Here is a 72089-nt window from a genome sequence, read left to right as displayed (position 1 = left end):
TTATCAAAATCTGAGGTTGCAAAATGTTTTTTACACCCATTAAATATTGTCACAAAGCATGCAAGTTAGTTAAGATTTCTGGTGCTACTCGGTTATGAACTTATATGATACAGGGAAAGCAAAAACCAAACTTCATTTGTCCATAGAAATGGACATCATATAGGAAAGTCAAGAACAGATGAAAAAAGTTACAACTAGTAAAGCATGCCATTCACATTTGATGCAACACAAGATTAGCTTAAGGAGATGGAGGCCAATACATTCCAGCATCTTCTATCCCTTCATAAAACCTGAAATGAAGCTCATCTAACAACCTTTCATCTTCATCATTCCACATCCCTTCATAACTATCACTATCATCATCCACATAGTATTCGCCCTCGCCACCAGCCACAAAATCCCATGCCAAATACTCGGAAGAATCCGAAATATCTGAGAAGTCTTCCCATCCATCGCTATCGTGGGTGTCGAGAACAAGCGGCCCCAAGACCTGCAGCTTTGGAAATTTCTGCTTCAAGAACAAGTTATCGAGTGTGACGCCCCAACACCCCCTCTGATCCAAGAACTCGAGCTTAGGGCAGTTTGAGAGGATTTGAAGAACACCCGAGGTGCTGATTAGGTGGTAAGCCATTTCGAGATGCTTCAGCTTCGGCATCGTGGAGGCAATTGCATTTGCCTCATCATCTTTTAAGGGCTTCCCAGCTGTGTCCAATGGGTGCATGTTCCGGCACAATCCTTCTAGTAGTTTGCAGTTCTTGCCGATCATCTCTAGCCCGTGCGCACCCATTTTGAGACAGTAGCTCACATCCAAGAATGAAATCATGGAAAGCCTTCCAGCAATCTGTTCCACAATGGAATCACTCATACTGCTCCGCGGCAGTCGCAAAGTCTGGAGGGAGCAGGCACTTGTATAATGATAAAAGAACAACTGTATAAGTAACAAGGAATAATAACAAAAAACAATGTGTTTAAATTTTTTACTCTGATTGATGTAAAAAGTTTTACCATGTCAACCAAAAGAAGTTCAAGAAAGTGCCAGATTATGATATGTAAGTATCTATTATCATTACAACTTTCTATTGATTGAAAGTGTAAAATTTTCTAACACTCGGTGCATAGAAATTGTTATCAGAAGGAATTTTAATAACAAGAGAAGAATATTCAAAATGAGCAGAGGACAAACAAAACATCCTCATTACCAGAAACAAAAACCAACAATGTAGCCTAGGAGACACACAACAAGGACTAATTAATTGAATTTTAATGTCATCAGGCAGCCTAGTAGCATTGCAGTGAGAATGTGTAAAATTGAAGTCCTACATTTAGGATTTTAGCAATTAGCATCATAATATTAACAATCACTAAAGCATATATCCACATAATAATTGCAGTAACTTAAGCAATGGCCTAGCCTTAATTGAAACTGTTAAATCCATGCTTACTTTTCAGCAATGACAGTGAAGATCCTCTCATTTTGGAGACCAGAAACACACAGTTTTCGGAGCGATCCGCAGCTTCTTTCGACTAGCATTTCGAGCATCCGGTCGAGCTGCTCCGGCTGGCACCGGCTGCTCCATTCTTTGATGTCTATCTCTTGCCAGCAGTAAGGTCCAGCTACTGCTCTAGCCCATGATTTGCATACAATTGGGATCACAGTCACCCTCTCTTGCAGAGAGAGGTTGGTGAAGATTACACCTAATGCATCAGGAATCAACTCATCCCAATTTCGAAAATCAGAAGTTTCTTCCATCCAATCTACAAAACAAAGATGAAGAATCTGTATTTTGAAGTCTGTGATTGAGGTACAAGAACTAAATATGCAACTGAATACTGAAAGCAAGATTAACAAATGCAACTTCTCATAGCAAAAACCATGAATCACATTAAAAATCTTACCACAAGCATAAGAATAAACAGTTGAAAATTGAAATTGAAACTAGACATGCTTCATTTCAAAACTGGTAAGGAAAGATTCATCTGAGAAGAATCAATGGGCACTAGAATAGCAAGATACTACTATACTATACTTGGGAAATTGAATTTTTGCAAGAAAAATTTCGGCTTTACAAGACATTGCTCATCTCACAGAAAAGGGAACCACCAAACTGAAGTTGGGAGATTAGAAATTCAAGAAACATTATTTCTTGATAACAGAAACAGAGAAGGTAGAGATCATGTGGGACAATGCCAACAACCCCAAAGAGGTCCATGCCATTTCCCAAAGCAGAGAGAACAATCCCAAACTTTTTCCTTTTAAAAAAAATCACTTGTAGGCAAAGAAGAGGGACAAAAAAAAAATCAAGTTTTTAGTTCCAGAGAGCAAATCTGAGCAATTAAAAATTTTCCAGATTGAAAAATCCTATCCCCCCCCCCCCCTCCTCCCCTTCCCTTTTTTCTCTTCTGGGTAGTCATCAATTTCCTCTGTAAATAAACAAAAGGGATATACCAAAAATAAAAATATATAAAAAAAAGAATATATATATATATATAGAGAGAGAGAGAGAGAGAGAGAGAGAAATAAAATGACTCACATGCAAGAAAAAGAAGTGAGATTTTCCCAGTGGAAAGTGTTGGGTTCTAGGAGCTGAATTATGGAAACAGTGACCGGTTGATCCGCCACATGCACCGGGGAAGAGAGAGAGAGAGAAGAAGAGAGAAAGAGATAAGACTAAAAAAGGTTCAGCTAGTTAGGTAGGTAGCCTCTGAGGTTGAAGGAAGAATCAGCAGCAAGTAGAAATAGTAGACACGGTCACAAATGAAAGGCGTACGTGTATGTAGGCTAAGGCTACAGAAAGAAAGAGAAAGAAAGAAAGAAAAAGGGAAAGAGGTTGAAGAAGCTTAGCAAACACAAAAGTGAAGAAGGAAAGAAAAATGGTAGCAGGAGGATGAAATAGAAATGTGGAAGGGGGTGAGGGGGTGGGGTTGTGGTGTTTTACTGCAATACTCAAACTGTCAAATTTGTATCTGTCATCAAGAGAAAGATAGAAAATTGAAAGAGAGAGAGAGAACATTAATTTGTTACTTTTAGGGTGCGTTTGTTCACACCGGAAATTACATCTCCAGATTGTATTAGATAGTCAGAAATAAAAAATTAAATTTCAATCACACAACAACAACAAAACCTTCTCTCACCAGATAGAGTTGACTATATGAATTAAACGATGTTATTGTGTTTTATCATATATTATATCTATAGAGAGATTATTTATATATAGATCTCGTCTAATCATCTCATAGATAATCTTTTTAGATTTTTTTTGCCTTTCGCCTGATAATCTTTTTAGATTTTTTTTGCCTTTCGCCTGTTGTCCATCTTCCATCTTATCCATTCTTCTGGATATTCTATCAGTCTTCTTCTCACATATCCAAACCACCTGAGACGCGATTCAACCATTTTTTTCACAATAGTGTTACTTCAACTCTCTCCCTTATATTTTCATTCTTTATTTTATCCAATCCTCATTCATCTCAACATCTTCATCTCTGCCACACTCAGCTTATACTCGTGCTCCCTTTTAACCGTCCAACACTCAGTACCATAAAGCATAGCCGGTCTTATAGCGATATAGAATTTATTCTAAATTTCAATCATACTTTTATAAAATAAAAAAATTAAAGTTTGTATTTTTATTTATAATAATTTTTGTTTTTAAAATTTTATAAAAGAATAATAAAATTATTTTTTTATTTAAAAATAAAAATAAAAACCAAAAATTCAAATGAAATACACTAATATTTTAAGAGATTAAAATAATATTTTAATAATATTTTATATTTATTTTAAATTAAATATAATATTAAAATATAAATTAATATATTATATTTTATATTAAATATAATATAAAAGTTTAATTTATATTTTATTTTTTAATCTTAATCTTTTTTTTCAATAGCCTTACTTTGAGAGTCGATTTCAACAATTCAACCTGAAAAAAATAAGCCAGATATTAATTGCATCGTTATCAGCACCATTTATTTATTTCTTTTTTGGATTTTGCTCACTTCTAAGACCACAAAAATAAAGAGACTCGTTCAGCACAGGTCCAGTATTACCTGGATATTAAGAGGGTGTTAAAAACGGCAAATTCTTAGATATTAGGTATAAGTATTATTTTAGTCTATGAACTGAAATTTTTTTTCGTTTTCAAAACTTTTTATATATAAAATTATCTTTAAAATTTAACTTAATTTTAAAATTTTCTTTTGAACTAAGATATTTTTTTTTTACTAAAATACTCAATTTTTTTCTATTACAACAGGATATTTTTTTTTCCTTCTTCATCATCAATAGTGCAATAAAAAAAATAGAAGAATACAAGAGATCAAAGAATAATAAAAAAATAAACAAAATTAGAAGCACAATAATAATAAAATTAAAGAAATAAAATCAGAACCAGAAGCACAACAACAATGAAAACAAAATCAAAATCAAAAGCAGAAGAAACAGAAGCAAAAGAACAATAGAATAAGAATGGAATCAGAATCAACAACATCAATGGAATCAAAATCAGAAATAATGTGATTCATAAATCAACAATGTAATTAACAAAAAAAAAATAAAAACAGAAAAATCAACCATGCAATTAACTAGGGGTGGCAAATGGGACTAAACCCACTGGGTCAGCCCGCGTAACCCGCTAAAAAAGGCGAGTTGGACTGCAAAATTGGAACCACCAAAGAGCAAAAGCCCGCCTAACTCGCACCGCTTAAACTGCGGATTTTGGCAGGTTTTTGCAGGGCGGGGGCGGGCTTCCCTGCCGACCTTAATTTTTTTTTAATGGGGTATTTTTGTAATTTTTTGTCAAAATCTAACTTCCCTCAACCCAACTAACTTACAAGAGTATGAAGATGAAAATTGAGTGTTTTGGATTATGTTTATATTGCTTTGGAGACAATATTTATAATTATGTTTATTTTGTTTTGGAGACAATATTTATAATTACAAAGACTTTAATGTTTGTGAATATAAAAAATATAATTTTTTTTATGTCTTTAGAAATTATAAATTTATTAAGATGGTTGTCAAATTATATATGTTATTTAGTAGTTAATAGTAAAGAAAAAAAGGAGTTTTGGCGGGCTTAGCCCGCCAGCCCGCAATTAGGCAGAGCAGGATGTGCCAACCTACCAAAGGGTGGATTTTTGGCGGGGGCGGGGTGGTGCTTCCCGGCTTGCCACCCCTACAATTAACAAAATCAATAAATCAGAAGAAGAATCGAAACCCTAGGGAGGACCAACGGCGAGGAGCAGAGCAACGACAACATGCGAGGAGCAACGATGAGCGGCGAGCAATAGCAAGCGGCGAGGAGCAGTAGCAAGCGGCGAGCTAGCGAGGAAGAGTAGCAAAAACGGCGCTTCTTCCTTCTTCTTCTTTCCTCCCCTCTTTTTCTTCTCCCCTTCCCTGGGTTTCTGCTTCTCTCTCTCAACTCCAAAACTATTTTTTTTATTTTATAATTTTTTTTGTTAGGAATAATTTTAGTACTAAAATTTAAGATTTAAGTAAAAAAGACGATTTTAAACCAAGTTAAACATTAGAGACGATTTTGTATGCAAAAAAAAGTTAGAGACGAAAACAATTTTCAACCTATACCTTAGGAATCAAAATCGTACTTAACCTAAATATTATCTTATTCACTAGTTTAGTTTAAAATAATATAAAAAAACAAAATTTAGTATACATTTTTTATATTTTTCTTTTTTTATTAAACTACTAGAAATACAAAACTGAATAATAATATAATTAGGAGAATATAATTTGTACTTTAGACAGAGTGCATCGTACTACAACAAATATTTTAGAGGCATTGGAAGAATATAATTGAACCCTCTATTAACAATTAAGTCCACAGACATTGATTCAACCACCACCAAAGACCAAACAATATCAAATAAAAAGAGAATCGAGCTAGAAGATGATAGACTGGCCTAACAGCTAATTGTTCCAGACATAGTATGGAAGAACCAAATTCTTCCTCTAGCTAGCTTACCTTCTTGTCCACCCTAATAGCAATTGTGCTGCCATTTCAACTATCACTGTAGCAGTTCTTCTAGTATCTATTTCAGTCAACAAAATACTTTGTACTTTTCATAACTTTTGTTTAGACTGGAGAAACTAGCGCTTTTACTGATACTAGTACTAGATCATCATTTAGCAGTAAAGTTTGAGAGTGAAAAATAACATTAATATGAGGTAGGTTAAAAAATATAATGAGAATTGAAGTAAAATTATAAGGGTAAGAATATAAACTACTAAAAATCAGTATTTTTTGGATGGATTTTGAAACGAAATTGAAATAAATTTCGAATAAATTAAAGACAATTTTTTTTCAGATAAAATTTAGACAAATTTTTTCTTCCCAAAACACTTGTTACTAATTTATATTTCGTTTAAAATCTTTTTCAGACAAATTTGTGAAAGTATATTCAAACTCCTTTATACGAATGCCAATTTTGTTTAAAATGTGTTAAAATCTCTAGTTTCACAATGAAAAAAAATACAAATAATGATGTAATGTTTTACAAAATCATAAATATGCATATAAAATAACTATGAACAAATGTCATTTGTAAATGATACGAATATATAATAATAACACTCCTCAGAAAACCAAAGTGTTTAGTACATAGATCAAACCTTCACATAATTTCTAAGGATTCAAGTAAAAAAGAAAAGAACTTGATAAAGTAAAATAAAAGCAATAACTTGGTAGGAATGTAAACTATAAAAATGTGAAGAACATGAAAGAAAATTATGAAAGGAACTTTACTTAAAAGATTAATGTAGACAAATCACATAAAGTGCTAGGACATGTGAGAAAGTAAGAAATTTTAACCTTTTACTTATTGCTGAAACTCTTATTTATAAACAAAATCGACCAATTTTTTGATGATATGCAATAACGGACAATTACTTCAACAATAACTATTTCTACCAAGAACTACTTGACTTTCGTAGTCGTTAAACCTCCTTTTCAACAACACTTTTTCGAATATTGCATCTCTTCAACTCGAATCTTTGATATAGAAGTCGTGAATCATCGACAATAGATTTCTTTGACGCCTCACTCTCATCCTAGTTGAATCTTCATTTGATTTATTCGTATCTAAAGAATTATTATCAAGACTTTTAATGATGAGAAAGTTAATCTAAAATATAACCACCCAAGATGATATGTATAGGAGTTAAAACTTGAATCTTTTAAAGTTTAAAAAACAAATAAGCACAATAAAGAGATTAACCAAATCCAAGTTTAAGCTCCTATGCCATGAAAGACTATACGTTTCATTTATTTTTTTAAGGGTAAAGTACGATTTCGATCCCTATAGTTTAGACTGAAATTTTATTCGCCTCTAACTTTTTCTTTAAAAACTTCATTCGTAAGGTTCAACTTGGTTTTAAAATTGTCATTTTTACCTAAATATTAAAATTCTGGACCAAATTACCCTTACTAAAAAATTATAAAATAAAAAAAGAATAGAAAAATAGAGAAAAGCAGTCACCGGAAAGAGCGAGAGAGAAGCACGGGGAAGAAGAAGGTGGCGATGACGTCGGTGAGGGAGATGTCGCATGTCGCCATCGCCATTTCTGCTCCTGCGCCAACACGTCCATGAGCAGGCGTGGTGGAGACAACATCGATGCAAGCAGATTGAACGCAAGCCATTTCTGTTTCCCAACGAGCATGGTCTCGTTGCTCCTTGCTCGCTCCCCGCTGCTCCTCGCGTGCTCGTCGTTATTCCATGCTACTTGCCTCTGCTCCTCATCACTTGCCACTCGCATTCCTGTTGTTTTACGGTTTCTTCCTCCTGCTTGTGCTTTTTAGTGCAGATCTGTTTCTGTGCGTTTCACTTCTGGTTCATTTCACTTCGAAATTAGGATTTTAATTCTATTTTTTTATTTTGTTGATTCTTTGATATTTAAAATGCTGATTTGTTGATTTTTCAGTACTGATTTCTTCTTTTATTTTTTGTTTATTACATTTTTTCTTGATGTCTTGTTATTGTGTTTTGTTACTGCTACTGGTGTTTCTTGTTTTTTCCTTATGTTTTTGTTTTAAAATTTTTATTGTTGTTGTTGATGCTGTGAAAATCCTTGTTGCTGATGAAGAAGAAGAAAAAGAATAAGAGAAATTTTGGTGAAGAAGTTCGTTGGAGAAGAATATTTTAGTTCGAATAACGATTTTAAAACCAAGTTGAACAAAAATGGTTGGAGCCAAATAAAATTTTCTGCCTAAATGTTAAGAATCAAATCGTAATTAACCCATTTCTGTTGGGAAAACTCAATAAAGGTTCAAAAACAAGAACCTGTTTAACAGCGGAAGCACCAGAAATAATTTTCCCACAACCTGTGCAATTAAATGGGCAACACCAAAGATACTCCAAGCAGCAAATATAATGGCAGAAATTAAATAATCAGACACCAGAATTTTAACGTGGGAAAACCCCCCAAAAGAGGGACAAAAAAAACCCATGGGACCTAGTCTAGAAAAATCTTCCACTATCAGAATAATGGGTACACAAACAGTCTTTCTAGTGATACTAGGGCATCTCAACAATCAACAAAATACATCACCAAAACTGGTGGAATCAACATAAACCCTCCACAAAGTGGGTATCTCAAATCAGGCAAAAGAGAAGGCAATACAACTAGCAAGTTATATCCTAATGTTTATCTCTACACCAGGAATAACATACTAAAATTTTATAAGAAATGGAGCAAGTTTACCAAGTCAATGTGATCAAGGTTAGCATGCTCTTTTCTCCCAAATTTTCTTCTTCTCTCGACGCCGCGCTTTCTGTTTCCTTCTTTCTTTTCTTTTGAAAAGAGAGGCTTCCAAACTCTCTCTCCCTCTCTCGTGACTATTAGGCCACTTTCTTTTATTTATTTGTTTTTCTATTTTTTTCTTTTAAAACTTGTGGGCCCCACTTGGTTGGGGACCCACCAACAAATCTCCCCCTCACCAACTCAAGCGGGGATAGGCTGCTCTACCAAGCTCGCCTTCTCTTTGCAGGAATCAAATTTCACTGCAGGTAAACTCTTAGTCATCATATCTGAACCATTATCATCAGTATGGATCTTCTCAAGTGCATATGACTTCATCTCAAGCGCTTGACGTATCCAATGATACCTCACCTCTATATGCTTCGATCTAGAATGAAACATCGGATTCTTGCTGAGATGGATAACACTCTAACTGTCACAATATAATACAAACTTCTCTTGATTGATGCCTAACTCTTGTAGGAATTTCTTCATCCACAAGAGTTCCTTAGAAGCTTCAACAACAGCAATGTATTCTGCCTCTGTAGTAGACAAAGCAACACATTTCTGAAATCGAGATTGCCACGACACAGCTCCCCCTACAAAAGTCATCATATATCCAGAAGTAGACTTCCTTGAATCAAGATCCCAGCCATATTTGCATCCGTGTAACCATCCAACACAGGTTGGCCACTCCCAAAGCATAAACAAACTCTGGAAGTACCATTAAGGTATATGAGAATCCACTTCACTACTTGTCAGTGTTCCTTGCCAGGATTAGAGAGAAACCGACTAACAACTCCAACGGCATGAGCAATATCTAGCCTGGTGCAAACCATAGCATACATCAAACTGCCAACTGCAGATGCATATAAAATCTTCTTCATTTCTGCTTTCTCTTTCTCACTTGTAGGACATTGCTGCGAACTCAACTTGAAATGACTAGCAAGTGGAGTACTAACAGGTTTGGAATTACTCGTGCTAAACCTCTCTAAAACCTTCTCAATGTACTTCTGCTGCGACAACCACAGTTTCACATTCTTCCTATCACGAGTGATACTTATGCCAAGGATTTTCTTTGCAGGACCCAAATCCTTCATGGCAAAGGACCTGTTCAAGTCTTTCTTAAGACTTTCAATCTTCTTAGTGTCATGACCAACAATCAACATGTCATCAACATAAAGCAAGAGAATTATAAAATCACCATCAGAGAATTTCTTAACATAGACACAATGATCGGAAGAAGTCTTACTATACCCATGACCTTCCATAAAGGAATCAAACTTCGTGTACCACTGCCTTGGCGCTTGCTTCAACCCATATAAGCTCTTCTTCAACTTGCATACAAGGTGCTCCTTTCCTTTAACCTCGAAACCCTCTGGTTGCTCCATATAGATTTCTTTATCTATGTCACCGTGAAGGAATGCAGTTTTCACATCAAGCTGCTCAACCTCTAAATTCAAGCTAGCCGCCAATCCAAGCACAATTCGAATAGAGGACATCTTCACAACTGGAGAGAAAATCTCCTCAAAATCAATACCTTTCTTTTGCTCAAAGCCTTTCACAACCAATCGAGCTTTGTACCTTGGCCGTGAGACATTTTCATCCGCTTTCAACTTGAACACCCATTTATTCTTGAATGCTCTCTTACCCTTCGGCAACTTCACCAATTCAAAAGTATGATTCTCATGCAAGGATTTCATTTCCTCTTGCATGGCCTTCAACCAATCTTCTTTATGCTCATTAGACATAGCTTCCTGGTAGCTCTCTGGCTCCCTAGTCTCAGTGTTCATCACATACTCATGAGGAGAGTATTTTTGAGAAGGATGGCGCTCTCTAGTAGATCTTCTCAATTCAGGCTCAACTGGTGGTTCAGGTGGAACTACAACATCTGGCACCTCAGGTTGAAGTGTAGGTTCATCATACAAATAATCACCATCATTATCAACTTGTACATCTCCCTTATCAACAGGAGGTCTAGTGGAAGGACCAGGTTCATCATCAGCAGAACGTCTAACAGTTACTGTTGGCTTATCTGTCTTCTCAAGATCTTCAATAGTTTGTTTTTCAAGAAAAAATCACATCTCGGCTTTTAATTATCTTCTTGCTCACCGGATCCCATAATCTGTAACCAAAGTCTTCGTGACCATAACCCATGAAGATACACTACTTTGACTTCCCATCAAGTTTAGACCTTTCATCTCTTGGAATGTGAACAAAAGCCCTGCAGCCAAACACTCGCAAGTGACTATAGGAGACATATTTCCCTCTCCAAACTTTCTCTGGAACATCACCATTAAGTGGAACAGAAGGAAAAAGGTTGATCAAATCTACTGCAGTCCTCATCGCTTCACCCCAAAAGGATTTAGGCAACTTTGCATGAGAGAGCATACACCTTACTCTATCATTGATAGTGCGATTCATTCTCTCTGCAACTTCATTATGTTGAGGAGTCTTAGGAACTGTCTTCTCAAGCTTGATCCCATGTCCTTTACAGTACTCTTCAAACGGACCCCTGTATTTACCACCATTATCTGCTCGGACACATTTTAATTTTCTTCCTGTTTCTCTTTCAACACTTGCATGAAAGTGTTTGAAGATACCGAGCACCTGGTCTTTAGATTTCAAAACAAAAGCCCACCCTTTTCGAGAATAATCATCAATAAAAGTAACAAAATATGATGCACCACCTAGTGTCTTAGCATCCATAGTGCAAACATCAGTGTGAACTAAATCTAGAACATGTGATCTCCTATGAGATCCAGAATTATGAAATAATACTCTAGCATGTTTTCCAACAAAATAATGAGTGCAAGTATTTAAAGTTGTACCTTTCACGGGAAGTGAGTGCTTCTTGGCTAAGACGCTTAGTCCTTTCTCGCTCAAGTGACCAAGACGTATATGCCACAAATCAGAAAAGGAATCATCAGCTACATTCACATCTTCTTTGCACAACTTTGCTTGCAACTGGTAGAGAGTAGTGAGACTATTGTCTTCTCTAGCAACAATGAGAGCTTCTTTGGTAACCTTACATTTTCCACTACCAAAGGAAGTGCAATACCCCTCTTGATCCAATGCCTTCACTGAAATGAGATTGAACCGCATATCTGGCGCATACCTAACATTCTTCAACTGCAACTTGCATCCCATGTTAGTTTCAAGCCACATATCACCCATACCAATGATATCACACACTCCTTTATCTCCCAATTTGATCTTGCCAAAATTTTCAGCAGTATAGGAAGTGAAAAATTCACGCTTCGGAGTGACATGACATGAGGCACCAGAGTCCATAATCCAAGTGGAATCATCACAGACAAGATTCACATAATTTTCATCATATGTGATAAGAACATCTTCATAAACAATAGCAGCAGTTTCTTTATCACTATCTTTACCTTTGTCTTCGTTTCTTCCCCTTGATTGTGCTCTTTTCAAGAACCTACAATACCTCTTGATATGCCCCGGCTTGCCACAATGGTGACAAATGAACTCCTTTCTTGGCTTATACTTTCCTCTTGACTTGCTTCGACTCTCTGACCTGTCAGAACTGTGAGGTTTTCTACTTTGACTTCTCCCCCATGACTCTGAAACAAGTGCTTCTGACTGGGAGGAGGTATTAGTCAAACCTCGCTCTCTTCTTCTGGCTTCTTTATTCAACATGCTCTCTTTAACCATTGCTAACGTCAACTTTTCTTTTGGAGCTGAGTTAGTCAGTGTCACAACCAGAACTTCCCAACTATCAGGCAAAGAGATCAACAACAACAAGGCTTGCAACTCATCATTCAAAGTGATTTTATTATTTGTCAGTTGGTTCACCGTCTCCTGAAAAATACTCAAGTGCTCCGGCATTGATTTACCTTCAACATACTTCATATTGACAAGCTTCCTAATCAAGAATGCTTTGTTTTGCACATTCTTTCTCTCATATAACTCCTTCAATTTCTTCCACATCTTCTCAGCATTCGTTTCGGTGTCAACATGTAGATACACACTAAGATCAAGTCATTGCCTAATCAAAGCAACTGCCTTCCGATTCAACTTCTTCCATTCAGCATCGGATTTAGTACCTTTCAATTTATCCCCTTCCACAGGATCATACAAGTCATTGCTATACAACATATCTTCCATGAGGGTCTTCCAAATTGAATAATTTTGGGAATTCAATTTGACCATATTCGGTCCATGAGTATTTTCCTCCATTTAATCAGCACAGAGATAAACAACCAAAGCTTTGATACCACTTTGTTGGGAAAACTCAATAAAGGTTCAAAAAACAAGAACCTGTTTAACAGCGAAAGCACCAAAAATAATTTTCTCACAACCTGTGCAATTAAATGGGCAACACCAAAGATACTCCAAGCAGCAAATATAATAGCAGAAATTAAATAATCAGACACCAAAATTTTAACATGGAAAAACCCCAAAAGAGGGACAAAAAAAATCCACGGGACCTAGTCCAGAAAAATCTTCCACTATCAGAATATTGGGTACACAAACAGTCTTCCTAGTGATACTAGGACATCTCAACAATCAACAAAATACATCACCAAAACTGGTGGAATCAACATAAACCCTCCACAAAGTGGGTATCTCAAATCAGGCAAAAGAGAAGGCAATACAACTAGCAAATTATTTCCTAATGTTCATCTCTACACCAGGAATAACATACTAAAATTTCATAAGAAATGGAACAAGTTTACCAAGTCAATGTGATCAAGATTAGCATGCTCTTTTCTCCCAAATTTTCTTCTTCTCTCGACGCCGCGCTTTCTGTTTCCTTCTTTCTTTTCTTTTGAAAAGAGAGGCTTCCAAACTCTCTCTCTCTCTCCTATTAGGCCACTTTCTTTTATTTATTTGTTTTTCTATTTTTTTCTTTTAAAACTTGTGGTCCCACTTGGTTGGGGCCTCACCAACAATTTTTTAACATCAATGTTCCAAAATCGGTTTTTTGGATGCTCCAATGAATCAAAAAGTTATTTTTAATGAATTTAAAAAACGTGTAATCGTCCTATTTTAAATTCATAAATTTATATGAATGTTGATTTTTTTAAAATTTAAACTAAAACACAAAATTTAAAATTTTATTCTTATTAATTTTAATTTTTGATATTTTATTTGAATTAAAATAGTAGATATTTTTTATTGATATTTTTATTTTTAATTAATAAATTATTTAAGAACAAAAATGTACAATGTAAATGAATTGTTCCTATTTAGCTGGTTATCGTATCTGCAAAATTATATTAAAAATATATTTATTACGACAGCCTACCCGAAATATGTTTTTCTTTGTTAATTTTGCAGCTTGTGCCTATTGATATGTTTCCAAAATTAACTAATAATATACATAAACGTTTTACATAAATTAAAAATTAAAGAATTTTTGTTTAAATAATAGAGGCCAGCTCATAAGAGGATAGATATGAGAACATGAATGAGTGAATTAAGGTGATAGAGTAATGAGGAGAATAAGTATGAATCTGAGTGGGTGAAGATGAAGTGAAGCTCTGACCCAAAGTGATGCCTACAAAGGCCTCTCTATATGCTACTGTATCCATGTGAGAATGGCATGGTCCTCGTGGTCAACAGTCAACACTCACCACTCTTTTTCTAATCATTTTAATAAGTGAAAATTCAGGTACAATCGATTTTACATGAAGTGGATAATTGAAAGTCGTTAAATAATTTAACTGATTTGATTAAATTTTCATCTAATAACTTTCAATTATCAATTTCACATGAAGTTGACTGCACCTGAATTTTCACCTAATTTCAAACCGGCAAATTCTTTATGCCACTCACACTCATTTCTGTAGATAAAAAAAAGGTTATTACTCACATTTGGAAGGCTTTGTCCGTTTATTTATATATATATTGGTAAAACTTTGGAAGAACACTCGATTATTGAATTTTATGGTGCTTTTTTAAAATTTGAGCGCTCCAGAATTTCAAAAAACACAACGAAATTCAATAATTAAGTGGTATACCAAAATTTTTTTTATATCCAAAATATTGGCCGCCCTTGTTATGTTAGAAATTAGTCATATGCTCATATTCAATATTTTTATATATAGTTCAACTTTGAACGTGTGCATTGATTTTTTAAATGTATATTTGACATATAATTACGAGTTAAAATTTTTAAGTTGTTGTTCAATTGTTTGATATTTTAATTAGGTTTAACCTTTAAGTTATTTTTGTTAATATTCACACTTTTATAATTAAAAAAATCTATAAATTATATCTGATTAAAATACTTCAAAAGCTAAATTTGAAAACTAATTTCTTTTATATTTATTTATGTTAGTTGTTACTAATATCTGTTTTGGTCTAAATATATAGTCAGTGAATAGGCAAGTAGATGCACACCGTACCAATAATGTGAAGTGTTAAGTGCAAACTGCAAACAGTGTTAATGTTTTCTGTGGAATGCGTACTAACTGCTAAGGAATGCTTCTGGTTCTTGGGGCTACAACGAAGTACCATTTGCAAATACAAAATTACAACTTAGAGCGTGTGGCGTGATCACGTTTGCAAATTGCAACAAGGACTGACATTATTGCAATTTCAATTTTTCTCTTTCAAAGCTATTGGATCATGCTAGGTGAACTTTGTTTTTTAAAGTAGTGAAGTTTTTTTTTTTCATAATAGAGGAAATTTTTTTGCATATAATATATAATTAGATATTCTCTTAAAAAAATTAGTTGCAATTTTTTCTCTTTAAAAAGAATTACATTTTTTAAGAACGGTGGGATGTCGTACTACTACTTCTGATCAGTGGTTACTACTTACCAGCTAGCTTTCTTTTTAGGTTTTTATAACTTTTTACAATGGCAAAATGCCAGACATTATTATTAATTATTAAAGTACCAGTTGCTTTGTTTTAGACATTAGTGGTACTTGTTACCACCACTGTCTTTGTTTATGCAGTTTTTGGAAAATTAATTACTCCGTTGCTTAGTTAGTTGGACAATAAATTCAGGAACAAGAAGGACAATAATCAAAATTCAGTATTTGTCTTTTTTTTTTCCGCTGGATTAGATAATTTTTAATCCTAGATATTACGACATCTCAAATTAGGGATAGCAAAATTTTCTGAGACACGGAGATTTCTGCGGAAACTGTCTCGAATGGAGATCCAATTATGAAAAATTTTTTTCGCGGGGATGGAGATGAGGGACAAAATTTCTCCGAAGCAGGCGCGGAGACCGAGCGGGGATCCCTGCCCCGTTCCCGGCTATTCCCCAAAATTAATGAATTTTTTAAATTATCCTTAATAGTAGTTTAGTTCTCATATATGTTTTTTAGTCATTTTTCTCTCACACACACACACACATATATATATAAAAACCCAAAATTTCTAATCTTTATTTGCATAACCATTCTTCAATTCAGAGATCCCTAACATTGTCCATACTCCATCCAACCTCTCTGCAGCCACCTCCTCGCCACCCTTCTCACGGCATCATCACACCTAACTGTGTCATTACCCTTACTGTGTCGTAATTTCTATTTGCGGCGTTCTTTTTTGTAACTCTGCCATCGTATCCATTCTCCTCTCTGTTGCCGCGTCTCCCACCTCGTCCACTGCTTTGTCCTTTGCCTCGTCATTGCGTCCCCCCATTGCATCATTTCGAAAGAAGTCACCATCGTGTCATTTATACTTTTTGTATAAAATTTTGTCGTTTATGTATAAGATAGATACTTGCAGTTCTAGTCATATGGAAATTAATAATTAGTTAGAACTACTATGTAGATGGGGAATGTGATCCTCGCAGAAAATGGAGTCCGGTGGAAAATGGAAATGGAGATGGGGATGGGGATGGGAGCAAATCTGAGGGCGGAAATGAGGAGCAGGGAGGCAACCCCCGCCCTGCCTCATTGACATCCCTATCTCAAACTCACAGCGCATTATATATTCAGTTATTCACATATATATAAATATTTAAAAAATTTTATCCACTATTTAATCTCATTAAATTTTGAATTTAAATACAGTATATTAAAAAAGCAATAATACTAAAAAGACAAAAAAATAAAATGTGCTTTATATAGTATTTATTAATTATCGCAACAATTAATGAATGTTAAATAAAATAAATTTTGATTATTTTTTACTAATTTATTTTTATTACCAAATATTTTCATTAAAAAAAACCATAACTTACCATTTCAATTAAAGTCTCAATTGATTACGTTGTCTAAATTAACAAAAGAATTTACTAACTTGTACTTTAAAAATATAAATTAAGCATATCATAAAAAAAAATTTATAAAAAAATATTGTAAAAATTAGTTTTTTTTTTTACGTTTTTAATGAATTGAGTACATCAAAAACATTAAAAAATTTTATTATTATATTTTTAAAATATATTCTTAAAACATAAGTTAATTAAATCTATATAACAAAACGTGAAAAAAGATTATAGCCCAATAAAATATTTTTTTGGGAAGGGGATATTTTGAAAAGTTATTGCTTACTTGTTTTAATTGATATATTCTAATAAATAGTCATGTTATTTCGATGAAAAAAATATATGTAAATAAATATTAAAATTATTGTGTTAATTTTAGATTTTTAGTCCATCAGAAAGTTACATTTAAAAAAAAGACAGAGATCAAAGTATTGAGATTGAAAAATAAAATAAAAAAATAAAAAATAAAATAAATTTTTATATTGTATTTAGTATAAAAAATATAAAATTAAATTATTTCTCGACATCTAGTTTAATTTAAAATAAATACAAAAATTAAAACAAATAAAATTACTTAAATTTTTTTCCCCTTTTCCCTCTCAAATTTCTTCTTCTTTCATAGTGCCTCACCTTCTTAGTCCTCTCCCATCCTCTTCTCTAAGTTTTCTATTATCTGTTTATATTAAATAAATTTTTAGCAATAAATTTAATACTCGCCAAGTTATAACTATCATCTTCAATTCTTCAGCAAGATAATCAATCCTTTCCACTACATAACACTAAACTTAATATTATGGATAAAACAATGCAGAACTTAAAGCTTAACGACAGCATATTTTTAAAGAGAAAAACTCTGCGTACAAGCGATTAGGGCTTGTAAGTATTACAAGTCAATTAAACTCTAACCCCCAAAATTCGCTGCAAGTGCTACATCCCTTACACGCGCTACATCCCTTCTTCTTCTCTTTCTTTTTCGATCGTTCTTTTCTCCTCCTTTCTCACTGGTTTGTTCTTCGTCGTTGACGTTAGTTCCTCCACATACTGTTATGGCATGTTTTCATTGCACCTTCTTCTTCTTCTTGCTGCACGTTCTTCTTCCTCTTCCTCTTCTTCTTCTTCTTTTCTTTTGTTTCTTGCTTTCTCTTTCTCCTTCTTCATTTACGTGCTTTTCTCTCTGTTTTCTTTTTTCGTTATTCTCGATTTCTATTGTTTTTTGATATCAAGCTCTGAAATCGTTTTTGAAGAAGAAGAAGTAGCAGAAGATAAGGAGGAGAAAGAGAAAGAGTTCTGAATTATGCATGATTTTGGGTGTATTTCTTAAATCCTTTGGGTGTATTTTCTGTAATCTTTTGGGTGTATTTCTATAATCGTTTGGGTGAATTCCTGTAACCGTTTGGGTGTATTTCTGTAACCTCTTGGGTGTATTTTATGTAATCGTTTGGGTGTATTTCTGTAATCTCTTGGGTGTATTTTATGTAATCGTTTGGGTGTATTTCTGTAATGCTTGCCATTTTTTCTGAAATGAAAAATACACTCATAGATATGAGTCAGATACACCCATAGATATCAGTCAGATATCACTCAAATACACCCAAATGATTACAGAAATACACCCAAACGGTTACAAGAATTCACCCAAACGATTATAGGAATACACCCAAAGGGTTACCGAAAATACGCCCAAAGGATTTAAGAAAATACACCCAAAATTCGTTGAAGTACATCTTATGCATAATTCAGAACTCTTTCTCTTTCTCCTCCTCATCTTCTGCTGCTTCTTCTTCTTCAAAAACGATTTTTACCATGAAAAATCGAAAAAAAACGAGAAAACAGAGAGAAAAGACGTAAATGAAGAAGAAGAAGAAGAAGAAGAGGAAAACGAGGAAGAAGAACGTGCAGAAACAAAAGAAAAGGAGAAGAAGAAGAGTAAGAGGAAGAAGAACGTGCAGCAAGAAGAAGAAGAAGAATTTCAAAAACCATGAAAATCGAAAAAAACGAAGAAGAAGAAGAGGAAGAGGAAGAGGAAGAGGAAGAAGAAGAAGAAGAAGAATAAGAGAAGAAGAAGAAGAAAAAGAAGACGAAGAGGAACCGTTTGAGTGGGGCGCGTGTAGTTACGCTCCATTCAAAATGAGTTAATGCGCGTTTTAATGAAGTTTGGGCTGATAACTTGTAAAACTTGTACGGCCTTTTTACTTGTATGTGTAGCAGGCCCCATTTTTAAATTATTGCCCAATAAAAATGATTAATAATAATAGAAAACTATATCAAATAAAAATTTTAAACATTTGATTGAAATCATTAACTTTGTACTTTTATCACAAATCATTAATATATGAGTCCAAATGAATATTAAAAAAAAATTAATCAAAGCTAATTTTTAAAATAAAAAAAAAGTAAAACACAAGGAAGAGAGAATCACCCTTGAGATAAGCATAAAATGTAGGGCAAGCAAGCAATGCAAACAATGCGAGAATTGACACTGTCATTATTGAGTTTGAGGATATTTTTAATTACAGTCTTTGGAGTTTTTGTGCTGTATTAAAACTAACTCAACCTCCAATCTTCTAAAACCAGCGAAACTTTGGATTGTCTTTCGGCAGCGAGAGTTGCTCCTTCGACAAATGTGGTGATACGAAACGTAATCTAAAATAAGATAAAAAATCAAAGAAAAGAATTCTTATATCTCAATTTAATTTTTTGATATAATAGTTAAGGGAATCATTCTATCACTCTTGTATCACATTTAAGTTTATAAAAAAAAATTCAAAAAAATTTTCATTTATCAAAATTAAAAAAAAGTGGCTACCAGATTTTTGAGGTTTTTATATCTCTTAAATTTAAAATCATAACTCATAAGTTCACTAAAATAAAAATGGGTCAAGTCATAACTGGACCTAAAACAAACAAAACAAACTAAAATAAAATAAATACTAAGAAAGTGATGCCTATTTAATTCATCTTGACTAACGAGAGTCTTCAATATATCATGTAAATAGTAAGATGTTTGACTTTCCACAATCGTTAATCATTGTCTTGTCCAATTATTGATGAATCTCCTGAACAAATAACTTAACCATATTTACAAAACTTTCTTTTATTCTCTTAGTTGTTGCTATTATAATTAGACCAATTAGTATATGATAATTCTCAATTTGTCCTACAGAGCCCGTATCATTCTTTCTCTCTAGAAAAAGATTCGTCATCGAGTCTGCATCCAAATCAAAAGAAGATAGATGAGAGACATTAAAAGTAGTTGACATATTATACTCACCTGAAAGGTCAATCTTGTAAACATTGTTATTGATCCTTTCGAGCACTTGAAATGGACCATCTCCCTGATGAGCGGATAATTTATATGCTTTTTGGCATTGTTTTTAGTATGTTTTTAGTATGTTTTAGTTAGTTTTTATTATATTTTTATTAGTTTTTAGTTAAAATTCACTTTTCTGGACCTTACTATGAGTTTGTGTGTTTTTCTGTGATTTCAGGTATTTTCTGGCTGAAATGGAGGGACCTGAGCAAAAATCTGATTCAGAGATTGAAAAGGATTGCAGATGCTGTTAGATTCTGACCTCCCTGCACTCGGAGTAGATTTTCTGGAGCTATAGAAGCCCAATTGGCACGCTCTCAATTGCATTGGAAAGTAGACATCCTGGGCTTTCCAGCAATGTATAATAGTCTATACTTTTCCCGAGATTTGATGGCCCAAACAGGCGTTCCAATTCAGCTCAAGAATTCTGGCGTTTAACGCCGGAACTGGCACAAGAATGGGAGTTAAACGCCCAAACTGGCATAAAAGCTGGCGTTTAACTCCAAAAAAAGTCTCTACACATGAAAGCTTCAATGCTCAGCCCAAGTACACACCAAGTGGGCCCAGAAGTGGATTTTTATATCATTTACTCATCTTTGTAAACCCTAAGCTACTAGTTCTCTACAAATAGGACCTTTTGCTATTGTATTTTCATCTTTGGATCTTTGAATCTTTGATCACTTTAGATCTTAGGATCATCTTTGGATGTTTAGTTCTTAGATCATGGGAGGCTGGCCATTCGGCCATGCCTAGACCTTATCACTTATGTATTTTCAACGGTGGAGTTTCTACACACCATAGATTAAGGTGTGGAGCTCTGCTGTACCTCGAGTATTAATGCAATTACTATTGTTCTTCTATTCAATTTAGCTTATTCTTGTTCTAAGATATCACTTGTTCCTCAACTTGATGAATGTGATGATCCGTGACACTCATCATCATTCTCACCTATGAACGTGTGCCTGACAACCACCTCCGTTCTACCTTAGATTGAGTGGATATCTCTTGGATTCCTTAATCAGAATCTTCGTGGTATAAGCTAGAATTGATGGTGGCATTCAAGAGAATCCAGAAGGTCTAAACCTTGTCTGTGGTATTCTGAGTAGGATTCAAGAATTGAATGACTGTGACGAGCTTCAAACTCCTGAAGGCTGGGCGTTAGTGACAGACGCAAAAGAATCACTGGATTCTATTCCAACCTGATTGAGAACCGACAGATGATTAGCCGTGCTGTGACAGAGCGCGTTGAACATTTTCACTGAGAGGACGGGACTGTAGCCACTGACAACAATGATGCCCAACATACAGCTTGCCATGGAAAGGAGTAAGAAGGATTGGATGAAGACAGTAGGAAAGCAGAGAGACGGAAGGGACAAAGCATCTCCATTCGCTTATCTGAAATTCTCACCAGTGAATTACATAAGTATCTTTATCTTTATTTTATGCTTTATTCATAAATCATCCATAACCATTTGAATCTGCCTGACTGAGATTTACAAGGTGACCATAGCTTGCTTCATACCAACAATCTCCGTGGGATCGACCCTTATTCGCGTAAGGTTTATTACTTGGACGACCCAGTGCACTTGCTGGTTAGTTGTGCGAAGTTGTGATAAAGAGTTGAGATTGCAATTGAGCGTACCATGTTGATGGCGCCATTGATGATCACAATTTCGTGCACCAAGTTTTTGGCGCCGTTGTCGGGAAATTAAATGTCCTAACTATAATTTCGCATTTGTTTCCTGCAATAACAGTGCCAAGTTTTGATCCGGCAACAACACCAAGTTTTTGGCGCCGTTGCCGGGGATTGTTTGAGTTTGGACAACTGACGGTTCACCTTGTTGCTTAGCTTAGGTATTTTTTTTAGAGTTCTTAAGAATGAATTCTAGTGTTTCAAGGTGATGTTCTTATCATCACCAAAGCTGATTGATTATCATCAATTTAGCTCTTGAATGTAATGTCCTGCTGAAGTTTGGCTAGCCATGTCTAATTTCTTTAGACTAAAGCTTTAGACTAACATTGGATGATTCCTGGAATTCTCATTAAGAATTTTGATATCCTTATTTTCTTTTTCACTCAATTTTCAAAAAATCCAAAAAAATTAAAAAATCATAAAAACCAAAAATATTTTATGTTTCTTGTTGAGTCTAGTGTCTCATTTTAAGTTTGGTGTCAATTGCATGTTTCTGTTCTTCTTGCATTTTTCGAATTCATTCATGTGTCTTAATTGATCTTCAAGTTGTTCTTGATGATTTCCTTGTTCTGATCTTTAAATTCTCTTATCTTGAGTGTTTTGTTGTTTCTCATATGCATTCTCATTTTGTTAGTGTCAATAGTATACAAACTTCTAAGTTTGGTGTCTTGCATGCATTGTTTATTTGATCTTAGTCTCATTATTAAAAATCCAAAAAATTTTTAATTTGTGTCTTTTCAAGTCAATAATACAGAGAATTGAAGATTCAGAACATACAGCAGAGGAATTACACAGAAAAAGTTGGGCATTCAAAACGCCCAGTAAGGAAGGAAAACTGGCGTTTAACGCCCAAAAGGGGTGAGTTTTGGGCGTTAAACGCCAGAATGTATACCATTCTGGGCGTTTAACGCCAGGATGGCACAAAAGGGAAGATTTTGCTTTTAATTCAAATTTTTTTCAAGTTTTCAAAATTTTTCAAAATCAATTCTTTTTCAAATCATATCTTTTCAATCATATCTTTTCAAAATCAATTTCTTTCCATTTTCAAAAATACTTGCTAATAATTAATGATTTGATTCAACATTTCAAGTATGTTGCCTTTTCTGTTGAGAAAGGTTTAATGTCTGAATCATATCTTTCTTGTTAGGCAGGTCATTAATTTTCAAAATCAAATCTTTTTAAATTGTTTTTCAAATCATATCTTCTCAATCATATCTTTTTAAAACTATATCTTTTCAATCATTTTTTTATCACAATTTTTTTTAAAATAGTTTTCAATCATATCTTTTTTATTTCTAATTTCAAAATCTTTTTCAAAAATCACTTTATTTCTTTCCCAATCATATTTTTCAAAAATCATTCTTCAATTTTTCAAAATGTTTTTTTAAAATCTTTTTAATTTATTTCCAAAAATTTCTTCCCCTCTTCTCACATCCTTCTATTTATGGACTAACACTCTCCCTCAATGCACAATTCGAATTCTATCTTTCTAGATAAGTTCGAATTCTTTTTCTACCCTCTTCCTTCTATTTTTCTTTTCCTCTGACACCTCAAGGAATCTCTATACTGTGACATAGAGGATTCCATATTTTCTTGTTCTCTTCTCTTTCATATGAGCAGGAGCAAAGACAAAAGCATTCTTGTTGAGGCTGACCCTGAATCTCAAAGGACCTTGAAGCGAAAGCTAAGAGAAGCTAAAGCACTACTCTCTGTAGAGGACCCAACAGAAATCTTCAAACAAGAAGAAGACATGGCAGCCGAAAACAACAACAATGCCAACAATGCAAGGAAGGTGCTGGGTGACTTTACTGCACCTACTTCCGACTTCTATGGGAGAAAAATCTCTATCCCTGCCATTGGAGCAAACAACTTTGAGCTTAAGCCTCAATTAGTTTCTCTAATGCAACAGAATTGCAAGTTCCATGGACTTCCATTGGAAGATCCTCATTAGTTTTTAGCTGAGTTCTTACAAATCTGTGACACTGTCAAGACTAATGGGGTTGACCCTGAGGTCTACAGACTTATGTTGTTCCCTTTTGCTGTAAGAGACAGAGCTAGGATATGGTTGGACTCACAACCTAAAGAAAGCCTGAACTCTTGGGAAAAGCTAGTCAATGCCTTCTTGGCAAAGTTCTTTCCACCTCAAAAATTGAGTAAGCTTAGAGTGGAAGTCCAAATCTTCAGACAGAAGGAAGGAGAATCCCTCTATGAAGCTTGGAAAAGATACAAACAGTTGATCAGAAAGTGTCCCTCTGACATGCTTTCTGAATGGAGCATCATAGGTATCTTCTATGGTGGTCTGTCTGAACTGTCCAAGATGTCATTGGACAGCTCTACTGGAGGATCTCTTCATCTGAAGAAGACGCCTACAGAAGCTCAAGAACTCATTGAAATGGTTACAAATAACCAATTCATGTACACTTCTGAAAGGAATCCTGTGAACAATGGGACGAATTAGAAGAAAGGAGTTCTTGAGATTGATACTCTGAATGCCATATTGGCTCAGAACAAAATATTGACTCAGCAAGTCAATATGATTTCTCAAAGAATGCAAGCTACACCAGGCAGTACTAAGAACGCTTCATCTGAAGAAGAAGCTTATGATCCTGAGAATCCTTCAATGGAAGAGGTGAATTACATGGGAGAACCCTATGGAAACACCTATAATCCTTCATGGATAAATCATCCAAATCTCTCATGGAAGGATCAACAGAGATCTCAACAAGGTTTCAACAACAATAATGGTGGAAGAAACAGGTTTAGCAATGGCAAGCCTTTTCCATTATCTTCTCAGTAACAGACAGAGAATTCTAAGCAGAGCCACTCTGACTTAGCAACCATGGTCTCTGATCTAATCAAAACCACTCAAAGTTTCATGACTGAAACAAGGTCCTCCATTAGAAACTTGGAGGCACAAGTGGGACAGCTGAGCAAGAAAGTTACTGAACTCCCTCCTAGTACTCTTCCAAGCAATACAGAATAGAATCCAAAAGGAGAATGCAAGGCCATTAACATGACCCACATGGCCGAACTTGGAGAGGAGGAAGAGGCAGTGATCGCCACTGAGGAGGACCTCAATGGACGTCCACTGGCCTCCAATGAGTTCCCTAATGAGGAACCATGTGAATCTGAGGCTCACACTGAGACCATAGAGATTCCATTGGATTTACTTCTACCATTCATGAGCTCTGACGAGTATTCTTCCTCTGAAGAGGATGAAGATGTCACTGAAGAGCAAGTTGCTAAGTACCTTGGAGCAATCATGAAGCTAAATGACAAGTTATTTGGTAATGAGACTTGGGAGAACGAACCTCCTTTGCTCACCAAAGAACTGGATGACTTGACTGGGCAGAAATTACCTCAAAAGAGACAGGACCCTGGGAAGTTCTCAATACCTTGTACCATAGGCACCATGACCTTTGAGAAGGTTCTGTGTGACCTAGGGTCAAGCATAAACCTCATGCCTCTCTCTGTAATGGAAAAGCTAGGGATCTTTGAGGTACAAGCTGCAAGAATCTCACTAGAGATGGCAGACAATTCAAGAAAACAAGCTTATGGACTGGTAGAGGATGTTCTGGTAAAGGTTGAAGACCATTACATCCCTGCTGATTTCATAGTCCTAGAGACTGGGAAGTGCATGGATGAATCTATCATCCTTGGCAGACCCTTCCTAGCCACAGCAAAGGCTGTGATTGATGTTGACAGAGGAGAATTAATCATTCAAGTGAATGAAAAATCCTTTGTGTTTAAGACTCAAGGATATCCCTCTGTTACCATGGAGAGGAAGCATGAAGAGCTTCTCTCAAAACAGAGTCAAACAGAGCCCTCACAGTCAAACTCTAAGTTTGGTGTTGGGAGGCCACAACCAACTTCTAAGTTTGGTGTTGAACCCCCACATTCAAACTCTAAGTTTGGTGTTGGGAGGTTCTAACATTGCTCTAGACATCTGTGAGGCTTCATGAGAGCCCACTGTCAAGCTACTGCCATTAAAGAAGCGCTTGTTGGGAGGCAACCCAATGTTATATTTATCTATTTCCCTTTGTTATTTTATGTTTTCTATAGGTTGATGATCATGGGAAGTCACAAAATCAATTGAAAAAGCAAAAACAGAATGAAAAATAGAAAGAAAAATAGCACACCCTGGAGGAAAACCTTGCTGGCATTTAAACGCCAGTAAGGGCAACAAATGGGCGTTTAACGCCCAGTCTGGCACCATTCTGGGCGTTTAACGCTAGAAAGGGGCACCAGACTGGCGTTTTACGCCAGGAATGGATACCAAGCTGGCGTTAAACGCCAGAAATGGGCACCAGCCCGGCATTTAACGCCAGGATTGGCAGAAAGAGCAATTTTGCTCGCCACTTGGTGCAGGGATGAACTATCCTTGACACCTCAGGATCTGTGGACCCCACAGGATCCCCACATACCCCACCTCCCTCTCTCTTCTTCACCCATTCACCAATCACCTCAATAGCTCTTCCCCAAAAAAACCCCTCACCTATCAAATCCTACCATTCTCTTCACCACTCACATCCATCCTTCATAAAACCCCACCTACCTTACCATTCAAATTCAAACCACTTTCCCTCCCAAACCCACCCATACATGGCCGAACAATACACCCCTCTCCACTCCTATATAAACCCATCTTCACTCCTTCATTTTCACACAACCTAAACACTACTTCTCCCCCTTGGCCGAACCACAAAGCCACCTCCATCTCCTCTATTTCTTCTTCTTCTACTCTCTTCTTTCTTCTTTTGCTCGAGGAAGAGCAAACCTTCTAAGTTTGGTGTGGTAAAAGCATTGCTTTTTGTTTTTTCATAACCATTTATGGCATCTAAGGTCGGAGAAACCTCTAGAAAGAGGAAAGAGAAGGCAAAAGCTTCCACCTCCGAGTCATGAGAGATGGAGAGATTCATCTCAAGGGTGCATCAAGACCACTTCTATGAAGTTGTGGCCATGAAGAAGGTGATCCCCGAGGCCCTTTCAAACTCAAAAAGAGTGAATATCCGGAGATCCGACATGAGATTCAAAGAAGAGGTTGGGAAGTTCTTACCAACCTCATTCAACAAGTCAGAATCTTAATGGTTCAAGAGTTCTATGCCAATGCATGGATCACCAAGAACCATGATCAAAGTGTGAACCCGGACCCAAAGACTTGGCTTACAATGGTTCGGGGGAAATGCTTAGATTTTAGTCCGGAAAATATAAGGTTGGCATTCAACTTGCCCATGATGCAAGGAGATGAACACCCTTACACTAGAAGGGTCAACTTTGATCAAAGGTTAGACCAAGTCCTCATAGACATTTGTGAAGAGGGCGCTCAATGGAAGAGAGATTCAAGAGGGAAGCCGGTTCAACTGTGAAGGCATGACCTCAAGCCCGTGGCTAGGGGATGGTTGGAGTTTATCCAACGCTCAATCATTCCCACTAGCAACCGGTCCGAAGTTACTATAGACCGGGCTATCATGATTCATAGCATCATGATTGGAGAGGAAGTAGAAGTTCATGAGGTTATAGCCCAAGAACTTTATAAGGTGGCGGACAAGTCCTCTACCTTGGCAAGGTTAGCCTTTCCTCATCTCATTTGTCACCTCTGTTATTCAGTTGGAATTGACATAGAGGAAGACATCCTCATTGATGAGGACAAGCCCATCACTAAGAAAAGGATGGAGCAAACAAGAGATCCCACTCATCATGAAATTCCTGAGATGCCTCAAGGGATGCACTTTCCTCCACAAAACTATTGGGAGCAAATCAACACCTCCCTAGGAGAATTGAGTTCCAACATGGGACAATTAAGGGTGGAGCACCAAGAACATTCCATCCTCCTCCATGAAATTAGAGAAGATCAAAGAATCATGAGAGAGGAGCAACAAAGGCAAGGAAGAGACATTGAGGAGCTCAAGCACTCCATAAGATCTTCAAGAGGAAGAACAAACCGCCATCACTAAGGTGGACCCGTTCTTTAATTTTCTTGTTCTTTATTTTTCTTTGTTTTTCGAATTTTTATGCTTATATTTATCTATGTTTGTGTCTTATGATCATTAGTGTTTTAGTGTCTATGCCTTAAAGTTATGAATGTCCTATGAATCCATCACCTTTCCTAAATGAAAAAAAATGTTCTTAATTGAAAAAGAGAGGAATTGCATGAATTTTAAATTTTATAACAGATTAATTATTTTGATGTGGTGGCAATATTTTTGGTTTCTGAATGTATGCTTGAACAGTGCATATGTCTTTTGAATTTGTTGTTCATGAATGTTGGCTCTTGAAAGAATGATGAAAAAAGGAGACATGTTACTGAGGATCTGAAAAATCATAAAAATGATTCTTGAAGCAAGAAAAAGCAGTGAATACAAAAAAAAAAAAGAGAAAAAGAAAAAGAAAAAAAATAAAAAAATAAAGTCGTGATCCAAGGCAAAAAGAGTGTGCTTAAGAACCCTGGACACCTCTAATTGGAGACTCTAGCAAAGCTGAGTCACAATCTGAAAAGGTTCAGCCAGTTATGTGTCTGTGGCATGTATGTATCCGGTGGTAATACTGGAAGACAGAGTGCTTTGGGCCACGGACAAGACTCATAAAGTAGCTGTGTTCAAGAATCATCATACTTAACTAGGAGAATCAATAACACTATCTGGATTCTGAGTTCCTATAGAAGCCAATCATTCTGAATTTCAAAGGATAGAGTGAGATGCCAAAACTGTTCAGAGGCAAAAAGCTAAAAGCCCCGCTCATCTAATTAATACTGATCTTCATAGATGTTTTTGGAATTCATTGCATATTCTCTTCTTTTTATCTTATTTGATTTTCAGTTGCTTGGGGACAAGCAACAATTTAAGTTTGGTGTTGTGATGAGCGGATAATTTATACGCTTTTTGGCATTATTTTTAGTATGTTTTTAGTATGTTTTAGTTAGTTTTTATTATATTTTTATTATTTTTTAGTTAAAATTTACTTTTCTGGACTTTACTATGAGTTTGTGTGTTTTTATGTAATTTCAAGTATTTTCTGGCTGAAATTGAGGGACCTGAGCAAAAATCTGATTCAGAGACTGAAAAGGACTGCAGATGCTGTTGGATTCTGACCTCCTTGCACTCGAAGTGGATTTTCTGGAGCTATAGAAACCCAATTGGCGCGCTCTTAATTGCGTTGGAAAGTAGACATCTTGGGCTTTCCAGCAATGTATAATAGTTTATACTTTGCCCGAGATTTGATGGCCCAAACAGGCGTTCCAAGTCAGCTCAAGAATTCTGGCGTTTAACGCCGGAACTGGCGCAAGAATGGGAGTTAAACGCCCAAACTGGCACAAAAGCTGGCGTTTAACTCTAGAAAAAGTCTCTACACATGAAAGCTTCAATGCTCAGCCCAAGCACACACCAAGTGGGCCCGGAAGTGGATTTTTATGTCATTTACTCATCTTTGTAAACCCTAAGCTACTAGTTCTCTACAAATAGGACCTTTTGCTATTGTATTTTCATCTTTGGATCTTTGAATCTTTGATCACTTTAGATTTTAGGATCATCTTTGGACGTTTAGTTCTTAGATCATGGGAGGCTGGCTATTCGGCCATGCCTAGACCTTATCACTTATGTCTTTTCAACGGTGGAGTTTCTACACACCATAGATTAAGGTGTGGAGCTCTGCTGTACCTCGAGTATTAATGCAATTACTATTGTTCTTCTATTCAATTCAGCTTATTCTTGTTCTAAGATATCACTTGTTCCTCAACTTGATGAATGTGATGATCCGTGACACTCATCATCATTCTCACCTATGAACGTGTGCCTGACAACCACCTCTGTTCTACCTTAGATTGAGTGGATATCTCTTGGATTCCTTAATCAGAATCTTCGTGGTATAAGCTAGAATTGATGGCGGCATTCAAGAGAATCCGGAAGGTCTAAACCTTGTCTGTGGTATTCTGAGTAGGATTCAAGGATTGAATGACTGTGACGAGCTTCAAACTCCTAAAGGCTGGGCGTTAATGACAGACGCAAAAGAATCACTGGATTCTATTCCAACCTGATTGAGAACCGACAGATGATTAGCCGTGCTGTGACAAAGCGCGTTGAATATTTTCACTGAGAAGATGGGACTGTAGCCACTGACAACGGTGATGCCCAACATACAGCTTGCCATGGAAAGGAGTAAGAAGGATTTGATGATGACAGTAGGAAAGCAGAGAGACGGAAGGGACAAAGCATCTCCATTCGCTTATCTGAAATTCTCACCAGTGAATTACATAAGTATCTCTATCTTTATTTTCTGCTTTATTCATAAATCATCCATAACCATTTGAATCTGCCTGACTGAGATTTACAAGGTGACCATAGCTTGCTTCATACCAACAATCTCCATGGGATCGACCCTTACTCGCGTAAGGTTTATTACTTGGACGACCCAGTGCACTTGCTAGTTAGTTGTGCGAAGTTGTGATAAAGAGTTGAGATTGCAATTGAGCGTACCATGTTGATGGCGCCATTGATGATCGCAATTTCGTGCACCACTCCCCTAGGGTCCAACTTGAATTTTCTTTGAGTAGGAAACCTTTTCTTTCTCAAATGAACCCATACACAGTCACCAAATTCAAAGATAAGTTATCTTCGATCTTTATTCACCCTTTAAGCTGTCAACTTGTTTTTCTTTTCAAACAACTCACGTGCTTTCAAATGCATTGTTTTAACCTTTTCAACTTTATCTTCTGCATCAAAGTTAACAAGATCACTCAAAGATAAAGGTAACAAGTCGAAAACAGTTAAAGGATTAAAATCATATACAAGTTCAAAAGGAGAAAAACCTGTAGAAAAATGAAGGGCTCTATTATAAACAAACTCAATAAAAGGTAAACAATATTTTCAAGTTTTCAAATACTTACCAACAATAGTACGTAACAAGGTACCTAATGTTCTATTTACTACTTCAGTTTGACTATTTGTCTAAGGATGACAAGTAATAGAGTATAATAATTTTGTGCTTAATTTACCTTATAACACTTTCCAAAAATGACTCAAAAAGTTTATGTCACGATAAAAAATAATAGTTTGAAAAATACTATGCAAGTGCACAACATCTCTAAAGAACAGATCAGCAATATTTATTGTATCATCAGTTTTACGACATGCAACAAAATGAGCTATTTTAGTAAACCTGTCTACCACAAAAAAATGCTATCTCTACCTTTTCTAGTTTAAGGCAAACCAAGAACAAAATCCATAGAAATATCTGTAACACTCTACCCCACAAAATTTTACGCTGAGGACGTAAATCAGGGGGTGGTGAGGCGTTACGACCTCTAAAAAAATATGTACATAAATATAGTTGAAAAAAGTTATAACTAGGAGTCTTGGAAAACGAAAGTTAAGCAAAATTGAAATAGAAATCGCGTCGCTCACGAAAGATAAGCGTAGACAGATAAGTAAGATCGAAAGAAGGCTAAAAGACCATAAACATAAATTAGAATTCCAAAATACAAATATCAAGCTCCGAACTCGACCTGCAAAGCAAAGGGCAGCCAAAGTATATATATATATATATATATATATATAACCCAAAATATCACAGGCTCGTAAAACTAACCTGTTTCTCCAAGTCAACCTCTAAAAGGGACAAGCATAAAATACAAGATGGAGAATCTATATACATATATAAACATAAATAAAATACAACCCTAAGTCTCCATAGTTTTTTGCTTCCACAGAGTCTCTAGAATGTTTAATGAGATACCTCCTAACCTGCATCTGAAAAGCAACAATATGCATAGAATGAGAACCGGAGGTTCTTAGCATGATAAAGATGCCCACATAGTTGATATAAAAGGTTCCGAAAAAGACAAAGGCAATCCTAGAACTCTGTCACTCAGACATAAACTTAAAGGGGGTAAACCAAACCATAAATTTGGTAAAACTCTCTAAAGTATCCAAGTATCAATCTAACTCTAATTCTACAATTCACTTTCTGTTTCATTAAACTCTAACCCTACAATTCACTCTCTGTCTTCTCCAATCTAATTGTGATCTAGTCCTTCATTTTCGTTTCCTCCATTCCTCCAAAACTTCGGTGCACAGACAAGCAATACAGACAAAGCAAACACAAGTAGGATACAGATACAACAGGTAGCAAATATAGCAAATAAGCATAAAAATCACATAGTCAAGCCCAATTAACACACAATCAAACAAAACACACATATGCATATAATGTATGCCTACTCTATGGCTGATGAGTCTCATTTGCCAGTTATATAGCCAACCTGACATGTTTGGTAGCTAACTCGGGCTTCGTCCTCTTGAAAACTGATGAGCGGTACAATACCACAATCCTCACCTGGTAAGCGGTAAACCACCTCGATCCCTACCATCTGCGGGTGGTAAACTACCTTGATTCCCACAGACATTTTCAATTGGAAAACAGCAGACATATGGGCAGTAAATAACCACAATCCCCACAAAAATAATTCCATATCCAATCTGGTGGGCGGTAAATAACCACGACTCCCACAAAATAATTTTTTTTAAAATCTGGTGGAACATCTCAAACATAAATAAAATCAATATTAATATAATTCATTCATAAATCATAATTAAATCAACTATTATCATTCCTCATTTTCATAACCAACCTCCTTCTTCTCAGACCATCTAACCATCATCATCACTTTCTTGAACCTTTACCCAGAGCAAGTGGACAACGACACTGCCTCTTACCCGATCACATATATCTCAATCAAATTCAAATTCATTTTTCAAACCCATTCTCATTATCATTCGATTTCATTCAAAATCATACTTCAAAATTATAATCTCGTCATTCTTCATGCTCATTCCATCATCAGCATTCCTCCCATTCTGTTCATCAAGAATTCAAATTCAAAACACCATTCATTCTTTTCTAAATAAAACAAACTCAAAATGTAATCCTTTTCTTAATAGCTCAAAATCAAATTATAAAATCCTTAAAAATTCAAATTTTTATAAATAACCACTTCAAATGAAATCTCTAATTTTCATAAAAACTTTGGCAGCAACTCCTCTGAAACTCATACTTTTGTCACTCCTCAAGGGTCCTAACCACCAAACCAAACACGTCTCAGTCATTCAAATCATTTCTAGTATCAAATTATTTTAAAATCAAACCAATTACAATATTAAATCTTTTTCCAAAACAACCAACTCTAATAGCAAATTAATACAAAAATCGAATCACACATCATATACCATCAACACAATTCATCGTAATTCATTTAGTTCATTCCTATCTTAAGGTCTTCTAGCCTAAGTTTTCACGTGACATTAAATATTAACTTCGAAAAATCAAAATCATACATTGGCCGATTTCTCCCTAATCCCGGAACAACTCAAAAACCTATCCTTTCACAAGCTCCAAGCTTCCAAACGTCAATTCCTCAAGCTTAATCACGTGGATTTCGTTCCAAACTGTCCAATTAAATTCTAAATCAATAAGAACACAATCTAACTCACACAATATCATTATAACAAACATTGAGCTCACTAAATCACCAATTCACTAGGGTTCAACAGTTCTTTACCTTATCCATGGATGAAATGGACAAAGCCCAACACTATCCACGAACTAATTCGACCCTAGAACATCAAAACCACATAATCTCTCAAAATCAAAACCTTACATTTTAAAATTAGGAAAGAGTGACTAAGTAAGAAATTCCTATATTCTTACCAAATTGATCTATGAATTTTGTAGAGAACTCTGAGCCGAACGTGTGACCGCTGACGTCTCGTCAATCGAAACTCCGGATTGAAAGTTACGGGCGATTGAATTTTGGTGGATTTCCGACGTCCATTTTCTCCCTTCTTTGCGTGAATTCCCTTTTGCTTGAGGGAAAAGTGGCTGAAGCCACTTATAAGAAAGTGAATGGGCCGGGCATTGGGCCCAGTTTGATCGGTTCGACCTGTTGGTCCGTTTTTAGTTCAAAATCTTTAAAATTAATATTAAAATTCATATTTTAACTATTTCTACTTCATGAAACTATAAAATTTGATTTTCTAATTTCTTTAAATAATAATTAATTTATTAGTTAATTATTTTACATAGCACAACTCTTTTTTTTGTACACTAAACGCTATTTTTGTCTTGCTATTTTTTGTTTTGTCTTCTGACACTAAATGTTCTAATTTAACTTGTACAAAGAGTTGAATGAGAAAGTAATGGTAATAGTTGCTTTTGTAGATTTTTTTTAAAAAAATAAACCTAATGCTATGAAAAAAAAGAAACCTAATGCAATGGAGAAATAAAAGGAAACCACGAACAGTAAGGAAACAATAAACAATAAAAGAGACAATAACAAGAAGGAACAAAAAGAGATGAATAAAGGCACGAAGATGAATAATAGACGACGCAAGGAATGACGCGTGTTTTTTAATTAGGTTAAAAAAGAATAAATATAAATTAATAAGGATTAATCTAATACCTGAAATCTGATATCAAATGATATGGAATGTAACTCAGAATAAGATAGAAAATAAAAAAAATTGATTTCTCTACCTCAATTTGATTTCATGATGCAACAGTTAAGGAAATCATTCTACATCTCTTGTTTACACTCAAATTTTTCAAAAAAACTAAAAAAAAGTTTTATTAATCAAAATTAAGAAAAAAAGTGTTTACCAGATTTTAGAGAATTTTTATACCTCTTAAATTTAAAACTCTAACTTATAATTTCACTGAAATAAAAATGGGTCAAGTCATAACTGGGCCTAAAACAAACAAAACAAACTAGAATAAAATAAACATAAAATAAATACTAAGAAAGTGATACCTATTTAATTCATCTTAACTAACGGGAGTCTTCAATGCATCTTGTAAATAGTAAGACGTTTGACTTTCAATAATCATTAATCATTGTCTTGCCCAATTCTTGATGCATCTTATGAGCAAATGATTTAGCCATATTTGCAAAACCTTCCTTTATTCTCTTAGTTATTACTCTTGTAATTGAACCAATTGGCATATAACAATTCTCAGTTTGTCCCACAGAATTCGTGTCATGTGGAGTGGTGACTCTGCTATTAGGAACTCCTTGAATGCAACGAGAACATACGATCTGAGAACAGACGCATCGTCAATGTCGTTATCTAACCACGTCGACGGTGTTAGAGGTGGCGGGGAGATGGAAGTTGCATGAGATTGAGGCATGGTTTGAGAGGAAAAGGGAAGATGTGGTTAATTTTAGAGTTTAAAAAGTTGGATGAGGGTAATTTAGAAGATAAATATTATTTAAGTTTTAGTATTCGTTTCTAAAAATTTTAATCTTTTGTATTTTTATTTTTTAAAAGTATTGAAATGACTAAAATTTTGTATTTCAAAATTAAAATTTTAGTTTCAATCTTTATTCACTAAATATGATATTGAATCTCAATCCTCCGATCCAGTCTCAATACTTACAAATAAATTTTACATAAGTGATTGGTCTTTTGATGCTTATCAACGAGTTAATTCAGTTGTAAATGAAGATAAAACAATGACCAAACAGGACAACATTGAATTCCTTGTTTAATTTACAAAATAAGAGGATTTCAATTTGGTAATAATAACTAATAAGAGGAATTTATAAAACACTGTTTTAACCAAGTCACATAATGTAGAAGCACCAAGTACAAGAATTTCAAAGCATTTTTTTCCATATTAGAATTTCAAAGCATTTTAAGGAGTGGTAATGATAGTGATCAACTGATCATGATTTAAACTTTAAAGCCTGTTATATTTATATATGGACTTCTAGATTTTTTTTTCCTACCCAAATTTGGTTATTGGGCCAACTAGTGTAATGAGATGCATCATTTAGCAGGCCAATAAAATTCTTATTCATATTATTATAAAAATAATACGCTTATTCATAGCCCATTAGCCCAAAGTAAATTCCTAGGACCGTCGCTCCTCTCCCGCCTTTTTCCCATCTTCTGAGTTTTTGATTCTCTGGTATCTGTTCCTTCACTAGTTTCTTTTCCACCATGATTCAGTTTCTTCCATTGCTGCCTCTGTTGGAGCTGTGTTCTTCCTTGTTACTAGAGACGATTCTGACAGCCCTATGATATTCATGATCCGCATCCTTTTTGTCGTCACACCACCCATAGCCTGTTGAATTTTTTACCCTTACAACTCACATGTTAGGCGCAATTAAATAAAGATCAGTAGGTGACTAAGGCCTCAGTTTAATGATCATCTAATTTCTTTTAAAGAACCATATTAAAAAGCTCAAGGGATCGAGATTGAGTCCTACTGCAACGATTATGACAAAAGAAAATAAAGGGCAGTAGCATATCTTAGCTAATAGCGATTTTATGGGTGAAAATATTCGAGCTACTTTATCTACACCAACTGTATTTTCTATATAGTAACACCGGAAAACATAAGAATAGTAGGTGGCAACAAATTTCATTGTTCACTCTAAAGATTGTTGTTACAAGTAAGAATAACTCAGACAAATGCACGAATTAAGAGGTTACTACATATACTCTTTATCATGTACCTAGGTTTCATAGTGTCCCAAAAAAAACACACACACACACTCTCTCCGTTTTCCAAGTATTTCCAAATTCTCCCTGCATAAAAATTGAAACTCCGTGTAAATAGTAATACTCTAATTTTAAAATAAAAAATAAGAAAAGGTCATTTTTTTTTGTCTCATTTGAACACCTAGATGGTAGCATTAAAGAATTAACCATGGTGACATAGAAAATCATCACAATTCACACGAGCGTCTTGCAGCTGGAAGTAAGAGGGTCCCACATCGCCGGCAACAAAAACCTCCGCCCCCGCATCCCGACGGCGTTATAGCTAGCCCCCGTCCTTTTGTCTACCGGAACTTCACCGGCGTAACCAGGATACGCTCCTTTCCCGAACATTCCTGTACACGCTGACACCGCCTCCAGCGGCGCCATCGCCGTTCCTTGGTAGTAGCCATTTCCGAACGGGTTTGTCACCACCCCAGCCAACACCGTCGCGAGGCTTATCACCATTCCGTCCATTCCTACATCCCCGTTCGGCGGAACCAGCGGCGGAGTCTGAGGTCCGTATAGAGGCTGGTGAAATGGCCACGCGCACTCCCCTGGACATTGACTCTCCGGGTTGCCCACCCAAGCGTAAACCACGCGCTTTTTCCCGGCGCGTAAGGATCCATGAGTCCCGCACTGGTTCATGCAGAAATCCTCAACTGCCACGTCAGCAGCAGTTAGGACCACGTGGATTCTGTTATAACCGTCAGCGGTTATTTCTGTTTTCGTTGAAGCAAGGGCTATGAGCTGGCTGGCTTTGAGGGATTTGCCGAGGGAGTAAGTGTGATCGAGGATTTGATTCCCTACGGTGAGGGTGCATGGGCGTCCTGTGTAGGTAGCGGTGGTTTGCCACCATAAGGCAACGGAGGGTGATTGAGTGCGGCCGCGATGGATGGAGGAGACGGTTAGGGATTGAATGAAGTTGAGAATAATAGAGCGTTGTGTGAGGGTGAAGTTACCGTACCAAAGGAGGTTGAGAGTGAGGTTACCCTTTAAGAGGGGACCCTTGTGGTACTTGAGAACCACGGGTTCTTGTTGAACCAATGCTAGCATTTGGCTGAAAGGCGTGGCTGTGGCGGTGGCTTCCAAAGTGTTTGGGTTGTACCATAGGAGGAGGAGGAGGAAGAGGAGGAGAAGGTTTAAATTGAAACCACAACCACGACGCATTATATATGGTAATTTTAGTGTTTGCTGAATTATACTCTTAGTCAAGTTGGAATTTGACGTATGTTCCGGTGTCCGAGCAAATTCAACATCAAATACATAGGGGTATTTATATATACATGTACAGTTTGGAAATGCAATAATGGTTGAACATCATATATATCCTCTATTGGATCTATTTTTATTTTATTTTTGACGAAGTACAGGGAGCTAATAGAATATCTATACAATATGTATAATAGGGGTATAGGAATGTTCAATTCAGTAGAATATATTATTCCTAGTACTTATGATTATTTTAGATAATATACGTGTATTGTGTTTAAAAATTTAGTAGTATTTTACGTTGGATGTTTATTTTTTAATAAATAATTAATTATACACATTATACAAATACTCTATTGGCTCCCTAGTTTTTTCTTCTAAAGGTTATGATGTTAAACATAGTATGTTTAGGTAGTATCATCTCTTGTTATGTGTATATTAAGGGCGAATTACATTTTCCACTTCTAACTTTTGGCCGAATTTATGGGTTTTTTTTTTTTCATTCTAAGTTTTAGAGTTAATAAAATTTATTGTTTTTTGTTAGTATTTTTAATTATCAACTTAATTTTTTAGTTTAATAATCAAACAATATATTTTTAGTGTACACTTTTAAATATTACTAACTGATTGTTGACTAAAACCAATAAATTTTACTAGTCCTCTAACATTTTTCTTAACTAAAAAAATACAAGGAACTCGAATTGAATTAGATCAAATCTCACGAAAATCAGGTAATTAATCTTATACGTATTATGCTTAATTATTATTCGTAACTAGCTAGTTATATATGTTTGTCACAAACATAAAACAGAAACATTAGCAGGTAAAAAGCTGTTTTGGGGTGGTTAGAATGTGAGCACTGGAGGACCAGGTTAGGCAGGTGTCAATGAACATTGAAACAATGACAGGTAAATAAAGTCTTTAGAGGAAGTTAAAGGGAATGGTTAGGGTATTAATTAATTCTCTTCTTGTTGTTCAAGAAGATTATTGATTCTGCCGCGTGATACTGATGAGGTGCTCAACTACTATTCGGCCTAAAGAGAAGGAGCACACTACTACTTAAGATCAATCAACCAAAACGCAGATAAAGTAGCCAATAAGTAAATTATTGAACCCCACCGTGAATCTGGCAACGCGGATTCATAAAATCAACACTAAATTGCTTTTAATCGGATATGTAGCGGTTGAACGCAGCTTCTTGTTAGTAACAACGCAGCCAAAGTTGATCACCTTTATGTTAATCTGATTGTCCATTTTAACTCTTTTTTTTTTAATCTAAGAGAAATTTTTTAGGGTTAGTTATTTTTATTTTTAGTTTTTTGTCATTATTTGAAGAGCATAAATACAAAATTATCATTTTACTAATTCATGTGTATAAATTCTGAAAATTATTAGTATAAATTTTATTAATTTATGGTTACAAACCGTATTAATTTATGTGTGTAAAATTCTTGTAAATATTAGTATAAATTATGTATTTTTTGTATACAAAATATTTATAAATATGAATACAAATTATTACTAATAAAAAATAATAATATTTACTAGTTATGTACCATTTTTCTTTATCAAATTAAGATGGTTATCATGCTGCTGTTATTCGAATATATTAATCCTTATGAAATTTTCACATTAAATTACCAGGTTTCGTATGGATTATAGTTGGCCAAACTGAATCGGTAATTAAATCGATCAAATTATTAGTTTATTAATTTATTGATTTAACTGATAAATTATTAATTGAACCGGATTTACGTAAATAAAAAATAAAAAATATTCTAAAATTTAAAATTAAAATTTAAAAAATATATATATTTTAAAAACAATAAGTTTTAACAAATTATAATCTAATTATTATTAAATAAGTATATAAAATTATAGTATTTTTTCGTAATAAAGATTTTTTAATTTTATTTTTATATTAAAATAAATAATTTTTATTTTAATAACTAATTAATTAGTTTATATTTATTATATTGTTATATACTATATGTATTTATTGAAAAATAATATTAATAAATATTATATAATCATAAAAGATAATTATATTATAATTAATAAAAATATTTGATATTTTTATTTATACATATTTAATTATATTTATATTAATAATTATGAATAATAAAAAATATAATTAATTTAAATATAAGTGAGTATAAAATTAAATTAATATCTAAAAAATTATTATACGTTTTTATTATATAATTAATAATTAGTATATAACATAATAAGGAACAACATAGTTTAGTGACAAAAAAAGTATATGTAGGTACAAAGAAGATATAGGTTCAATCTATATATCTTCATTAATTTTAAATTTTTTTAAATGGTTCAGTTGAACTAATTTTTTATCCGTTTTCATTAATTTTAAATGACCTTTACCAATTTTGACTGATTTTATTTTTTAAACAGTTCAAATACTGAATCATATCAATTAAAAGTCTAATTTACTGATTTTTCAATCAAATCAACTAATTCAGTCTAATTTTTACAACTATAATATGGATCCTATAAATTTTATTTATCATTATTTCTTTAATAACACAAATTTAAAAATACTTCTATAAGGATGAAAGAAAACTCCAATACATGTGTTGAAGCGCAAATAAAATATAATATCTAGCTACTAACAAGGACGGATTCATAAATTTTAAATAAATGGGTCAAATTTCAAACAAATGTTTTAATTAATTTTTTATTATATTTTTTGACTCTACAAAAATAATTTAAACTTAAAAATAATTTAAACATAATATGTATTGTGTTAGTTTTTTAAAAGGTTTATTAATATATATATATATATATATTTAAAAAATGTGTAAATTCCTTTTTATAATTTTATTTTTAACATGATAGCTATATTAAAAAAATATAATAATATCAATAGTTTATTCTAAAATTATAAAATATCAATAATTTATAGTGTGCTTAATTAAAAATTATCACATATCTTATCAATTAAAATTAATTTTTTTAAAATTTTAAAAAATTTGAAAGCAAATTATAAACTATTAATTAATTATGTGAAAGACACAGCACTCTTATAGAATATAAGATATAAAATATCTTTATAAAATTTTTTCTTTTATCAATTAAATTTAGAAGAAAAATGAATATTTTTAATGAAAAAAGAACATTTAAAGTACACAATTTGATTACCAAAATAAGAAAGTATGGAGAAATAATCCTAACTGTAAACAATGTAAACAATTAATTAAGAAAAACGGTAAAATTAAAATTAAAATTAGATCATTAATTAATTATTTAATTTCAAATTTTAAAATTTAAAAAATTAGGATTAACATTTAAACGCATTCACACTACATACGGTTATTCATAATCTCATTATAACCTCCAATACACATTTAAAACTCGCCGTCATCTTCTCCGATCCTCACCTCGAGCCGCTGCACTTCCCGCTGGTCATACCAACGCCGCCGCAGCCTTCAGCCGACACTACCTCCACCTCCGCCAGTCAGCTCGACGCGCCTCGCCCTTCGGCGCTCAGCCCAACGCTGCTGTCGCTGTTTTCGCCACTCTCCCAACATCCATCATCGCGGACTGCAAGTCCTTCCCATCGCGCGTTCGTTGTGACAGGCTCGTCTCTCTTGCGTCGGAAGCCAACTTCGGGGTCGTTTTCAACCACCGCCATCTTTCTCTTTCCATACAGTTGTACTCCTCGCCGATAAACTCGTCGACCCCGACACTGCTATGCCACACACCCCATCCGTCGTCGAGCTCTCACCAATCTCGCGGCCAGGCTTCTTCGTTCATTGCTGGTTCGGCCAGAACCCCTCAGACGGCGTCACTGCTTTAGGAAGGTCATTTTAGTAGGTATGCGGATAGTTATTTTAGTTGTTATGTTGATTATTATTTTGATTGGATTGAGTTTAGTTATATATAATTAAAATATGTTGGATGTTCAATTTATTAAGTATGCGGATTATTTTTTTATCCTTAAGTGAATGATTATTTTCACTATGGGTGAGCGACGCCGGTGGTGGCGTGTGGCAAGCCAAGCAGCGACAGTGATGTGAGATGATTATCGATGAAGGCGGGGGTGGCAGCCGGCTGGAAAAGGAGATGGTATTGAAGTGAAATATTGAGTGAGTTTTTTTATTTAGATAATTTGTGGAGTATTTTTTATTTTTTATATGTATTTGAGCTAAATATGTAGTCTATTGTTTACATTATTTAGATTTCTTATTGTGTCCTTAACGAAGTTCTACCAAAATATAACTACATAAGTCATTATTAATATTTTATATAATAATATAAATATTAAATTTATTAATATTAAAACATAAATAAAATTTTTAAAAATAAATATAGAGATAATTATACAAAAATTAATTTAAAAATATAAAATTTGAGAATATAATATTAAATTAATTAAATAAAAAATAATAAATTAAATAATTAAAATTAAATTTATTACATAATAAAAAAATAATATATATATATAATTATTACATTACACAGTATTTTTTATTTTTTTTTTAAATATATATTTTATATATAAATAGAGTTATATTACATTTATACTAAAGTCTACCACTAAAATTAGTTATTAGTATAAAATACATATTAAAATATAAATATATTATGAAAATAAATTAAATCATATATATATTTATATACAAATATATTGGTGACTTGATTTTATTAATTAATTTTAATATATAAATAATATTTTTTATATAAATATAATTTCTTACAATTTTGGAGAGTCATAACTAGTACTCCGTCTAAATCCGCCCCTATTTATTAGACGAATTCTATGGTGGAATGAGGTGGATGGTTAAGAGTTACTAAAATTTGACTGAATAATGACTTGATAACAGGTGGCAAGGGAGAATCTATGCTTGACGTTTATCATTGTCGCTAAAAAAAAATTAAACTTAGGTGCGGTAATTTTGGATAGATTACTGCATGCGAAGTTGTGAGATATCGTAGGCCAAAACTTATTTTCTGCAACGTGGGTCATTAGCTTGGTGGACAAAACAAATGGAATGAAAGTTGCTTGGTCTCGAAAAAAATTTAAAAAATGAGTGAAGCTTATTTTTGACAATAAAGTGTAAACTAAGATGGAGAGAAGCAAAGTAGATCCAAAATAAAAAAAAAAAAATTGATTTTTATTCATTGAAGAAAGTAATAATATTGGCTAATAAACTATAGTTCAAATGAAAGAAAAAAGATTACAAGTTCGAGTTTATCTATTTTTAGAAAAAAAAAGAAAGTAATAATATTGTGATAAATTTAAATTCCTCCAAGAAAAAATACAATTATATCTTGCCTGAAATAATAAATTTGTAGAAGTTTCAATACTATATATATATATATATATATACTAGATGTCTCTGGTATGGATTGTGAGATGGATCGATGACTTGCGAGTCGAGGTGGTCGCCGGATTAACTGATTGGAGCAATGAGGAGTGGTACTTGCAAAGAGGTTTGGGCCGTCATCATCTTATCTTATCTGGTTAAGATAAGGGAGGTATTTAAATTTGAATGTGAGGTCAGGATATTGGAAATTATTAATCCGTCTTTGGGCCGTGAGGATGGCCCAACCTTGGGATTGCCGGATTCGATGACCGTTACGAAGAAGAATCCGAAGATCAGGTTCGGAACAATTGCCCCCGAAGCATGAGAGCATGCTTACTTGGTCTCAATGCTGAGTTGTTGGGGAGCCCAGTTCTCTGTAATTCGGGAGACTGTGAGGGGTCTAGAAAGGACGTGACGTCATCCTACGCCAATTGGCGGGATGTTGGTGAGTTCCGCTTTTCGTGAGTTGGAAAGTCATTAGCTTAGATCTTAACGCCGCTTTTTTTTACGAGTTTGGTTTTTTATTATCGGGATGCTGTGAGGGGCCTGAAAATGGCGTGACGTCATCTTGCGCTGATTGGCTGGATGTTGGTGAGTTCGGCTTTCCGCGAGTTGGAAGACTTGCTTATTTTATGTGGCCTTTTTGAGCCGTTATTGTGAACTTATTTTAGGCCTTTTGGTAGGCCAATTTCAATACTTTGTTTATTTAGCTTATTTGGATATCCGTTTTGTTCGCCTCGGAGGTGATCGGTTTCTAGGGGTAACTGTTTAATTTATTTGGTTATCCGTTTTGTTGGCTACGCGAGTGATCGATCTCCGGGTCACCGTTTTTTGTTATTTGGATATCCAATCTGTTGGCTAGGGGTGATCGATCCCTAGGCTGCCATTTTTGTTATTTGGATATCCATTTTGTTATTTGGATATCCATTCTGTTGGCCTTGGGGTGACCGATTCCCGGATAGCCGTTTACTTATTTGGATATCCGTTTTGTTATTTAGATATTCATTTTGTTGGCCTTAGGGTGATCGATCCTTGGGTAGTCGTTTACTTATTTCGATATTCGTTTTGTTGGTCTCGGGGTGATCAATCCTCGGATAGCCATTTACTTATTTAGATATCCGTTTTGTTGGTCTCAGGGTGATTGATCCCTGGGTAGTCGTTTACTTATTTGGAAATCCATTTTGTTATTTGGATATCTGTTTTGTTATTTGGATATCCATTTTGTTATTTGGTGTGGGTGATCGATTCTCGAAGTAGCCGTTTACTTATTTGGATATTCGTTTTGTTGGGCTTGGGGTGATCGATTCCCAGGAGTAGCTGCGTTTAGTTCGTGCCGTCAGATGGTACAATGCTTTTGAAAAAACAATTTTCATTTGAGGTTTGGGCCTCGTTAAAACCTCCCGATGTGGGTAGAAAAGTGTGATTGGTAATAAAATATACGATTAAACAACTTAAACAATAAATGAAAGTGAACAAGGCAAAAAATAAAGGGTAAAGAGATAGTTTTAAATGACCTCGATCTTGTTTTCTTTGGAAGGATGTTTCTACGTATAGTAGTGCCGTAAGTTGGTGGTATTCCAGGATCTTGGGAGCTTAGTCTCGTTTAGTCTTTTGAGCCTGTAGGCTCCTTTTCCGATTATTTTCTTGATTCGATAGGGACCATCCCAGTTGAGCGTGAGCTTCCCTTGTCCGGGAGTGGGGGGACCGATGTCGTTTCGTCGTAAGACAAGATCCCCTGTTTCAAAATCTCGTCGTACCATGCTATGATTGTATCTTAGGCTTATTCACTATTTTAAGACTAGCTCCCGTAGGTGTGCTATGCTCCTGACCCCGTCTGCGAGGTCCCGCTCTGCTTTTTGATCATTTTTTCCCACGGTTCTACGTGATTTGGGGTCTTAGCGTGCATCGAGGTCGGCGAGGAAGATGCCTGTCGCGTCTCAAGATCTATTGCAGAAGGCCAAGCTGGTGTTGTCTCACTCTACCGTGACTTTCCGTTGCCCGTGCATCGCTCCGATGGTGCCGTTATCAACCTGAAATTTCATGATTAGGAACTTGGTGAAGATTACGGTGGATAGGTCGTTGATCGTCTTTCCTCTAATGATGATGTTATAGGCGGTGGAGTCCTTGAGGACCACGAACTCGGAGAGAATGGTCTTCCTCTAGCATCCGGTTCCGATGGTTAGTGGTAACAGTATAGAACCGTCCAGTTTGAGGAAGTTGTCTCTGAGTCCGGCCACCCAGTTGTGGTGGGTTTGCAGATTTTTGTTTCGAAGACCCATCTTGTCGAAGGCTCCTTTGAAGAGGATGTTGGAATCAGCTCCGGTGTCAACTAGTATTCTTTTCACAAGTCCGGTTCTGACTTTTGCCGAGATGACAAATGGGGCGTCTTCCGCCGAGGTGCCGTGTTCGCAGTCATCGGGGAAAATATGATCACCGCTGGAACCGAGGAGATTGGTGCTTGGTTTCTTATGGCTAGGACTTTGACATCTTTTTTAGTGCTGATTTTGACTTTTTTGGCGCGTCCTTTCCGGTGATGACTTTTACCATTATGGTGGGATTGGTTTCCGAACTTTCTTGGGGTGTTTGTCGTATCGTCTTTGGGTTGCGTCCTTCGTGTTCTAATGATCTTTCCCTTTCAGTACTCCTAGGTTTTCGGATGATTTTGGCGAACTCGAGGAGTTTGTCATCTCAGATGGCTTGTTTGATGGCATCTTTTAGGTCGAAGCAATCTTGGATTTTATGTCCGTATCCTCGGTAGTAATCACAGTATAGGCTCTTGTTGCCGCCTGTCCATTCCTTCAATTGTCGCGCCTACGGAAGGATCCCTTGCTTTGCTATTTGGTGGTAGATTACTGTGATGGGAGTAGGTAGAGGGGTATAGTTCGTGAATTTTCCTACCCTGGGTGGTGGATTAGGGCACCGGGTCTAGGGTGTTCTTTCGGGGTATCTTTTAGTAGTGGGTTACTACAAGGTACTGTGCTGCCGTTTGTTGGTGGCCACGACTTGGCTTACCTCTTCCTCGTTTATGTGTTTTCTCGCGGTGATTTAGATTTTGTGCATGGTCTAGACTGACTTGTTGGTGAGGTGTTTTTGAAACTCTTCATTCATGAGTCCATTGGTTAGACAGAGACTGGCTCTAGTCTATGAGTCTGTCGACCGTTAGGCACTCATCGTTGAACATGTCAAGGTATTTCCTCATATATTCGTCTTGTCTTTGGGTAATTCTTAGTAGGCTGATCGAGTGCTTTGCTTTGGTGATCTTGGTGGTGAACTGGGCCATAAACTTTCTGGAGACATCATCGAAGCTGGCTATGGAACCGTTCGGGAGGCCGTTGAACCATTTGATCGCAGGGCCGGCTAAAGTTACCAGAAGGGCCCTGCATCGGATCGCATCGGCGGCTCCTTCCAGGTTCATATTGGCCTCAAAGGCCGTTAGGTGTTTCTGAAAATCCTTGGTGTTGTCATACTTCATGTTGGTGGGTTTGTCAAAACCTTTAGTGAGTTTGGCCTTTAGGATTTTCACGGAGAATGGGGTAGCTCCCATTATCACGTGCTCGCTTCTTGTTCGCTTTGCCTCTCGACGGTGCCTTCTGTCATCCTCGTTGCGTCGAGGCTCTGGATTCACTTCGATCATGTTGTTTCCCATGTTGTTCTTCCGGTTACTGTTCGTGTCTAGCCTCTCGATGCGACCGGTTCTGGAGGTTGCTTGGCTTGCGTGTTCGGGATGGAATCGTTCCTTGGAAGTAATTTGACCCTCGAGGTTTTGCACTTTAAGGCATAGCTCTTGGATTATCTGGATTGTTTTCACTCCTAGGACGTCGGGTGCTCAGACTTCAGTGGATGACCGATTGTCCTCCTTTGGTTGCTGTCGGACCGGAGTCGGTTGGCGGTGCACGGTGCCTGTTATCCTCCCATGGGTGGGAGGAATGCTATCCAGTAGTTCGGGTGTTGGGCTTCACGGGTTTGAATCGTGGTGATGACTTGAGGATTGCTCCTCGAGATTCTCTGTCATGCTGTTACAATTTGGCAATCCCCACAGGCTGACAGATGGCTCCAATGTACTAGATGTCTCTGGTACGGGTTATGAGATGGATCCGGGACTTGCGAGTCGAGGCGATCGCCGAATTATCTGACTGGAGCAATGAGAGCTGGTACCTGCAAAGACACTCTAACGCTTAAGTTAGAATGAATCTGAGAGGTATAAAGTGTATAGAATGAATGACGTACCTGAGGGGGCGTCTGACTCCCCTTTATATAACTAGTGGTGGTTATCTCATCTCATCTTATCTGTCCAAGATAAGAAAAGTATTTAAATTCAAATGTTAGTTAGAGATTGTAGGGTCAGTTTTGGCCGTCATCATCTTATCTTATTTGGCTAAAATAAGGGAGGTATTTGAATTCGAATATTAGGTCAAGATATTGGAAGTTATTGATGTGTCTTTGGACTGTGAGGACAACCTAATCTTAAGATTGTTGGGTTCGGTGACCATTTCGAGAAAAGACTCGGAGATCACGTCCGAAACAATATATATGAAAAATATTAAGGGCTATAAGAATTTATTGTTTTTAATCATTATTTAACCATTAATTCTGATATGATCATTATCTCATAATGGTCGTCATTATTATACGTTATAACTCGGCCCCATAACCATTAGCAATATATGATGTACCTCGTTATTTTCCGTTACTATTCGGAATTATGAGCAATAACTCGGCGACAATAACATCTTTATCATAACCGACGCTCCAACGACAAAATGAGATTGGTTACGATATCACTCAGTTAAACGGTAATACCGAGAACATAACGGACAAATAACTCATCATATATAAAAGGGAAGTAGACTATTTCTAAAGACCTAAGTTTTTTCTGAGAAAACTAGAATACGCACTGACTTAAGTTTCGGAGTGCCTTTGCAGGTACACTCTCCTCTTTTTGCATTGCTCGTGTTCTCACATTCACGACGAACACAAGGAATTCGGATTCCAAGAGACGGATGTTCAACTTTGCAGCACATAGCTCGACTAGTCTCGAGGAGTTGAAGCCGATCTATTTCCCAGGCAAGATCAAATTCAATTCTTTTAATTTAATTCTTTTAATCTAGTAATTTATCAACATACTTTATCCTATACTTTTAAACATTATGCATGGTTTGTTCCTAACTTTTTAATAATAATTAATTAGTAATATAATAGATGGAAAAAAATTAAAGATAAAAAAAAGAAAAAAAATTAATTCCTGAATTTTTCCTTTTCGGTACAGGTGTAAAATAGGTGGTTAGAATAGGTATGATGTGATTTGGCGAGGATAATAGTTGATCCATTGTGCACAAGTTTGTGAATTTGTGATGAATTTCCATGTTATATGGAAAACCTCCTGCTGTGTCAATTTCAGAAGATTAAAAGCTGTAAATTGACTTGCATAAATTATTATTATAAGACTAGTAATAATTATGAAGAGAGAGACGTTCGGAAAATGCATGCATATGTATATTCATCTAGAATTGTGCTTGCATGTCCAGTTGTCCTACCGAAAGGGAACGACCGAACGAATATGACATGATTGCTTGCTTAATTGGGTGCATTATATTCAGTTTTTTTACCTGAAACTCTTTAGTGCGGTAGTTAAATTCAGAATTTTGAATTGTTTGCGCAGCTAGTGGAGGAACAATGCAAGTTGAGGAGGCTATTTGGCAAAGCCTAAACACTTAAATTAAACTAATGAGTCCCAAAAGTTGAAGAATCGGTGGTGGTCGGTGACTCAAAGCTTTGTTGGTGGTGTTGCCGTCCATGTTTAGTCTTATCTTGTCACAGTTTATCAATATACAATAGATATATCGAATGTTTATTTCATTAGGTGTGCAAATAGTTATTCTAATATTAAGATTTAGGTGAATAATTTAGAGATATAGTATATTTTAATTTAGTTAATAATTATTTATATTGTTCAAAAAAATTATTAGTTACCTAATACAACCCATATATAATATACTATAATATCTTGGATGGCATGGATGATTGACCTTTTCGATTGGTTGCATTGAAACCAAAAACCCCCCCTAAAAGAGAGCTTTTTTGCATGGTTTATCTCTTGCATTATATTTTAACCATTAATAATTAGACTATTAGAAATCAAATATTAATTTAATTTTATGTAATTATCACCACTGATAAAGTATTTATATGAAGTTGAACTTGTATCGTATACGACTACTGGGTTATGATGATGGCTAAACAGGTTTAATAATGTTATTTTAAGTGTTGTTAAAATTGAAATATATTTTTTATTTTATTAATAATATTTTTTATTTTGAATTTTAAATTAAAAAATATTATTAAATACATAAAAAAATTATTTTAATTTTAATAAAATTTTTAAGTATTAATAAATTTATATAGCCGCTATAACTCTAGATATCATATAGTATGCATTTTTATATGATTGTTTTATAAACTATTGTACAAAAGTTCTAACACTTAAATTTAATACGGTTATGTTTATATAAGTCTTTTTTAAATGACAATATATATCAATTTTACTAATAAGACTTCAAGATTTTTTAACTAATAGTCAATAAAATAGTGAATAAAAAAATTTAAAATAAAAAAGTCTTAAAAAATATTTTATTAATTATTAACTGATGAAAAGAAAAAGAATAATTCCAATCTTATTCCTACATATCTTAGGCTTCTAAATTAAAATTGAGAATTGGATGAAGTTCTGATTGATTAAGTAACAGATTATTCAAACAGAACTTTGCATCATGTCGTTCATTATAATGACTCATTGTCACTACTCCAAGAGATTCAATGAAGATAATCAAAAAGATAAACAATAAATTAAACGTACTAAATTTGCGAAGAAGCATGTCGCTGTGTCTACATTCCACAACGTAACTGACCACAAACATATATATGTATGTGAATAAAAAAATGTTACATGTAAAATTAAATTAGCTATCAAAATCAATCACTAATATACTTGTGTATAAATACATATATTATTTAATTTATTTTTAATATATATTTAAATTTTAATATGTACTTTATATTAATAATTAATTTTAACAGTTAATTTTAATATACACGCACCTTGCATAATATATGCATATATGCGTTGCGCGCCATGAAAACAACCTAAAAAAATCTCTGTCTATGGCTCCCAGACATCGGCACGAACAATTTCAAAATTTTTAATTCATAGACACATGTTATTATTTTTCTTTATTAGTACAGTCAATCTCATTTTATTTCTTTCTTTCATCAAAATACAGCAAATGAATCAAAAAATATCTATAGCAATATACTCTATGTACCCTAAAGACCTAAATAACTCGGTATAAATTGTAATGAATATCTTAGAATACATATAGCATGGTTGATATAAAAGTCGTTGCAGGCAGGTTACTCATACGAGAGTAGAACAAGCTGACGTGGCAGGGTCAAAGAGTGCAGGCAACAAGTATTTCCTTCCGTTGACTCCATTAGCATTATAGCTAGCACCACTTGTGGGGTCCACCAAGAGGGCCCCAGCGTAGCCTGGATAAGCCCCCTTTCCATAAACCCCGGAACAGGCCGAAGCAGCTTCAAGAGGAGCCTCTTTGGGCCCTTGGAAGAATCCATTTCCGAATGGGTTGGTTGCGGTCCCAGCCAGAAGGCTAGCCAAGTTGATAACCATCCCGTCCAGGCCCACGTCGTTGTTGGGAGCAACCAATGGCGGGCTTTGAGGCCCGTACATGGGTTGGTGGAATGGCCAGGCGCATTGACCGGGGCATTGCGTCACGGAGTTTCCAACCCATATGTAAGCTGATTTGTGAACGCCCACGGTTGAACCGTGTGTCCCGCATCTACTGGAACAGAATCCTTCCACTGCCACATCAGCGGAGGTCAAAACAACGTTGACTACGGCGCCGTTGTGTGCACCCTTGGATGCAAGCTGGACGATTTGTTTTTCGGTTAGTGATTTTCCAAGGGAGTACTTGTCGTCGAGGATTTGGGTTCCCAGCGTGAAGGTTGGGTTGTTGGAGTTGATAAATCGGTAGTATTTGTCAGTGGATTTCCACCAGGTGGAGACGGAGGGTTTGGCGGCGGTGGCGGCAGAGAAGGAGGTGATAAAGTCGGAGACGATGGTCCGCTGGGAAGGTTTGAATTGGCCGTACCAGATAAGGTTTATGGAGATTTTTCCGGTGAGAAGAGGGCCTTTGTGGTACTGAAATTGAAGCTGTTGTTGGTCTGAGTCAGCAAGTTTTCTAGCTGCTGAACTCAAATGTAAAAGAGAAAGAATAAAGAAGATGATGAAGACAATATTTGAAGACAAAATAGAAGCCATTTTGATTTTGTATGTAAGTGTATGAATTATGAAATGAATGATGATGATATGGACTATAGAGGGAAAGAGAAGGTATATATAGAGAGAGGGTGAGGAAAGTGGGGAAGGAATGAGGGTATCATGGTAAAAGGGAGGGGGAGGGTGCGGGGAAGGGATTATGTGTGAAAATGAAGTCAAATTAAGAGGGTTTGAGAGGGAGAGAGGAGTGTGAGGTTGACTACTTGCCAGCTTGATGACGCGTTGCTTATTTTATTTTAATTTGGTTGAGTGGGGGAGCTTTCATGGTTTTGACCGCGTTATTTAATTTATTGTTAGCTAGCATCATTGTGTCTCAAATGAAACCTATCAAACCTTCATGTTAGTGAAGGTCGTGCCTTATTTTCTCATCCAACATGTGCTGGATCTGCTTCATGCATCCTTTAGTACTAGTCCAATTTCTTCTCAGAATACGCCGATTCAACTCTTAATTTCTGTATCGCTCATCATCTTTGCTTAATACTCCTTATATGTTTTGACCTTTTAAATAAAAATAATTAAGTATGTCCTACTATTCAATTAGATCACTCATTTGCTAAATGCTATTTAACGATTGTTGTATTGCATTTCAATTCCTTTATTTCAAAAACCAATAGAAACTGCGAAGGGAAAAAAATAATGAATGACTACAAAAAATAATTATATATCACCTACCAATTCAATGTAATGACTTTCAAATTGAACTTAAATAAATGTATGAACGAATGATTTATTGAGTTTAACAGACATATAAATCTCATTCGTGGATAAAAAATTTACAAATATAATTATAGGTTTATTCAAATTTAAAAGTTTCATGTTCCAAAAGTTAATTTTCTAAACTTTTGGGTAGCTGTGTTTTAAATTGTTGGCTTATACCACAAAACGATGATGATGGCAAGTCAAATTAGGGGGCGAGCCTCATTCAAGAGCCAACCATGTGCCCATCTTTGCGGGAGGAAAAATTATTAGACAATTTTTTTTTACTATTATTTTTTATCAAAAGTTAAGAAATGATACCATTTTTTCCCATTTTATGAAATATCTGGGCTTTTTATTTAAATAAATAAAAAATAGAATAATTTCCTAAATATGCAAGGATGAAAACTGTTATTAAAATGTGTATATCCATTTCAGTTATAGCACACGCAAAATGGGTTATGCCTTTGACTCAAGCATGACGCCACGAAATGGTTCTTACATGACAATTTAATAAATAAAGGGAATTAATCTATTTTTTGTATATTTTTTAATTAATAAAGAATTCTTATTTCTACATTTATGATTAATCTTTGTAGTATTAGCAATTTAATACCATAGTATACACTTAGAAATCCCTGTTAGTGGAAAAAGTACGTCTTCTAACTTAAGGTTACACGGTCAATAAACAAACACTACTCAAAAAGAGGGACAAATTTGAAATTAGTATGGTGCAGCCAACAAATTAGAGGCAGGGGGCCTAGTTGAGTAAGGAAAACATATTCTAGAACTAGGGGTGTTCAAATCCAGACCGATCCAAATTAAATCGCTCATCCAATCCAATTCAAACCGAAACCGATTAAAACCGCACTAATTTGGATCTGATTGGATTTTATTTTTTACAAACCGCTGGATCGGATCGGATTTTGGATCTACTTTTCAAAACCGATCCAATCCAATCCAAACCGCACAATGTACTATAATATTATTATTTTATTATTATATTTATAATTATACTTATAACATGTTTAATTTATTATATATTTTTATATTATTCATGTATTATTATTATTTAATAAATAGTTTATGTTCAAAATGTTATTTATTATTTATTTTAACTAACCTATAATTTTATTTCTATGTTATGTTATCGTTAGTTTTTTAAGATATTGTTGAGACTTATTATGTCATTGTTAATTATTTAAAATTTGATGTTAAGACTTGTTATATGTATTTAATTTTTTTAATTTACAAAACCGCAAATCCAATCCAATCCAAACCGCTTGAAATTGGATCGGATCGGATCGGATTTTTTTTAAAACATCATCCAATCCAAACCGCACCGCAAGTAAAATTAGTGTTCGGATCGGATGAGTTTTTGACTCAAAACCGATCCAAACCGCACCGCGAACACCCCTATCTAGAACATTCTTTATTAGGGAAGATGTTTCTGCTGCAAGGCTGGCTGTGGGACTACTCCGCCATACATCTTTGAGCTTTTCATGGCCTTTGAATTGGTTTCGTTTCCGGCTGCTATATAGTACACATTTTTCTATTTGTTCTCAATTGCTCATGGATAAAGTATGTTTCCTCTTTGAAAAGTTTAAGAAATTTTAAAAACATATTTAATATTTTATTTTGTTCAATTTAAATCTATATGTAATGGTAATTTCTATTCACAAATTTTAATTATACTCTTATTGTCTAAAAGTACAGATTAGTTTTGTGTTATATTAGTATACTATATTATTAATAAACAAAATTTTAAGGAGCTGGGAGTTTCAAAATATAGCAAGTAGCTATAGCAGTAGCATAGGTGTTATTTTAATGAGAAATATTAAGGATCAATATTTTTTTTTATTAATAATAGTTCGTATTTTGAATCAAATATTTTATTTTTGTACTAATAGAATTTACAGTTTAAAATTTAGTCTTTAATATTTAATTTAATTAACTATTGATTAAAAATAATCAATTTTATTTGATCATATAATATTATTCTTATTTAATAGATGTTGCCATTTTCTGCATTCTATTAGCCTACTATGTATAATCATTTGTGAATACAAATTATTCTTGAGTGAATAAGCTAAGGTTGCCTAATTATATATCACAATAAATAAAGTCCAATTTTGAGTCTCCTTCGTATCAGATGTTAACTAAATGTTAAAGTATGGATTAGCATTATAAATAAAGAGGTTATCAGATTATTATCAAGGCATTGCTTTATTTGAATGGAAAAGTATAAGGAGATAATGGAATATTCGTACAATGTGAACAATGGAGGTTTAGGAAGTATTAGAGATATAACTATTAGTGTTATCTTTTTTTATCAGCTGAAGCTTTTGGAATGAGTGGTATCATGACATGGTATTAGAGTTCTAGATTTAAAAGGTCAAGAGTTTGATTCTATGTTTATTATTCCCTAACTCATTGTACACATTATATAAATAAGTGATTGTTCCCTAACGGAACTCATTTGCATGACATTTTAGTGCATGGTTCTAATTATAGGGCTTTCAAATATAATTCCCCCTAAATAGTAATATTTTGTAATAGGACAGTCCATGAGAGCGCAAAATTTACCAAAGTTGTTACAAAATAATAAAGATATACGTTTGAATCCCAAAGTTATTAGGAATATTTTTTAGGCATATACTTTAATAGACATCAAAATATCTAGATCTTTCTCCCCGTTTTTGTTTTATAATTATAAACTATACTTAATAAAGAATATATTTACATATATATTCAACGGTACGTTATTATAACACGCTTGTTTATGTAACTAGAATCAATTTCTCCTAATTAAGGATCAAATACTACTACAAATACCATCCTAATTAAAAATGATCATCATGTTTAGATACATAGTGGGGTGCTTGAAGAGCATTAGCACCTAGCAAAACAGCACAGCACGTGAAGAGCTCAGTCTACATTGGGACACACACTCACCAGTTGTTTTTCATTTTCTTCTTCTCAAGTTCCACAATGGATATTTGTTATTTGTGCATACAACATGGTTCTGGATGGATCCAACGTGTAATATTTTCCAATTATAGTATCCACGTGGGCCATACGCAATAACCAAGTTCAGGAATTCCTCAAGTGTTTTCACTTTTTAATGAAAGAAAGAACGCAAGGACATTTTTGTTTTAACAGGAATAAACCCATGAAACCATCGTTTGAAAGCAAACCGAAGTAAATTTGCTTCTATATCATTAATAATAATAATTAAGCAAAAGAAATAATAGAACAAATCAATGAATTTTCAATTTTATCCTACATGAAAGTGCTTTATTTTTACAATATACTAATCCAAATAGTACTAATCCGTGTTACTAATATAGCAGTTGGCATCCTCACACGAGCGTTGAGCACGAAGATGTAGAAGGATCGTAGAGAGCAGGAAGCAAGTACTTCCTTCCATTAGCACCATTTGCATTGTAGCTAGCACCAGTTGCGGAATCCACCAACAAGTTCCCAGCATAGCCAGGGTATGCACCTTTTCCATAAACTCCAGGGCAAGCTGAAGAAGCTTCTAGAGGCGCCTCAGCTGGGCCCTGGTAGTAACCGTTCCCGAAGGGGTTAGTGGCGGTTCCAGCCAAAAGGCTAGCAAGATTGATGACCATACCGTCTAGGCCCACGTCGTTGTTTGGAGCAACAAGTGGCGGGCTTTGAGGCCCGTAGATGGGCTGATGGAAGGGCCACGCGCACTGGCCCGGGCATTGTGTCTCGGAGTTACCAACCCAGATGTAAGCGAACTTGTTATTCTTTCCCTTCAAAGGAGAAGGAGAAGAAGAAGAACCGTGGGTCCCGCAGCGGGACATACAGAAGCCTTCCACTGCCACGTCAGCGGAGGTTAGAACGACGTTGATGGCGTCTTTCTGGTCCCCCTTTGATGCCAACTCAACGAGATTCTTGCTCGTTAAGGATTTCCCCAGAGAGTAACTCTCATCGAGAATCTGTTTTCCCAGTGAAAGTGAAAGAGAGGAAGTTCCCTTCTTCTTGGAGGTGAGGTGGTAGTATTTCTCGGTGGTTTTCCACCACGTGGCAACGGGTGGTTGGTTGGTTTGAGGCGGTGATGTGAGGGAGGTTATGAAGTCGGAAACTATGGCCTTTTGGGAGGGTTTGAATTGACCGTACCATATGAGGTTAACGGAGATTTTGCCGTACAGTAACGGACCGTTATGGTAGCGGAGTAGCTGGGATTGGTCTTGAACCAGCTCCTTCATGTTTCTAGCAGCTAAAGAAAGTTGGAAGAGTGAAATGAGAAGAAAGATTTTGATAATGCATTGAGAAGAAAATAAAGTGGCCATGTTTTTGTGAAAATGGATTCTGACCAAAGCAGAGATTGCTAGCGGTCTTTTCTTTTTTTTTTTTTTAAGTGGAAGCTGAGATAGCGAATGAGATTTTGTTTTGTGGATTGGATGTGGGGGATTGGGAAGAGTATTTATAGGTCCCAGGCAAGGCAAGGGTTTAATTCAGGACTTAGGAGTTTTTAATTTATCGTATTTGAATTGAATAAAATGTGGTTTTAACTGTGTGGAACTTGCGAAGAAAGATAGTGATTAGTGTACTTGATTAAAGGAGAGGTGACTTTTGTGTGTGGGAAGTGGTTAGCCCTTCTGGCATTTACGAGCCACGGCTTGTCCAGTAAGTAAGGTAGAGGGACCCCCCTTCCCTCCGAAAACTACTCTAATCCCACCTCTCCATGAGCAAGTGAAGCTCACGCGCTGAACTAAAATGTGTCTTCTTATGGAGCGTGAGAGGCAAGGCAGTGTGGGTAATGGGGATGCATTTAAAAAAGGGGTTCTGAGTAAAAGAAAGAAAGTGCAATCCTTTGTTGAAATAAGTGATGAGGTCTTTATTGTTTTTGTGGGGATGGCTACGTGACAAGAGCGTTACAGCTTAGGAACAGTTTGATTATTTTGAAGAATGGTGGATTGTCAAAATTGGCCATTGGGTGTAGGCTTCTCAGGTAAGGGACTAGAAGGGTATAATGGGAAGAATAGGAAGCGGGAATTATGGGGCAAAGCAAAGAGAGACGTTAGGATATATGCCAGCCTGGATGGTGTGTATTTTTATTGGGGAACGGGTATTGATCCAACTGGCACTTAACCATAGCCCCAAACGAAAGGAGTATCCAAGGAAGCACGTGACTGAATGCGCCACCCCTCATTCGATAATTATCCACGCGCCACTCACGTGACCTCACACGGTGGATGCCTCCTTCCACCTCTGCCTGTATACCTGTACCTATCTATTATACATATAGCCTCAAAGGACAAAGGCTCACACGTTGCTCGACATTATTATGGTGCTAAGCATTAATGTTATACAAAATTCTGTAAGAAACAAAAATGTTACACAAATTAAATGTTAAATCTAAACCGCTAAAGTTTGTAACTCAAGTGTTGTTAAGTTTAGCAACTCTTGTCAATCAATAAAATCATAAATTAGAAGTTGTATTAATTTAATAGTAATACTATATCACTAGTAAATATTATCATTTTAGAATAATATTAATTATTTGTATTTACATTTACAAAAAATTAATAAAATTTGCACACATGATATAGTTCGTATCCATATTTTGATATTAATAAAATTTATTTATTGAAAATAATTTAATATTTATACTAATCAAAATTATTAAAACTGTTGGCCTTAAGATTTTCTTATTAATTTAATATTCAGTTCAATTTTATTTTTTTTTATCTTGACATTAAAAGAGAGGTTAAACCTATCCTATAAACTTATGTTATAGTTTCCTACGGCAGCATGATGGCAATTAATGACTAGTACACTGTCGCTAATATATGATCAACTTACTTAATGTTCAGTTATGGCTTGAGGACTACATTGATTTTTGATAATTTAATGTATTTAAGGGTTATTACTTAATTACTTATTATTAGTAGTAGGCCAGATGCGTTCCACTTGCACCTTGCACTTTCTCTGCACCTCTGAAACTGAAAAAATGACACAACATAATTGCCTTTACGTAGTTATTAACTGGGCACATATATTATTTTATGGTGTTGCTAACCTAAAATCACGAGAACAAATATAGATAATAAACAATAAGCCAGATTCACGAGGGAATAGCACTAAGCTAATTTTTTTAGTGTGAGTTTTATGTATATTTACGAAAGAAACACTTGCTGGGTGTCCGCTTACAATGGCCTAAATTCCCGATAGTCGCAAAAACAAGCCCAGCGAATGTGATGGTGCATGCACCTCTGGATTGAATAAAGTTTTCAGACAAATACTTATCTTATCATTGACGTAGTACTTGGTATAGTTTTTAAAAATGTATCTGAAAAAATTATCCTATAATTTAATAATTTATACGCTATGAATCTATGATATAAATTTCAACTTACATAATACTTATTTTAAGGTATGTGAGTGAGGTTTTGAATTGAAATAATTTTTGGGCACACCAGTTTCTCCTATATCTTGAACAAGGTCAAAGAATCTAACGACATTATTAGCTAATACTAACAAATAATTAGGCCAACACGCACATTACGTCTTTATTAATATTTAGGAACTTAATTCGTTGCGTTGAATATATTTCATTGGATTCGGTCTGTCCGTGATACAGAGGACTGGATGGTAGCTGTGCGAGCTAGATATTAATCAATGGAGTCATCAATTGATATTGTGAATTGCCCATAATCTCCTCTTGAATGTTTGGTGGGATTAACAATACATAGCTTTTTTATATACATTTGGGGTTGGTATCGTATATAAATGGGGGAGCTGCTACCTTGGCCAACAGCTTGTTGTCCGCTCATGTTTTTCAAGCAAACTCAATCATAGAGGATAGAGCCTTTATTTTATGCCTCCTTTTTTTAATTTTCCTTTGGTCCTATCCGATAACACACCAAGAAAGGCATTTATTTGGATTTGCATAGGAAAGTTCCGGAAGTAGTACGCTAGGTGTTAATGTAACACTACATGTAAATAGTTTCGTAAAAAATTATAAATTATAGCAGGGACGAGGTGCGCTAGAATAATGCACACAACACTGTCAACACACACCAATTTAGTTGAAAGGTTATCGTCGGGGGACATGTAAAACGAGGCCATAGAATTATTCTATTTTCTTTTTCTCTGGTCAAAGGTCATATAATTAAATGGGACTATGAATAGTTTTACTTTTATAACACAAGTTAGTATCTAGGTTGGGCTTGAGCTGACCACGCTGTATTGCTGAAATCTAATCAACTAATCAAACAATCCCTTTGTCTTCCAGTTTAATGGAAAAACAGACAAGGGGGAACTAGGGAATTGAAATTAGCAAACATTGTGTGTAAACTCTTATGAGAAAGGATGAAACCACGATTAAGTGATTAATTAAACTTTAAAAATAAAGCTGCTAAAACAATTACAATGGGGTGGTGGCGCAGTTGGCTAGCGCGTAGGTCTCATAGCTTAAGAGTGATCCTGAGGTCGAGAGTTCGAGCCTCTCTCACCCCATTTTGCTTTCTTTTTATTTATTTTTTTCCTTTGTTCTTGGTTTTTGGTCATGTTTCTTTTCTTTTTTTCATGAGGTTTGTGAAGGAAATGCTCCTACGGCCCAATATAAATGGAATAATTAGTCCATCGATAGCATATTAATCTTCCACATCCAAAAAAACAGCATATTAATCTTCCTAAGATCGTGTCGTGTCTTTTCATGAAGTGGACTAATCGGCCTATCAATATTATTCAGCCCGAATGCAAGAAAACTTTCTTTTAGCAAACACAAATACTACGAAAAGTCCCAGTCCAAAAAAAAAAAAAAAAACTACCAAAAGGTATCATGAAAAATAGGGGGGAAATGACACTTTAGCAACTTTTCAAAATACCTTAAACTATAAAGGTTGGAAAAAGAGTGATCCAAATAACATATCTTAAGAAAAAGTTGTTATTGTTCTCCAAAATAAAATGGTTGACCGAATATGAGGTACCAATAAATTATTCACCTTCTCTTTTGTAGTTTTTCCTGGTAATAATTAACATATCTATAAACTTAGATTCTATAGATTGGTGTAACTTAAATTTTAATATTTAATTTAGTTGAATAATATAATACTAGTTTTCTTTAAATAATTTATAAAAAGGAATTTTTTTGGTAAAGAGTATAATTAAGTGAAGAATAAAAATTTTCACCAAATTTATAAAAAAATGTGTATTGCACGTGATATGGTCGCCTTTAAATGCGAGTTATAACTCGGTATTATAGCCGTTATCACTAAGAGCTGTAACTGTCACCCGTTATAAGCTCGGCCTTTCATAAGCCATAACTCGGTCAGAATTATATTCTTACCATAACCGACGATCAAACGGCACATCAGTCAGTTACAATATCAATCATTTTGAAACTGACGATTAATGTCAAAAACGTAACAGACGAGGAGCTCACCATATAAAGCAAGGTAAGATATTCTACCAAGTCAAGTTTTTCAGAGAATACAATATACTGACTTAGACTTCGGAGTACCTTTGCAGGTACACTCCCCCCTTTTTTTGTTGCTCGTCTTTTCACATCCCTTCACAAGGAAGAAAGCTCGGATTCAAGGATCAGGTGTTCAAGCCTTTGAGGTGATAGCTCGGCAATCAACAACCGATCTATTTCGCAGGCAAGATCAATTGGCGCCCACCGTGGGGCCGAAGAGATAAAATTCTTTCTTTTGGTCCCATTGTTTTCGCTCGCACCCATAGTTGACGTACCACCTCCTTCCACATCCAAACTTATGCGAATGGTAACCGAGTTACAACAAGCCAATCAGCGAATGGCAGATGAAAATCAAATAATGGACGCTCAAATTGCTGAACTGAACCATGCTCGGATCGAGAACATTAACGCTCGTTGACAACAAACAGAAAATAATGAGCATCATTCTGACCCCTCCCACGTTTCGGAGACCAATCAGGCTGAGGAAGCCCAGCTTGAAGACGAAAACGAGGAACCTGACGAACTTATAGGACCTTTCACGCCAGAAGTAATGAACTTCAAGCTGCCAAAAAGATTCACCCTGCCGCTAACCATCACACCTTACGATGGGCTCGGAGATCTGAAGAAATTTCTTAAAAAATTTCGATCGATAATGATCGTCAACGGTGCATCTGATATTATTTGATATCATTGCTTTCCAAATTATTTAGCGGTCCTGCACTTGATTGGTTGTGTGCTTTGCCTGCAGGTTCCATTTCAAGATTCCAACAACTGGCCAAGCTATTTGAAGAACACTTTGCTGGATCTGCAATTTACCTGCACGATTCGGATTATCTGAATACAATCAAACAAGGACAAAATAAAAGTCTGAAGGATTACATGACTCGCTTCACCAAGGTCGCCATTAGCATACCAGACCTTCACCCTGAAGTCCATCTTCACGCAATCAAAAGCGGACTCCGGCCCGAAAAATTCCAAGAAACCATTGCTGTGGTTAAGCAGAAAACTCTTGCCGAGTTTCGCGAGAAGGCGAAAGGTCAAATTGATATTGAAGAACTAAGACAAGCCCGGAAGTCGGGCAAAACACATTTCAGAGACGACGACAAGGTGCCAAACAGTAAAAAAATTTTAAACTAACTCCTCGGTTTGATTCTTATACGCAGTTCAACGCCAAACGCAAGGATATCATCAAAGAAATCCTGAATTCGAAATTAATCAAACCACCAAGGAAGGCGGGTACCTATCAAGATGCTAAGAATGTGGATAAGTCCAAGTATTGTGCATTCCACCAAAAGCACAGCCACACTACCGACGACTGTGTGGTGGCAAAAAACCTCTTGGAAAGACTAGTTCGGCAAGGCCACCTCGACAAATATATTGGAGGACACATGCATAAACGTCCCACAACCAATGACCTACCCGAACAACCACACCGAGGCAAAGAAAAGGCAACACCAATCACTTATGAAAGGCCCCGAGGTATAATTAATTGTATTTCAGGAGGATACACCAGCGGAGGACAATCAAATTCAGCTAGGAAAAGATCGTACCGAGCAATATGCTCGGCGGACAGCCCAGGCGTTGGAACCGAGATGAGCACCCCACTCCTACAAGTCACATTCACACATGCGGACTTCAACTCTAATATACAAAACCTAGATGACCCTGTTATCATCACCTTACAATTGGGAGACTTGTTGGTAAAGAAGGTCCTCCTGGATCCCGAAAGCAGCGCCGACGTTCTTTTTTACTCAACATTTCAAAAAATGAAGTTAAGCAACAATATTCTGCAGTCAACAGGCGGAGACCCAGTCAGTTTCTCGGGTGAGCGAGTTCCGATAATAGGATCAGTGTGGCTACTGGTGCACGAAATTGTGATCATCAATGGCGCCATCAACATGGTACGCTCAATTGCAATCTCAACTCTTTATCACAACTTTGCACAACTAACCAGCAAGTGCACTGGGTCGTCCAAGTAATAAACCTTACGCGAGTAAGGATCGATCCCACGGAGATTGTTGGTATGAAGCAAGCTATGGTCACCTTGTAAATCTTAGTCAGGCAGATTCAAATGGTTATGGATGATATATGAATAAAGCATAAAGATAGAGATACTTATGTAATGCATTGGTGAGAATTTCAGATAAGCGTATGGAGATGCTTTGTCCCTTCTATCTCTCTGCTTTCCTACTGTCTTTATCCAATCCTTCTTACTCCTTTCTATGGCAAGCTGTATGTTGGGCATCACCGTTGTCAGTGGCTACAATCCCGTCCTCTCAGTGAAAATGTTCAACGCACCCTGTCATGGCACGGCTAATCATCTGTCGGTTCTCAATCAGGTTGGAATAGAATCCATTGATTCTTTTGCGTCTGTCACTAACGCCCAGCCTTCAGGAGTTTGAAGCTCGTCACAGTCATTCAATCATTGAATCCTACTCAGAATACCACAGACAAGGTTTAGACCTTCCGGATTCTCTTGAATGCCGCCATCAATTCTAGCTTATACCACGAAGATTCTGATTAAGGGATCCAAGAGATATCCACTCAATCTAAGGTAGAACGGAAGTGGTTGTCAGGCACACGTTCATAGGTGAGAATGATGATGAGTGTCACGGATCATCACATTCATCAAGTTGAGGAACAAGTGATATCTTAGAACAAGAATAAGCTGAATTGAATAGAAGAACAATAGTAATTGCATTAATACTCGAGGTACAGCAGAGCTCCACACCTTAATCTATGGTGTGTAGAAACTCCACCGTTGAAAATACATAAGAACAAAAGTGATCATTGGCTTCGGCCCCAGAGAGGGAACCAGAAGAACCAAGATGAAAATACAATAGCAAAAGGTCCTATTTGTAAAGAACTAGTAGACTAGGGTTTACAAAAATGAGTAAATGACATAAAAATCCACTTCCGGGCCTACTTGGTGTGTGCTTGGGATGAGCATTGAAGAATTTTCGTGTAGAGACTTTTCTTGGAGTTAAACGCCAGCTTTTGTGCCAGTTTGGGCGTTTAACTCCCATTCTTGTGCCAGTTCCGGCGTTTAACGCTGGGCAGTTTTGAGCTGATTTAGAACGCCGGTTTGGGCCATCAAATCTCAGGCAAAGTATGGACTATTATACATTGCTGGAAAGCCCAGGATGTCTACTTTCCAACGCAGTTGAGAACGCGCCAATTGGGCTTCTGTAGCTCCAGAAAATCTACTTCGAGTGTAGGGAGGTACGAATCCAACAGAATCTGCAGTCCTTTTCAGCCTCTGAATCAGATTTTTGCTCAGGTCCCTCAATTTCAGCCAGAAAATACCTGAAATCACAGAAAAACACACAAACTCATAGTAAAGTCTAGAAAAGTGAATTTTAACTAAAAACTAATAAAAATATACTAAAAACTAACTAAAACATACTAAAAACATACTAAAAACAATGCCAAAAAGCGTATAAATTATCCGCTCATCACAACACCAAAATTAAATTGTTGTTTGTCCCCAAGCAACTGAAAATAAAATAAGATAAAAAGAAGAGAGTATGCAATGAATTCCAAAAACATCTATGAAGATCAGTATTAATTAGATGAGCGGGGCTTTTAGCTTTTTGCCTCTGAATAGTTTTGGCATCTCACTCTATCCTTTAAAATTCAGAATGATTGGCTTCTATAGGAACTCAGAATCCAGATAGTGTTATTGATTCTCCTAGTTAAGTATGATGATTCTTGAACACAGTTACTTTATGAGTCTTGGCCGTGACCCAAAGCACTCTGTCTTCCAGTATTACCACTGGATACATACATGCCACAGACACATAATTGGGTGAACCTTTTCAGATTGTGACTCAGCTTTGCTAGAGTCCCCAATTAGAGGTGTCCAGGGTTCTTAAGCACACTCTTTTTGCCTTGGATCACAAATTCATTATTTTTTTTCCTTTTTTCTTCTTTTTTTTTTCGTTTTCTCTTTTCTCTTTTTTTTTTTTAAATATTCACTGCTTTTTCTTGCTTCAAGAATCATTTTTATGATTTTTCAGATCCTCAGTAACATGTCTTCTTTTTCATCATTCTTTCAAGAGTCAACCATTCATGAACAACAAATTCAAAAGACATATGCACTGTTTAAGCATACATTCAGAAAACAAAAGTATTGCCACCACATCAAAATAATTAATCTGTTATAAAATTTAAAATTCATGCAATTTTTCTCTTTTTCAATTAAGAACATTTTTCATTCAAGAAAGGTGATGGATTCATAGGACATTCATAACTTTAAGGCATAGACACTAAGACACTAATGATCATAAGACACAAACATAGATAAACATAAGCATTAAAATTCGAAAAACATGAAAATAAAGAACAAGGAAATTAAAGAACGGGTCCACCTTAGTGATGGCGGCTTGTTCTTCCTCTTGAAAATCTTATGGAGTGCTTGAGCTCCTCAATGTCTCTTCCTTGCCTTTGTTGTTCCTCTCTCATGATTCTTTGATCTTCTCTAATTTCATGGAGGAGGATGGAATGTTCTTGGTGCTCCACCCTTAGTTGTCCCATGTTAAAACTCAATTCTCCTAGGGATGTGTTGATTTGCTCCCAATAGTTTTGTGGAGGAAAGTGCATCCCTTGAGGTATCTCAGGGATTTCATGATGAGTGGGATCTCTTGTTTGCTCCATCCTTTTCTTAGTGATGGGCTTGTCCTCATCAATGAGGGTGTCTCCCTCAATGTCAATTCCAACTGAATAACAGAGGTGACAAATGAGATGAAGAAAGGCTAACCTTGCCAAGGTAGAGGACTTGTCCGCCACCTTATAAAGTTATTGGGCTATAACCTCATGAACTTATACTTCCTCTCCAATCATGATGCTATGAATCATGATGGCCCGGTCTATAGTAACTTCAGACCGGTTGCTAGTGGGAATGATTGAGCGTTGGATAAACTCCAACCATCCCCTAGCCACGGGCTTGAGGTCATGCCTTCTTAGTTGAACCGGCTTCCCTCTTCACAAATGTCTATGAGGACTTGGTCCAACCTTTGATCAAAGTTGACCCTTCTAGTGTAAGGGTGTTCATCTCCTTGCATCATGGGCAAGTTGAATGCCAACCTTACATTTTCCGGACTAAAATCTAAGCATTTCCCCCGAACCATTGTAAGCCAATTCTTTGGGTTCGGGTTCACACTTTGATCATGGCTCTTGGTGATCCATGCATTGGCATAGAACTCTTGAACCATTAAGATTCTGACTTGTTGAATGGGGTTGGTAAGAACTTCCCAACCTCTTCTTCGAATCTCATGTCGGATCTCCGGGTATTCACTCTTTTTGAGTTTGAAAGGGACCTCGGGGATCACCTTCTTCATGGCCACAACTTCATAGAAGTGGTCTTGATACACCCTTGAGATGAATCTCTCATCTCCCATGACTCGGAGGTGGAAGCTTTTGCCTTCCCTTTCTGCTTTCTAGAGGTTTCTCCGGCCTTGGATGCCATAAATGGTTATGGAAAAACAAAAAGCAATGCTTTTACCACACCAAACTTAAAAGGTTTGCTCGTCCTCGAGCAAAAGAAGAAAGAAGAGAGTAGAAGAAGAAGAAGAAATAGAGGAGTTGGAGATGTCTTTGTGGTTCGGCCAAAGGGGGAGAAGTAGTGTTTAGGTTGTGTGAAAATGAAAGAGTGAAGATGGGTTTATATAGGGGTGGAGAGAGGGGTAGGGTTCGGTTATGAATGGGTGGGTTTGGGAGGGAAAGTGGTTTGAATTTGAATGGTGAGGTAGGTGAGGTTTTATGAAGGATGGATATGAGTGGTGAAGAGAATAGTGGGATTTGATAGGTGAGGGGTTTTTGGGGAAGAGTGGTTGAGGTGATTGGTGAATGTGTGAAGAAGAAGAGAGAGGGTGGTGGGGTAGGTGGGGATCCTATGGGGTCCACAGATCCTGAGGTGTCAAGGAAAATTCATCCCTGCACCAAGTGGCGAGCAAAAATGCTCTTTAGGCCAATTCTGGCGTTAAACGCCGGGCTGGCGCCCATTTCTGGCGTTTAACGCCAGCTTCTTGCCCTTTCCTGGCGTTTAACGCCAGTCTGGTGCCCCTTTCTGGCGTTAAACGCCCAGAATGGTGCCAGACTGGGCGTTAAACGCCCATTTGCTGCCCTTACTGGCGTTTAAACGCCAGCAAGATCTTCCTCCAGGGTGTGCTGTTTTTCTTTCTATTTTTCATTATGTTTTTGCCTTTTCAATTGATTTTGTGACTTTCCATGATCATCAACCTACAGAAAACATAAAATAACAAAGGGAAATAGATTAAATATAACATTGGGTTACCTCCCAACAAGCGCTTCTTTAATGTCAGTAGCTTGACAGAGGGCTCTCATGGAGCCTCACAGATACTCAGAGCAATATTGGAACCTCCTAACACCAAACTTAGAGTTTGAATGTGGGGGTTCAACACCAAACTTAGAAGTTGGTTGTGGCCTCCCATCACCAAACTTAGAGTTTGACTGTGGGGGCTCTGTTTGACTCTGTTTTGAGAGAAGCTCTTCATGCTTCCTCTCCATGGTGATAGAGGGATATCCTTGAGCCTTAAACACATAGGATTCTTCATTCACTTGAATGATCAATTCTCCTCTGTCCACATCAATCACAGCCTTTGCTGTGGCTAGGAAGGGTCTGCCAAGGATGATGGATTCATCCATGCACTTCCCAGTTTCTAGGACTATGAAATCATCAGGGATGTAATGGTCTTCAATCTTTACCAGAACATCCTCTACAAGCCCATAAGCTTGTTTTCTTGAATTGTCTGCCATCTCTAGTGAGATTCTTGCAGCTTGTACATCAAAGATCCCTAGCTTCTCCATTATAGAGAGAGGCATGAGGTTTATACTTGACCTTAAGTCACACAGAGCCTTCTTAAAGGTCATGGTGCCTATGGTACAAGGTATTGAAAACTTTCCAGGATCCTGTCTCTTTTGAGGTAATCTCTGCCTAGTCAAGTCATCCAGTTCTTTGGTGAGTAAAGGGGGTTCATCCTCCTAAGTCTCATTACCAAATAACTTGTCATTTAGCTTCATGATTGCTCCAAGGTATTTAGCAGCTTGCTCTTCAGTGACATACTCATCCTCTTCAGAGGAAGAATACTCATCAGAGCTCATGAATGGCAGAAGTAAATCCAATGAAATCTCTATGGTCTCATTCTGAGCCTCAGATTCCCATTGTTCCTCATTAGGGAACTCATTGGAGGCCAGTGGACGTCCATTGAGGTCTTCTTCAGTGGCGATCACTGCCTCTTCCTCCTCTCCAAGTTCGGCCATGTGGGTCATGTTAATGGCCTTGCATTCTCCTTTTGGGTTCTCTTCTGTATTGCTTGGAAGAGTACTAGGAGGGAGTTTAGTAATTTTCTTGCTCAGCTGTTCCACTTGTGCCTCCAAGTTTCTAATGGAGGACCTTGTTTCAGTCATGAAACTTTGAGTGGTTTTGATTAGATCAGAGACCATGGTTGCTAAGTCAGAGTGGCTCTGCTTAGAATTCTCTGTCTGTTGCTGAGAAGATGATGAAAAAGGCTTGCCATTGCTAAACCTGTTTCTTCCACCATTATTGTTGTTGAAACCTTGTTGAGGTCTCTGTTGATCCTTCCATGAGAGATTTGGATGATTTCTCCATGAAGAATTATAGGTGTTTCCATAGGGTTCTCCCATGTAATTCACCTCTTCCATTGAAGGGTTCTCAGGATCATAAGCTTCTTCTTCAGATGAAGCGTCCTTAGTACTGCCTGGTGCAGCTTGCATTCCAGACAGACTTTGAGAAATCATATTGACTTGCTGAGTCAATATTTTGTTCTGAGCCAATATGGCATTCAGAGTATCAATTTCAAGAACTCCTTTCTTCTGATTTGTCCCATTGTTCACAGGATTCCTTTCAGAAGTGTACATGAATTGGTTATTTGCAACCATTTCAATGAGTTCTTGAGCTTCTGCAGGCGTCTTCTTCAGATGAAGAGATCCTCTAGCAGAGCTGTCCAGTGACATTTTGGACAGTTCAGACAGACCATCATAGAAGATACCTATGATGCTCCATTCAGAAAACATGTCAGAGGGACACTTTCTGATCAATTGTTTGTATCTTTCCCAAGCTTCATAGAGGGATTCACCTTCCTTCTGTCTGAAGGTTTGAACTTCCACTCTAAGGTTACTCAATTTTTGAGGTGGAAAGAACTTTGCCAAGAAGGCATTGACTAGCTTTTCCCAAGAGTTCAGGCTTTTTTTAGGTTGTGAGTCCAACCATATCCTAGCTCTGTCTCTTACAGCAAAAGAGAATAGCATAAGTCTGTAGACCTCAGGGTCAACCCCATTGGTCTTGATAGTGTCACAGATTTGCAAGAATTCAGCTAAAAACTGATGAGGATCTTCCAATGGAAGTCCATGGAATTTGCAATTCTATTGCATTAGAGAAACTAATTGAGGCTTAAGCTCAAAGTTGTTTGCTCCAATGGCAGGGATAGAGATGCTTCTCCCATAGAAGTCGGGAGTAGGTGCAGTAAAGTCACCCAGCACCTTCCTTGCATTGTTGGCATTGTTGTTATTTTCGGCTGCCATGGGTTCCTCTTCTTTGAAGATTTCTGTTAGGTCCTCTACAGAGAGTTGTGCCTTAGCTTCTCTTAGCTTTCGCTTCAAGGTCCTTTCAGGTTCAGGATCAGCCTCAACAAGAATGCTTTTGTCTTTGCTCCTGCTCATATGAATGAGAAGAGAACAAGAAAATATGGAATCCTCTATGTCACAGTATAGAGATTCCTTGAGGTGTCAGAGGAAAAAAAATAGAAGGAAGAGGTAGAAAATTCGAACTTATCAAGGAAAGAGGGAGTTCGAATTGTGCATTGAGGAGTAGTGTTAGTCCATAAATAGAAGGATGTGAGAAGAGGGGAAGAAATTTTTGAAAATAAATTAAAAGATTTTAAAAACATGTAAAAAAACTAATTGATTTTCGAAAACTAAGAGTGGAAAAGAAAGCAAGTGATTTTTGAAAAAAAATTTGAAATTAGAAATTAAAAAGATATGATTAAAAACTATTTTGAAAAAGATGTGATTAAAAAGATATAATTTAAAAGCTATGGTTTTAAAAAGATGTGATTGAGAAGATATGATTTGAAAAACAATTTAAAAAGATCTGATTTTAAAAATTAATGACCTGCCTAACAAGAAAGATATGATTCAGACATTAAACCTTTCTCAACAGAAAAGGCAACATACTTTAAATGTTGAATCAAATCATTAATTGATAGCAAGTATTTTTGAAAATGGAAAGAAATTGATTTTGAAAATATATGATTGAAAAGATATGATTTGAAAAAGATTTGATTTTGAAAAAAATTTGAAAACTTGAAAAAAATTTGAGTTAAAAACAGAATCTTCCCTCTTGTGCCATCCTGGCGTTAAACGCCTAGAATGGTATACATTCTGGCGTTTAACGCCCAAAATACTATCCTTTTGGGCGTTAAACGCCCAGCCAGGCACCCTGGCTGGCGTTTAAACGCCAGTTTTCCTTCTTCACTGGGCGTTTTGAACGCCCAGCTTTTTCTGTGTAATTCCTCTGCTGTATGTTCTGAATCTTCAATTCTCTGTATTATTGACTTGAAAAGACACAAATTAAAAATATTTTTGAATTTTTAATGATGAGGAATAATCAAAATGCAACTAAAATCAAATAACAATGCATGCAATACACCAAACTTAGAAGTTTGTATACTATTGACACTAACAAAATGAGAATGCATATGAGAAACAACAAAACACTCAAGACAAGAGAATTTAAAGATCAGAGCAAGGAAATCATCAAGAACATCTTGAAGATCACTTAAGACAAATGAATGAATGCAAGAAGAATAGAAACATGCAATTGACACCAAACTTAACATGAGACACTAGACTCAACAAGAGACATACAATATTTTTGGTTTTTATGATTTTGTAAATTTTTTGGATTTTTCGAAAATTAAGTGGAACAGAAAATAAAGATATCAAAATTCTTAATGAGAATTCCAGGAATCATGCAATGTTAGTCTAAAGCTTCAGTCTAAAGGAATTAAACATGGCTAGCCAAGCTTCAGCAGGACATTGCATTCAAGAGCTAAATTGATGAGGATCAATCAGCTTTGGTGATGATAAGAACATCACCTTGAAACACTAGAATTCATTCTTAAGAACTCTGAAGAAAAATACCTAATCTAAGCAACAAGATGAACCGTCAGTTGTCCAAACTCAACAATCCCCGGCAACGGCGCCAAAAACTTGGTGCACGAAATTGTGATCATCAATGGCGCCATCAACATGGTACGCTCAATTGCAATCTCAACTCTTTATCACAACTTCGCACAACTAACCAGCAAGTGCACTGGGTCGTCCAAGTAATAAACCTTACGTGAGTAAGGGTCGATCCCACGGAGATTGTTGGTATGAAGCAAGCTATGGTCACCTTGTAAATCTTAGTCAGACAGATTCAAATGGTTATGAATGATATACGAATAAAGCATAAAGATAGAGATACTTATGTAATGCATTGGTGAGAATTTCAGATAAACGTATGGAGATTCTTTGTCCCTTCCGTCTTTCTGCTTTCCTACTGTCTTTATCCAATCCTTCTTACTCCTTTCCATAGCAAGCTGTATGTTGGGCATCACCGTTGTTAGTGGCTACAATCCCGTCCTCTCAGTGAAAATGTTCAACGCACCCTGTCAGGGCACGGCTAATCATCTGTCAGTTCTCAATCAGGTTGGAATAGAATCCATTGATTCTTTTGCGTCTGTCACTAACGCCCAGCCTTCAGGAGTTTGAAGCTCGTCACAGTCATTCAATCATTGAATCCTATTCAGAATACCACAGACAAGGTTTAGACCTTCTGGATTCTCTTGAATGCCGCCATCAATTCTAGCTTATACCACGAAGATTCTGATTAAGGGATCCAAGAGATATCCACTCAATCTAAGGTAGAACGGAGGTGGTTGTCAGGCACACGTTCATAGGTGAGAATGATGATGAGTGTCACGGATCATCACATTCATCAAGTTGAGGAACAAGTGATATCTTAGAACAAGAATAAGCTGAATTGAATAGAAGAACAATAGTAATTGCATTAATACTCGAGGTACAGCAGAGCTCCACACCTTAATCTATGGTGTGTAGAAACTCCACCGTTGAAAATACATAAGAACAAAAGTGATCATTGGCTTCGGCCCCAGAGAGGGAACCAGAAGAACCAAGATGAAAATACAATAGCAAAAGGTCCTATTTGTAGAGAACTAGTAGCCTAGGGTTTACAGAAATGAGTAAATGACATAAAAATTCACTTCCAGGCCCACTTGGTGTGTGCTTGGGATGAGCATTGAAGAATTTTTGTGTAGAGACTTTTCTTGGAGTTAAACGCCAGCTTTTGTGCCAGTTTGGGCGTTTAACTCCCATTCTTGTGCCAGTTCCGGCGTTTAACGCCGGGCAGTTTTGAGCTGATTTGGAATGCCAGTTTGGGCCATCAAATCTCGGGAAAAGTATGGACTATTATACATTTCTGGAAAGCTCAGAATGTCTACTTTCCAACACAGTTGAGAGCGC

At 36.0% G+C, this 72089-nt stretch overlaps 4 protein-coding genes and 2 non-coding genes across 8 annotated transcripts; 2 read left to right on the top strand and 4 right to left on the bottom strand.

The window, feature by feature from the left end:
* Positions 1–112: 112 nt before the first annotated feature.
* Positions 113–2973, bottom strand: LOC130943332 (F-box protein FBW2). Of its 2 annotated transcripts, none has more exons than XM_057871173.1 (3): positions 2532–2973; positions 1443–1755; positions 113–905 (listed from the first exon to the last, which is right to left on the bottom strand). In XM_057871173.1, exons 2-3 carry the CDS (start codon positions 1748–1750, stop codon positions 239–241), a joined length of 975 nt encoding a protein of 324 aa, XP_057727156.1. In that variant the 5' UTR covers positions 1751–1755; positions 2532–2973; the 3' UTR covers positions 113–238. The 2 variants fall into 2 exon arrangements, with proteins under 2 accessions (XP_057727156.1, XP_057727157.1); XM_057871174.1 differs by lacking the exon at positions 2532–2973 and adding an exon at positions 1897–2357.
* A 33351-nt stretch (positions 2974–36324) lies between these two features.
* On the bottom strand, positions 36325–37678 carry LOC130946496 (protein EXORDIUM-like 2). 2 transcript variants are annotated; one of them, XR_009072288.1, is made up of 2 exons: positions 36633–37678; positions 36325–36538 (listed from the first exon to the last, which is right to left on the bottom strand). XR_009072288.1 is itself a non-coding variant. In XM_057875258.1 (2 exons), the coding sequence occupies exon 1, from the start codon at positions 37655–37657 to the stop codon at positions 36686–36688; it is 972 nt and encodes a 323-aa protein (XP_057731241.1). In that variant the 5' UTR covers positions 37658–37678; the 3' UTR covers positions 36325–36538; positions 36659–36685. The 2 variants fall into 2 exon arrangements, 1 of the variants encoding a protein (XP_057731241.1); XM_057875258.1 differs by having other exon boundaries at positions 36659–37678.
* Positions 37679–50198: 12520 nt separating this feature from the next.
* On the bottom strand, positions 50199–51412 carry LOC130943320 (protein EXORDIUM-like). Its single transcript, XM_057871148.1, has one exon. The coding sequence runs from the start codon at positions 51356–51358 to the stop codon at positions 50438–50440; it is 921 nt and encodes a 306-aa protein (XP_057727131.1). The 5' UTR covers positions 51359–51412; the 3' UTR covers positions 50199–50437.
* A 3908-nt stretch (positions 51413–55320) lies between these two features.
* On the bottom strand, positions 55321–56501 carry LOC130946482 (protein PHOSPHATE-INDUCED 1-like). Its single transcript, XM_057875245.1, has one exon. It carries the CDS (start codon positions 56389–56391, stop codon positions 55435–55437), a length of 957 nt encoding a protein of 318 aa, XP_057731228.1. The 5' UTR covers positions 56392–56501; the 3' UTR covers positions 55321–55434.
* A 2977-nt stretch (positions 56502–59478) lies between these two features.
* Positions 59479–59563, top strand: TRNAM-CAU (transfer RNA methionine (anticodon CAU)). The gene is given in 2 exon segments: positions 59479–59516; positions 59528–59563. It is a non-coding gene; the product is annotated as a tRNA-Met (tRNA).
* Positions 59564–68574: 9011 nt separating this feature from the next.
* On the top strand, positions 68575–68681 carry LOC130947097 (small nucleolar RNA R71). The gene has a single exon (XR_009072508.1). It is a non-coding gene; the product is annotated as a small nucleolar RNA R71 (small nucleolar RNA).
* Positions 68682–72089: the final 3408 nt, after the last annotated feature.

Source organism: Arachis stenosperma, chromosome 8 (genome assembly GCF_014773155.1).
Source record: "Arachis stenosperma cultivar V10309 chromosome 8, arast.V10309.gnm1.PFL2, whole genome shotgun sequence".
NCBI classification, from domain to species: Eukaryota; Viridiplantae; Streptophyta; class Magnoliopsida; order Fabales; family Fabaceae; genus Arachis; species Arachis stenosperma.
This window is presented reverse-complemented; position numbering and strand designations above follow the sequence as displayed.

Bases quoted from the DNA above. Each gene is read 5' to 3' on its own strand.
- LOC130943332 (XM_057871173.1), bottom strand. From the start codon at position 1,750: ATGGAAGAAACTTCTGATTTTCGAAATTGGGATGAGTTGATTCCTGAT. The intron at 906-1,442 runs GTAAGCATGGAT...TCATTATACAAG, and splicing joins TTCACTGTCATTGCTGAAAA to TGCCTGCTCCCTCCAGACTT.
- LOC130946496 (XM_057875258.1), bottom strand. From the start codon at position 37,657: ATGCGTCGTGGTTGTGGTTTCAATTTAAACCTTCTCCTCCTCTTCCTC.
- LOC130943320 (XM_057871148.1), bottom strand. From the start codon at position 51,358: ATGGCTTCTATTTTGTCTTCAAATATTGTCTTCATCATCTTCTTTATT.
- LOC130946482 (XM_057875245.1), bottom strand. From the start codon at position 56,391: ATGGCCACTTTATTTTCTTCTCAATGCATTATCAAAATCTTTCTTCTC.